The 70,244-nt window shown below is 43.7% G+C and overlaps 1 protein-coding gene across 1 annotated transcript; it reads left to right on the top strand.

The window, feature by feature from the left end:
* Positions 1–11,866: 11,866 nt before the first annotated feature.
* On the top strand, positions 11,867–56,564 carry MREG (melanoregulin; the record flags this gene model as incomplete). The annotated part of the gene is made up of 5 exons (XM_084242633.1): positions 11,867–11,961; positions 27,160–27,316; positions 54,391–54,481; positions 55,721–55,884; positions 56,430–56,564. 5 exons carry the CDS (start codon positions 11,867–11,869, stop codon positions 56,562–56,564), a joined length of 642 nt encoding a protein of 213 aa, XP_084098759.1.
* Between the last annotated feature and the right edge of the window lie 13,680 nt (positions 56,565–70,244).

Here is a 70,244-nt window from a genome sequence, read left to right as displayed (position 1 = left end):
GACTATCACTAGGAAGAGTGACACAGATGCCACATGCTCATCTTAATGGGAAAAGTTTAATATAAAGAATTACTAGCTATAAGTAGCTTTAAGAACAGCGATTACTAGGGCTGACATATATACCTTGTTGGCAGGCAAGGCCATGGTTCACAGGGAAGTCACCAGTTCATCTTCTGGTGGAACTTGCTAGAGATCTGCCCTCTAAAATGCTCAGGAAGCTGCCTGGGAGGGGTCTCAGAGGAGTCCTCAGTAACTGACTACCTGAAGGAGGTACCAGGGGAAGGTGCTGCTGCCATTCCTGGAGCACTGTCACCACAGGCCACCAGGCGGCCTGCATGCTGCAGGAATCTTGAAACAAAACCTTTTGCTCCTGCAATGTCTCTCCAGCGCCCTCTGCTTCAGGCCAGCTGCCAAAGGAGAGGCTATTTAAAGACCTAGATTCATTTTCATGGCACTCCTACCTGATTTGTATTTTAGAGGTAACACCAAAATATCCTGTCATTTCATAAGAGTTCATTTTAATCTGATTGAAAATATTAATGTAATGAGAGCAGGAAAACTGTGATTCTCAGAAGTGGGAGAACAATTCAGCATGGTGACCTGAGAAAGCCCATGTGGCCACCACCAGCAGTGCCCACTTAACCAATGGCCATTACAGCTACCCCACCTATGGGTGCCCACTTATCAATGCACATTACAGTTGCTCTACCCATGGACTAGAAATGTTTGGTGTGAACAGCCATGGACTAGGTTGCTTGGTGTGAACAGCCCTCTTTTGAAGAAACTTTGAAAACTAAATTCATTAAAACACCTCCTTTCTTCGATTTCATGTCTCCAAAGAAATCTAAGAATCTGGTTTTCTGTGCACCTTTGCCTAAAGGGACGTCATGGACCAGCAGGACCTATGGGGATTTCTAGCTGCCTGAGAGTTGTGTGTAAATCCAGACCATGCACTTCAATTGCTATTGAGTTTACAAGCATGACTCAGCATCTCTGAATTCTGAGGACTCTGGAGAGAGGGATGCTAAGGCTGAGTTTCTAGACCTCCAGGTCCCAGCACCAGCCTCTAAGAAGCTGGAGGCAGGACACATCCTACCTGGTATTAATCACTTTGCCTTTGCTGCCTTCACTCAATAGACTCAGCCCTTAGTTACAACCACTTCTGTCCAAGTTTTCACCCCTTTAATGGTAGTTTTATATTAAAAATAGCATGTCTTTTTGATGGCATTAGTATTTTTATTGGACTTGTTATTTGTAAATACTCAGAGTTGTATGCATTGATTGGTTTATATTTCTTGAGTATTCTGGAAAGAAAAATAACCAGAAATACTTGTCTCTCTCAAAAAGAGAGAAAGAGAAAGAGGGCTTTATTTTTTTCCTTCTTTTTTATGTGACAGGATATACCTAACACAGAATTTGCCATTTTAAACATTTTGAAATGTAAGGTCCTTAATTATAGACAAGCCCATGGTAGAATTCCAATTTCTCAAATAACTGAGGATACATTCAAATAAGTATTATCTTAATGCTATACAAATTAAGTTTCCAAAATCCAATATGTTTGAAAAAAATATTTGGAGTACATAAATGTAAAATAGATTTAACCTAATATGCAATTTCTGGGGAAAAATCAGATATTATACATTTATATATATTCTGCCTAGAAAGAGCAAGTGGAAATTTTTTTATTGGTTGGCATGTAGTTTCAGATTCTGGATTTTGGGGAAGCAAATGGTAAAAAGACATCTTTGGTTTACAAACATAATACATTTTAAATGTAGTTTATTTCTATTTAAAACACATGTTTTATATCATAATTACATGAAGTTCCAGCTATTTAATTTTAGTGCAGAAATCCAAACTCTTGTACAGAATTCAAAATTCCACGCTTCATACTGAAAAAAAAATTCATTCTGAAGTAACCAAATTGAAATGTCTGAAAACTGCATTCTTGAAAATTAAGGAAAATATTTAAATTTAAAATTTTACTAGAGAATAGATTTTTAATGTGTTATGAAACTTAGGAAGCATTTTATATAATTCTCCATGTTTTACCAATAAAATAAATAATTTTGAATCATTTCAAATAATTTCAAATCAATTTTTTGGGGGGGGATGTGCCTTTCCAAAGAGATAATCCTGAAATCTCTGAACATCGTTTTTGTTTTAACGATATTTAAAGGGGCCTCCCTGGTGGCGCAAGGGGTTAAGACACAGCCTATGAAGGTATCCGCAGCCACTGAAGCATGAGTTCGATCCCGGCCAGGAAGGAGACCCACATGGTGCAGCAGAACTCTCCTGACACGCCTTCTGCTCCCCTCAGCAGTGTATTTCAGTCAGTCTGCCTGTTCTGTTCCCTACTCTGTCTCTGGTGAATCCTCTCACTCCCCACACCTCTGGCCTGTACCCCAGTTCTTGTATGCATGAATAAATAAATCTTTTAAAAAATCAATATTTAAGTAACTTGAATCATACTTCAAGTTCCTTTTGAAGAAGATATTCTTCACTTGAAAACAGAATTTACCTCCCAAATGTAAATGAGTTGTTTATACTTAGGTACAATTCAGTGACAGCTACTTGAGTAAGATGCTTGATTTAAATGTAGAGAATCTGACCTAACTTGCCTTGTGAAATCCAAATGGACCTGAGGGCAGAGCGGTAACATTTTGAGACCTCCCAGTTATTCAAAAGTGAGGACCCCCACTGTCAAGGGTAATTTTCATATAACAGACTGCTCCCACAGGAGAGGTTTTTGAAAGTTCATTTTTAACAGTTTAAATAACACTGACATATAAAACACTAACTATTTTTAAATGAACTATTCAGGGGTATTTAGCACCTTTACAATGTTGCACCAACAATCCCTTTATCCACCCAGGCCAAACATTCCCCAAAGGACACTCCATATGCCTTAAGCAGTTGCTCCCCATCCCATGTCTCCCCAGCCCTGGCAACAGCCAGTCGGCGTTCTGTCACTATAGAATTACCTATTCTGGAAATTTCATGTAAACTGAATATATAGATGTGACCTTCTGTTTCTGGTTTTTAAAAAATTTATTATAAAGAGATTCCTCCAAATTGTAGCATATATTTTAAATCAGTCTAATGCAGGTGCTGGTGAACAGAATGCTTTGAGCCTTATTTCTAGTGCTGCTGGTTTACTTTTCTTGTCTCCTCCATTCCTCCTCCTTGAGCTCTGCCAGGGTGCCCTGGGGACTCAAGCCTGCTCAGGGGTGTATTCTCTCCCTCAGGACAAGCAACTGGTTACATTTCAGGCCAGTGAAAGTCAGGGCTTAGCCTGTTGACCAACTGATCAGGAAGGAGCTGTTCTCTTCCTGCTGAGATTATCACCAGAAAAGATAGTGAAATCCAGTGCAACTAGGGACTGATAGTATGACCAACTCAGAACCCAGAGAAGGGAAGAGACAGTCTCCCTCTGTTTGAGCTGCTAAAACAGAAATGCCACCTCCTGGGTGGCTTATATACAACAGAAGTTTACTTCACAGTTCTGGAGGTTGGCGGCCCTGCAGATTCAGTGTTTATTGAGGATGTGCTTGGCCCATAGACAACTGCCATTGTACTGTGTCCCTTCCGGAAGGGGAAGGGATGAAAGATTTCTCTAGGGTCTCTTTTATGAGGGCACTAACCCTATTCATGAGGGCTCCATCCTTACACCCTAATCTCCTTCCATGGGTCCTACCTCCAAATACCATCATAATGAGAGTTATATTTCACTCTATGACTCTGGGGGATGGGCTGGGCATGAACATTCAGTCTATAGCAGAGACTAGCCTTATTTTTATACTTACACCAGTTTAAGGGATGCTTCTGTAAATCACAATTAGGAGCCAATTAATATCCAGAGAATAAAGATCAAACAGATCTAGACAAAAAGATACTTAGCTAGAGTTGACACACAATGGGTTTATATTTAATTGATGGTGGGGCTATATAAGCATCAAATATTCTTAAAAAAGAGAGTCTTGATATGTTCTAGACCAATCCTGGCCTACTTTTTAAATTCTCTCCAAGGGCATCCTTTTAAAAGAGCAGAATTATTCCTGAATATGAAGCTGCTTATTGACTTTTGAAAAGAATCAAAATGTTTGCCACTTGACACTGAAGAACAAAGACTATGGTTGTTGAAGATTTCTCATAGTGTGTATCTGGGGGAGGGAGGGAAGTGAAATTGACTGGTGGACTGAACCAAATAAAATCAATTTTAGAAAGTATTTTGCATCATGGGAAACCACAGAATGAGCTGCCCAAGCACAGACTGAAGGATTTTCACATGGTGGATTATCTATTTCTCTTCAGGGAGGAGAAGCCAAATTGAGAAAGAGAAAAAAAAATCTCACATGACCAATCAATCATTGAACCGTTGTGCCTGACTGAGAACTATTCTTCCATAATTTTCTCTAATCATAATTATCCTTTTCCTGACTCTTAACCCACCTCAGTGGTGCTGTGTGGGTTTAGTTTGGAAAGGAACAGAATCTAATCCTGGTTCATGTAATCAAGGCAGGAAGGAGGGAGGGAGGGAGGGGAGAGAAAGAGAGAGAGAGAGAGAGAGAGAAGAGAGAGAGAGAGAGAGCATGCAAGAGAGGAAAGCACTGATAAACATAGAGTAACTCACAGAGTGATGTGCTAAACAGCTAGAACAACTACATCTGAAAAAACAGCTCCAAGCGTCCAAATGCCGTTGGCCTGCTTTTTAGAATGTTGTCCCTAAAGTCATTCATGTCTCCATTCCAGTCATTTCCATCTTTGGGTTTTTGGCCTTAACATGCACATTTCAGGAAGGGTCTGATAGGGCCATCATGCCCATCCTTCCCTGAAGGTCAAAAGGGTGAGATGGGAGGAGTATCTTCATTAAGCACCTGATCCATGGGATTCCAGGGGTATTCCCCTGAGGAAAACAAAGTGCTGTTACCAAAGGTGAGAGAGGTATCCTTGAGAAGCAGAAACAAAAGACCCGATGGGAACCTTTGACCTTGCTTTACCTTGGCGACATCCAGTCATTTCACTCCCCCAAGTGATTTCTCCAGAGAGAGGAGGCATATTAGCTGTCCATCTTGAGTCACTGGGGTGAGTGGTAATGCTGGCTAGGGGTTCTGGTTTGTTTCAGAATTGTCTATTTTCTCAAAGGCCGACTGTCCTGTAGCATTTCACTACAGGTTTTGGGCAGCTCATGAATCGCCTTTTCAGAAGTTAACTTTCCATGCAAACTCTGGATTCATCACTTAGCTCTTTTTCTGTTTTCATACATTATCCAGCACATTTGTTAAATGCCTACTGTGAGTTTGCACTGTTCTAGGTGTTGTAATACAGCATATCCTTCTTTTTGCTGAGTCCCTCCCATGGGTCTGCACTATTTTAGAAGCTGGGGCATTGCAAAGAACAACCAAGGCCTCTGACTCTGAATGGAACTTGATTGCACCCCAGTACTTGGTTCAATAAATATTTGTTAAGTGAGTCATTGAGTGACAGCAGCTTGTGTTATGTTGCTGTGAGCCCAGCTTTGTGGCATGCATTAATGATGTGGTGGTGGCGCTTAAGTATTTGATTACTATTTTTTTCCTGTCCTGCATATGCCGTTTCCTGCAACTCTCAGAAATCACGAGTAAATCATTGAAAGAAGACTCCAAACTTCACTGGTTTTCAAAGGAGACTCTAGTGTTTTCTCTGCCGTGGAGAAATCAGCAAACATGGGCAAGCAATTCTGACTTGCAAACCAGCAGCTGATGGGTGTGAGTCACCATGTGCCCCGGGGACAGGCTACTCCTCGGACATCAGGTGGTCAGGAGCTCTTGGCAAACGTCAGAGGTTGCTGCCTGTGGTGGGTGGTGCTGGCGTCAACTCAGGCAGTAGGAACCATCTAGCTTCACTCTATAAAAAGGAAAGCTTGCTGCACTCCTGTGAATGATGTCAGAAATCGGAAGTGGGGCTACCAAAATATGGTTTCCCCACCTAGAGGCAGAAGCTGGAGGGTTTTATAGGGTGATTATTTCTAGCAAAGTTCCAAGGCAGAAGCTGGAGGATTTCATAGGGTGATTATTTCTAGCAAAGGTCCAATTTTCCCCCAAACAGGGAAATCATGAAAGTATTTAACTTCTAGAAGATGAACATTATGAAAATAACCATATAATAAACCTTAGAAAACACATAAATAGAAAACTGACATCATTTTAAAAGGATGAGTTAGTATGATGTACAATAACCTCTAAGACATATTGCTATTATTTTTATAGCACAAATACATTTATTTACTAATCAAAGAGATGAACCTAATAAAACCAACACTTTGAAATATTAAAATATCTATGATGAAGGTAACTGATGACAGTAATGAAAAAAAAAAGGCAGCATGGAGATTTTCTCGTTGACCCGAGCTTGCTCATCCTTGCAGCTAATTCCTGTCCAAAATGATGACGGAATTGTTATTCTTCTTTTTTCATAGACCCGAGTACAGGTGACAATGTTTATGACGCATCCAGCACTAATTTCCCATCTTCCAGTTTTCTTGTTATTGTGCTTTCTTTCCCATTCCATTCTTGACCTTGAAACAATGCACCATTTGTGAAGTTGCAGAGTCTGAGTTTTCCTGCCATCAGCGGTCGTTTCTTCGAACTTATCTCCCAGATTAGAAACCTGTGTTGTTTCTAAAGCACTCTCAGCTTTTATTGTGAAATGATTGCCATTAACACTGATGACACAGTCTGATTGGCCACTACACCCATTTTTTGCAGAACTATTCTGACACCTAGCTCCTCCATGTATTCCTCAAGGCCAGCGCTGCTCATTGAGCACCATCTTCCTGCCAGCTGCTGGGCAGGAAGGATCTTCCTGCCAGCTGTGGGCACAGGAGGGCGTGTGGAGCGAGCAGTGCAGAGTCAGCTTGGTGGAGTGACTTTCTGAGACATTAAATGGAAAAACCTTGCAGATGATGGTCATATATATATATATATATATATATATTTATCTCACATTTGATTTGATGATTTGATGATCATAATAGAGATATATGGTTTTACTTGTATATATGTTTTATTTACACATCTATGCCAGATATATTTCTTAGTATGTGTGTCCAGAAAAAGGTTTGCACCATACCAATAATAATGATTGCTCTGGGCAGGGTGTAGAAAGGGGGCACGACTGTAGCTCATGGTCAGGGGGAATTTTAACTGTAATGTTTCATTTTCTAGAAGAATTACTCATTCATAAACTTAAAATTCATTTTAAGAGCAAAATATTAATAATTGCTAGGATAGGCAAATTTGCTAGGTAATTTTACAAACTTTACAACTTTACAAACAGCGCATTGTTTCAAGGTCAAGAATGGAATTGGGGGGCCTCCCCGGTGGCGCAGCGGTTGAGCGCTGGGTTGCGAAGCTGCCCGCAGCCTCGGCAGCGCTGGTTCGATCCCCAGCTGCTCCCCGGCCACCGGAGGAGGGTCCCACATGGCGCGCAGACCTCTCCTGCCGCCCGCTGCTCCCCTCAGCAGTGTACTTCGGTCCTTCTGCCTGCTCTGCCTCCCACTCTGGCTCTGGTGAATTCTCTCACCCTCCCGCGCCTCTGACCGTACCCAGTGCTTGTATAAATAAATAAATAAATCTTTAAAAAAAAAAAAAAAGAATGGAATTGGGGGCCTCCCCTGGTGGCGCAGCGGTTGAGTGCTTGGCTGCCCGCAGCCTCTACAGTGTGGTTTGATCCCCGACCACTGGCGAGGGTCTCACATGGCGCAACAGACCTCTCCTGCTGTGCCCGCTGCTCCCCTCAGCAGTGTATTTCATCACTCTGCCTGTTCTGTTCCCCACTCTGGCTCTGGTGAATTCTCTCACCCTCCTGTGTTTCTGACTGTACCCAGTGCTTGTATAAATAAATAAATAAATCTTAAAAAAAAAAAAAAGAATGGAATGGGAAGGAAAGCACAATAAGAAGAAAACTTGAAGATGGGAAATTAGTGCTGGATGCATCATTAACATTGTCACCTGTACTCGGGTCTACGAAAAAGAATAACAATTGCGTCATTGTCTTGGACAGGAATTAGTTGCAAGGATGAACAAGCTCGGGTCAATGAGAAAATCTCCATTCTGGTTTTTTTTTTCCCCATTACTGTCTTCAATTACCTTTATCAAAAGTTTCCTTTTCAAGTTTGTTAACAGACACAGTTCTATGGCCTTCTACAAATATCCTATCAGAAGCAGGCCACATAAAAGATGCTCATGCTTTGCAGAGGCACAAATGTGAAAAGGAAGATTGTCACCTGTAAGTGAAGTAGTGTTGGAATTGACATTAGCTCAACTGCCCTCGATTATTTGGATTTAATCATTGTGTAGCATTCTGATAGTTCTATCATGCTTTATGGTTTCCAGAGCACCTCATTTGAATCACACAGTTGTGTGCAATAGGGCTGCCTCTCTACACCCTTTCCATTACATACCCTTTCCATTTCTCAACTAGAAAGTTGAGGCTCATAAAAGTTAAGTAACTTATCAAAGATTAAATTAGGAAAAAGGCAGAGTACTTGTATTTTTCTGGAGCTGAATGCTTTCTCTAATTGCTCCATTTTCAACAAATCCATCTCAAATTGGTAATGGAAGCTGTCAGTCCCTACATTTCATTTTCTTGCTGGTTGAGTTTACACTTTGGCAGCCCCTGTAACCTCTTTTTATGTGAAACTAGGTGATGGGCTCAGATACAGAAAACAACCTCAGAACAGAGCGTCTCCCAGTTAGCAGGAGGTGTGCTGCCAACAGCGCTTGGCCTCCCTCCCTGCACAGTTGCAAGGGATAAATGACACCGTGCTGGGCTGACTCCACAGCCCTGTGCTGCCTGCGGGTAGTTGGTAGAGTGTATCTATCTTTTCTCCCATCTAAGTCAGGGTTCTCAGGAAACTTACTCTTCATTCTCCCTCAGTAGCTAGCCTCTCAATGAATATGCATTTGATAAGTTCTTTCAGCCTCATAAAGTAGCCAGAGCAGTGTGGAGCAACACACTTTTTAAATTCAGACACTGCCCATGAGAATTAACACCTCTGAAAATAAACTCTTGCTCTTCTTTTTCACACACACCCCCACCCTGAACCCGCTCCTCCCACACACTTCTTATTTTAAAAGCTGGCAATCCAACATTCAGAGTTTGTAAATCCAAAATCTCAGTCACTCCTTTCTTTTGTAATACCCTACCTCCAATCCTTTAGCAATTTTTGTTAGCTCTGCCTTCAAATTCCATCCAAAGTCCGATAATCTTTTTACCATCTCCACTGCTCCGTCTCTGGCCCAAACCACCATCCTCTGTCACCTGGATCATCAGAGTGACCTTCATTTGCATCCCCTAAAACAGCCCTTGGCACCTCATCAGAGTGACCTTCATTTGCATCCCTTAAAACAGCCCTTGGACCTCATTACTTCTCAAGACAGCAGTCAATGGCTCCTATTACCGTTTAGGTAGACCCTATAGCTTGCACTATTCAACATCCTCCAAAATGTGCTCAGTTTGGTTGAGGCAGAATCTAGAGCTTGCAAAGTTGTACATTCTATTGTCTCCCATTACTCTGCCTTCTGGGCCCCTTCCCGAGGGCCTGTAGGATCCATGGTCTTTCCCAAGCACCCAGTTATCATAGCTGATTTGCTCATCTCCATTAAGTCTTTGCTTAAATCACCGTATCAGGGAGACTGTCCCTGACTACTCCATTTAAAACTACATCCCTCTTGCCAGGACACACACACACACACTCACACAGACACACATATACACACAAATACTACCCCTGCCCTTCCCTGCCTGAGTTTTCCCCATAGCAGGCATCACTGTCTACCTCACTAAATAATGCACTTGTTCCATGCATCTAACTCTCCTGCTAGAATGTCTGCTCCAAGAGAGTAGGAATTTTTGTTTCTCCGGTTTTCTGGTGTATTCCCAGCACTGAGCACGTGTCTGTCACATGACAGATACTTAGTGAATATTTGCTGAATCAATAATATTGACAAAGATGAAAATTAGAGGTCCCTGGTATTGGCGGAGGTATGGGCAATAGATATTTTCCTATGTTGTTGATCAGGGTGGAAGTTGGATTGACCTCTTGAAAGGGCAATTTGGTAAGATCCATCAAAATTTGAAAGAGACAGCTTACTTATGACCCAGTAACTCAACTGCCAAACATTTATTCAATAGATGACATACATAGGTCGGGGATGTTCAGGACAGCACTATAACCACAGCCACCAAAGGCTGGGAATGAACTTAAATGTTCGTTGGTAGAATTGTTAGGGGGAAAAGGATGTCCTAAAGCTAATTCCATACAGGCTTTGTGGACTCCACCCCCACCCCAGGCCAAAGCCAAAGCCACTGGGAACTCCAAATCCCATCACCACCAAAGGGAAGGTGGCTGGGACCTGAGGGTGGGGTTAAGCAGCCAGGTTGGTATAAAGCCAGACACGTGGTCAAATATGGTCACATAACCATATGTCCGTGGAATACCCAGCTCTTAAAGTGATCCTGGGAGTTACACATGTCCTGATGTGGAGCAGCCTCCATGATACACTGAGGGAAACCAGCCATAATGGAAACCACACAGATATGTATGGGCTATATCACACACATGGAAGGGGACACACACAGGTCTGTGCAAGCATAAATAAATACATAGAGACAGAAATAAATATAACAATTGTTAGGGGGAAAAGGATGTCCTAAAGCTAATTCCATACAGGCTTTGTGGACTCCACCCCCATCCCAGGCCAAAGTCAAAGACACTGGGAACTCCAAATCCCATCACCACCAAAGGGAAGGTTGCTGGGACCTGAGGGTGGGGTTAAGCAGCCAGGTTGGTATAAAGCCAGACACATGGGCTTTGGAGGGGTTCCCCCATTTTGGCTCTCCGCCAGCTCGCAGCGCACGGCCAGCTCTGAGAGTGACTTTGGGTTTCCAGGTCGGCGGATCGGGTAGGACGCATTAAAGACTTTATTTCCCTATTTTCTCCCTGAGTTGTACATTTTCCTTATTTCCTTTTCCCTTGTCAATAAACCTTTTATGAACCTTTTGTGTGTGCCTGTAGTGGAGTATTCATAAGTCCCTTTTAAGCGCGGGGGTGAGGACCCACAGCCAGGAACCCGTTCAATATCGGGGCTGTCCTATAACACAATAACTCTGGAAAATCGCAAGAAACTAATAATAAAGGTTGCCTTTTCAGAGGAAGTTACTTAAGGACTGGGAAACTTGGAAACGATTTGAAAAATTTTTCATGCATAGAGTACTTAAAAAAAAAAAATCCCCTTCCATCATGCGTCAAACCATCCTCTTGCTAACTTTTACTCTGTGTAGGGCTGACTTGTTAAAAACACTCTGAATTCGGCTTTGATGACGTGGGGCCTGGGGGCGGGACGGAGGATCTTTTATTTCCTCGGGGAGCGAAGCCAATAAAACGTATGAATAGATGCAGCCTCACCTCGTGCTCTGTGACTCCAGGGCTTGCTCCCCCCGCCCCCAGCTCGGTCGCGATCGCCGGTCGGAGCCCCAGGATTTTGCCATCTGGCTGGAGTCCCTGCCTTCTCCTTAGAGGGCAGCAGCGGAGCATCGCGGGGACGCATGCGCCCCGATTTGCGCCGGGGGAATTAAAAGAGAGGAGAAAAAAGCCCCAGCAGAACGCGCGCCCCAAACCAGCAAGCACAGGAATTGCGCAGCGGCTAGACCCGGGGCCGGGAGGCACCTCCGGCCTCGCCCGCGTCCCCCGCTGCGGCGTGATGCGCACGGACCGGCCCGCGACGCCCGGGCCGCGACTGTCCCCGCACCTGGACGCCCGCCCGCCGGCCGCGGCGGCTTTCTCGGACTCCCCCGGCGCCGGCGGGGTACCTCGCTCTCCATGGGGCTGAGGGGCTGGCTGAGGACCGCGTGCTGCTGCTGCCGGTGCCAGTGCCTGGAGGAGCCCGCCGTGCCGGAGAAGGAGCCTCTGGTCAGGTGAGCGCCCTGGCCCGGGTCTGGGGTACCTGGCCGGAGCCGGCCCGGCAGCGTGCGGACACCTGTGCGTGTGTCAGGGTTGGGGAGGTGGGCTTGCTTTCAGGTCACACTGAAGCGCAAACTAAACACCTTGGGCTCTAACAGGATATTCTCTTGTTGGATTTGTTGCTTGGTTAGGATTTTTGCCAGAAAGCACCTATATACACGGAGGCCCTGGAGACCCAGGTGAATGTCAGTGGAAAGTGCCAAAAATTCGGGTGCAATGCCTGGGCAGGCAAGTGCGGAGAAGGAGTTTGCAGAGGGCTTGGATGAACTATGACAGTGACTCACTGTATATTTATAGGTAAATGTCAGTGAATTGGCAATTGTGTTTCTAGTTCTCCAGAAAAAAGTTGGATCCTTTATCATTCAGTTTTATTACCAAAAGAAGACACTTTTAAAAACTGAGCAAAGGGAATATTTTTCACTTAAAAAAGTGCTTATTTTCTCAAAGGGCAGCCTATTCACTAGGATGTTGATTCATTACAGATTGAGCAGAAAGTGAGAGGAAAATTTACTGTATATTAGCATGGTGCCAAGTGACTGTATGAAGAAACCATGCCACACAGCTTTATTCATGGCTATGATTTTAAGCAATTATTTTACATCTTGACTCTACTAAAATTAAGGTTCCACTGGGTCATGTCTTGGGGAAAGCTGGGGCAGGAGCAAAATAGTCAAAACGAATTTAGAAACAGTATATGAGGCAGAAATATAGGTTGGAGAAGCAGCTAGTAAAGCCAGTGTTTCTTATGAATTATGAGACTGAAGCCATCAAGCTTTCACAAGTTTTAAAAAGCATTACTTACTGTTTTTTACTCTGTCAACTCCAAACATTCCCCTTGACTTTGGAGATCTTACATAACCCCTTCCTGCCTTCGCTCTTATTATTGCACACATCTACACTGCACACTCCTTGATTTAATCAGACAGGCTGCCTCGTTGCTCTAGGAACAATCCAACCTTCTTATTCCCTCATATTTGCCTCAAATAGAGACCTTTTCCCTTCCTCCCCTTCCTAAATGCTGCTTTTGCAGGTTCCCTAGGGCAGCATTCTCTGAATACTTTGCTTTTATTCTTTTTTAAGGGTCCTGTGACTTAGGATTTAGAATGTACCCTCCACAGGGTTAGTGAGCTCACCTACATGTAAATATATGTCCAGTGTGTTTCATGTATAGAGTCATACACACAATACACAGCATTTTTGTTTGTTCTCACCGATGGCCATCTCCTTTGATTATTAGATTATTGTCAACAGGGAAAGACCCAGGGATCAATGTGGCGCCTTGAAAGGAGTGGGTAACTGGGTTACTATCTTAGATCTCATACCTGCATGGTATTTTCAACTTGCCATGTTCACAGTGACATGAGATATAGGCTTCTGCTTGGTCTCCTCTGCAGAGCCTTGGCTCATCCAATTTTCTATCCAGGATTGTTATTTGAGTTGGTAGTTTTGATTGTTTTAGAAGTCTGTACCCTCTTCTGCTTGGATTTTCACCATTAGTAACTTTTGTGATTTTAAGAAGACAGAGTCAACTGGGGCAGAATTGCATAGTACTCCTGAGTCAGATCACCTAGGGTTAAGTCCCAGCTGGGTATCTGGCACAAGTTGTGAAACTTATTTGTGCCTCAATTTCCTCATCTGTAAAATGGGAAGATAATTGTATGTACTTCAAAGGGTTGCAATGAGAAATGAAATGAGATAGTCCACATAAGGTGTCTGACATTCAATAAATTTTAGTTATTAATTATCATTGTTTTTCCTCTGAACATGTGACTGTAAATGGACTGGTCTTTTGTGGGTTAGTGTCATTCTGGCATCACTTCTACACAAGAATATTGGGGAAGAGCCACTTCTTCATGGCTGTGTGCAGTAGTGATAAGTACATGTGTGGGTACCTGCATGTCTTTCCCATCCAAGTCATCAGAAGGTCAAATTTGTAACTCTTTGAATGTGTGTGAGATTTATTTGAATTTTTAAATAAGATTTATTTTTATTTATTTATGCATATAAGAACCAGAGGTATGGGGAGGGGATGAGAGGATTCCCCAGAGACAGAGTAGGGAGCAGAACAGGCAGATCTTCTGAAATATGCTGTTGAGGGGAGCAGCAGGCGAGACAGGAGAGGTCTGCTGCGCCATGTGGGTTAGCTCCCTGGCCAGAGATTGAAAACTCATGCTGCAGTGGCTGGCAACAGGCCCCCTATTTGAGTTTTTAAAGTGTAAAGTTCAGTGATTTTCATTATATTCACAAAGTTGTGCCATCATCAGGGTCATTCTGTCATTTAATCATTACTTTGATGGAATGATGTAGATGCTATTTACCTCCATTTATAAACACTTAAACCTCAGAGAGTTTAAATTTATTCAAAGTCACAAATGGTAAGACAGGAACAAGAATTTGGATCTATGAGTGTCTGACTTAAAAGTCTGTGCCTTGCTCTGTAGAAAATTTAGAAAACTATCAACTATTTTCAGAAGTCACTTATGATACTGATAGTCTAGACACTGTAGATGTCACTAGCCCAAGCTCCTGCCTCTTCTGGTCTTTCTCCTTCCCTCCCTCCATGTCCTTCAGCAATGTGGAAGCAATCTGGCTCTGTGAACCAAGCCCAGTGGAGACCCGAGTCCTAGTCCCAGCTGTTAAGCGGCTGTGGGATTTTAGGCAAATCTCTTAGCTTCCTCGTATATTAGTTTCTTCTGTACACTAGGAAGATCAAGCTTTAATGCCAGATCATGAAGGACCTTTACAGACTTGAAAAAGTCCTGTTTCTAGGTGTTTGTGTCAGCTGAAATCCTGTTTGACATAGAATAAGGTGGCAGCGAGGTGCTTTAGTAGGGGGTGGAATGAAGGCCCGGATGTGAATCCTTACCATCTGCCCAGATCTGGGACTGCCCAGGGTGCTGCACCAGTGACTGGTTGAGTAGTCATGTCTAGTGCAGGAAGCTAAGAACAGGTCTGGGCCTGGAGATGGGACAATGGCCTGATCTTAATATCAGATTTTAGTCCCAAAGAAAGCCAAAGTTTTTGTTCAGTCTCTGATTCATATACTTGCTATATTCTCACCTGAGTCACGTAAGATCCCTCTTCCCAGTCATCTCTGTCAGGTTCTGCGTGCTACTCCTCCGTGTGCTGACCCCATTCCTACAGCAGAGCAGTGTTCAACACAACAAGAAAAACAAGGGCCAGACAACAACGCAGATGGATTGTTCTGGGGTGACTGGTCACTGGCCATCTGTCCATAAAGTGCTGAGGACTTCTGGCTCAAGATTTCATGTTACTAATTTAAAGAAAAGTTTGGGAGACCTATTGCTAGTTTCTTAAGACTACTGAATCAGATGACATTAACTTGGTAGCTTAAACCAATAGAATTGTGTTCCTTCATAGTTCTAGGAGCCGTCTGAAATGGGAGGTTCAGGGAGACTCTAGGGAGAATCATCCCTGACCAATTCCAGCTTCTGGTGACTCCTGAGATGCTTGGACCTTGGCAGGCAGCACAGTGCCAGTCTCTGCCTCATCTTCCCCCATATGTCTCTCCTCTTTTGTGTCTTGAATTGCCTTCTTTTTTCTGGGAACCTGGAAATTATGAGGCTTGAGTGTGATTATGTCTGTGACCCTGACTTGCCAGTTGAAGACACTGAAGCACAGAGCTTCAGTAACTTGTTCAAAGGCACACTTGACAGAGGTGGGATTCAAATCCAGTTATATTTTAATGCCATAGAAATAGCAGAGTCCCCTTCCACCCCTAGAATGTTGGCAGCAGGGGCAGGGGTGGGCTGTGAGTAAGTCATTGCTATGAGTGTATACCTGAAATTGTGTTCAAAGTGGATTCACTTTTATGTATTACACCTGGTGAAACCAGGTGCCAGGTGGGCTTAAGACATTTCAAAGAGACTCACCATCAACTCTAGAAGGAAAATCATCTTTTAGATGTGTAGAGTTTCCATTTCACGGTGTGGACTCACAGGACCTCTCAATATATCAGCTCGCCTTCTACCCTTGGAAGGGCTTTAAAAAAAACATTGGCCTATGTGTGCGTGCTAGTGAGCTTGCTCACACTGGCACCCAGACGGCTCCCCAGCCTGGCACCAGTCACCCAGGACTGCTGCAGAACCTGCAGTACAAAAGCCTGCAGTGCTGGGCCAGACAGTGATTGACAGGAAGTGAGTGCCTAGGCACAAAGTTTCCTGAAGGCAGAGAAGGCTCCCAGGGCTTGTGCTACTACCTGCTGAAAGGGGTGGCAAAATGGGAGGCTCCTGCGTGCTGTTCCCAGAACAGGGCTTCAGGCCAATTGAGTAGAAGATAATTGCCTTACCAAGAAGTCAGCCATTCACAGTTCATACAAGGATGACGTTTAAAGGGCGCTTCCTAGGCACCCCAAGCATCACCCCTCCGCCCCCCTCCCCGTGATTTGCACAGTCTTAGTGACTTTGGAAATTCCTTAGAAGGTGAAATACTTTTCTCTTATGCATCATGTGTCTGGATTTCCTGGAACTTTTTATCCTCTAGCGATCTTGAAGTGGTCTTATGATTACACCTTTGTTTGACAAGCAAATTCTGCATCAATGTTGGCCAAAATCATCAATTCTGTCATCAGCAGAGGCTCAGTCTGGTTAATAAATGCTTGGTTTGTGGCCATTATATACCAGGTACTCTATTCTTTTGTGCTTTCTTTAGAAGATAATTTTGGTGAGATAACGTGTGTCTAAAGAACTTTGAAACTGTTTGACCGGTGTTAAGAATTTACTGAATTCCTTGACTTTTTTCTTAACTTTTAAAAATTTGTGTCCATATATGTGGTATCAGAGGCTAAAACCAAAAAAAAAAAAAAAAAAAAAATCTATAGTCTCTGAAGAACAGCTCTAACGTGAATGTTCTTGTATCTGTCTCCCAGGGCAAGAGATAGTTATTCCAGCCCCCGATCCTTACCTTGAATGGAGCTAGACTTCCTGATGGGCTTTCCCCTGCTTTTCTTTATAGCTGAGCTACCTGTGTGCACCTTAGCAATATGCTTTAGTTTTTAACCTGTCAGCTGAAAGCGAGGTTTTAAAATTTACACAAATGGGATCAAACTGTGTGTTGCCAACTTTGTGAGATCTCCACTCATATTATTGTGTGTAGCTTTGTTCATGGTTTGCCTCACTTCATCGTACATTCCATTTGTCACCCATCCCACTGTTGGTGAATGTTGGGGTGATTTCCAGTTTGGGACTGTTACACATGGGCTTGATTTTAAAGTCAACATGTTAAGCGACATTGTTGGTCCTGCGGCCATACTGGCTTCCTCCTGAGTCCTCAGAGACACCAAACATACATACACCTGTCTCAGGACCTTTGCACTTCCTGCCCTGCTAGCCTAGCATGTTCTTACCTGCATGGGTAACTCCCTCACTTTATTTAGGCCTCAGCTCAAAGTCATTTCATGAGGAAGTTCTTCTCTGATCACCCTCTTTCAAGGGGTCCCCACCACCCCACTCTGTTCCATTTTTACCATGGCAACCTTCAGGGCACCGGTCATCACCTGACATAAACATAGGTGCTTATTGTCTGCTTCTTTCTGCAAGACTATGTGCTGCACCTTCATAAATATTAGGAGTTGGTCTGTGATTCTGGAGACAGGACCCCCAGTCATTCTCTACCATCCAGAGCCCTGTGAATTCTGGAAACAAGAGTTCATTCATGCAGCAAATATTTACTGAGCATCTAGTAAGGGTCAGGGCCAGTTCTAAGCACTAGAGGGACATCACTGAGCAAAACAGATGCAGGTTCTGTCCTCATGGGGTCTTTACTCTGTGTGTGTGTGTGTGTGTGTGTGTGTGTGTGTGTGTGTGTGTTGGGGTGGGGAGGTACAATGTTGCAGTAAACATAAGTGAGACAATAAATATGTTGGAAAGAAAAAGAAAGAGCAGAGGCAGGGGTGTGTGCTTGCAATTTTAAATAGATTGGTCAGGGTTGACCTCATTGAGGTGTTTAAACAAAGGATTGAGGGAGTGGGGAGAGTGAGGCAAGTAACTATCTGAGGAAAACATTACAAATAAAAGAATCATTCAATGCAAGGGCTCTGGGGTGGGGGTGTCACAGGTAGATTCAGGAAACAGCAGAGAGACCAGAGTGGTTGGGGTGCCTGGGGCCTTAAAGCCTGTCCTATGACTTTGCTTATATTTTGAGTCAAATGGGAGCCCTTGGAGGGTTTTGAGTAGAGGGGTGCTTTCAGTGTGACTTACACACTAGAAGGATCACTTGGGCTGCTGTGTTAATAATAAAATTGGTGGTGGGCCTCCCTGGTGGTGCAGCGGTTGAGCACTGCACTGTGAAGCTGTCCGCAGCCTCTGCAGTGCCCGTTCGATCCTGGCCGGCTGGCGAGAATCCCACATGGTGAGGCAGACCTCTCCTGTTGCGCCCGCTGCTCCCCTGAGCAGTGTATTTCGACAGTCTGCCTGTTCTGTTCCCCACTCTGTCTCTGGTGAATCCTCTCACCCTCCCGCACATCTGGCCTGTACCCCGGTTCTTGTATAAAAAAAAAGAATAAAATTTGTGGGAGACAATGGTAGATCAATGAAAAAAAATTGCAGGAATTGTTACTCAAGACATAGACACCTTGGCTAAGGGCCATAGTGTAGAGGTGGGGATTTTCTGAATGTCGAGCCGATAGGATTTTCTGATGGACTTGTTGTAGGTGAGCGTCAAAGATGACTTGATGGGTTTTGGCCTGAGTGCTCAGACTGTAGGTTTTGGCCTGAGTGCCCTGGTGCCTACTCTCCTGAGGAGGCAGACTGCTGGTAAAGAGGTTGGAGGGGAGAGCAGGTGCTTAGTTTTGATTATGTTGAGTTACTAGTCACCCACATGGAGATGGGGAAAGGCCGGGATTTCTGAGAGATCTGAAGAGGGGTACAAGCACGGATGGAGGACTCTTACTCACATTGCTGCTGTGTATTGACCAGGAGTGTGTGTAGGCAGAGAAGATACCAAGAGCTGTGGTGTCTTCGTGAGCCTTGGTGTCTCCTTAGCTGGAAGAAATAAAAGAATTCTTGGGGCATCCCTGGTGGTGCAAGGGGTTAAGCTGCAACCTATGAAGCTGTCCGCAGCCACAGCAGCATGAGTTCAATTCCCAGCCATCCAGGGAGCAACCCATATGGCGCCGCAGACCTCTCCTGTCTCACCCGCTACTCCCCTCAGCAGTGTATTTCGGTCAGTCTGCCTGTTCTGTTCCCCACTCTGTCTCTGGTGAATCCTCTCACCCCACTGTACCTCTGACCTGTACCCCAGTTCTTATATGCATAAATAAATCTTAAAAAAAAAAGAAATAAAAGAATTCTTTCCATGCCCACTTCACAGGGTTCTTGCTGCGACCTGTCTTCAAGCCCCTCTATGCAGATGTCTGAATGATTCATTAATTCATTGATTAATTTTCAGCCATGGGAATGGAAAGCATGATGGGTCTGAGTACTGGGTCATCAGTGCCAGGAAAGAGGACCCTGTGTCAGGGGAGGGCACAGCACTGGTGTGGAAGGAGGAAAGGGAGGGAGGGAGAAAGAAGGCAGGGCCTCCTTGGTGGCGCAAGGGGTTAAGCACAGCACCATGAAGCAATCCACAGCCTTTGCAGCACGAGTTTGATCCCCAGCCAGGCAGGGAGCTACCCACATGGCGCAGCAGACCTCTCCTGACTCACCCGCTGCTCCCCTCAGCAGTGTATTTCGGTCAATCTGCCTGTTCTATTCCCCACTCTGACTCTGGTGGATCCTCTCATCTCCCCACCACCCCCATCTCTGGCCTGCACCCCAGCTCTGTGTGCATAAATAAATAAATCTTTAAAAAAAAAAAAAGGAAGGGAGGGGCAAAGAGATAGAGGAAGGAGGGGAGCGAGGGAGGGAGTTAAGGCAGGAGGGAAAGACAGAAAGGGAGAGAGAATGACAGGGACGTAGAGGGAGGGAGGATAAGAAGGTGAGGGAAAGGATCTTAATTTAATTTACCGGATCCTTCTTTGGAGCGATCCCATAGACAGAGGAAGGGAAAGATCTGGAAGCCCAGTGGCCAATAGTATGGAATCAGAGGAGGAAGCCTTAGGTAGTCAAGGAGGTGGCTGGCAATTTGTGGTCTTTTTGTTGAGAACTTTGACGGCTGTTGACTGGAGATTTTATCTCATCCCTGTCTTCAGAGATTCAGTCTTAACTGGTAACGCGGGAGGCATCGTCTGTCTGTGGAGAAAACAGGAAAATCCTGGAACTGCAGGTGTAAGCAGTCAGCCTGCGTCCTGGGTTTTTAGGGCTTTTTAGAATCTCTAACGCAAGGTACTCCGTGGTAATGAGGACCCTCGGGAAATTCTTGGTAAATAGCCCAGATGCCAGCTGGCACTTTGCACCCACTGTTCCCGGGGCAGGGAGCCTGATGCTGTGATCCCCTTCTGTGCCCCTGGGTGGGGCTGGGGTGAAATCTGAGACTTCTCTCAGCCCACCTTTGGGGAGTATAAGCAGCTTGTGCTTCAGATGTAACTTCAGAGCAACCTCTCAAATGCCTGAGGGTAATGAAATATTTATCACCAGCAGATGGTGGTGGTGGTGGGGGGGGGGGCAAAATAGCCACTCCCCTTTCTTCAGAACCTTTTAGAAATCATGAAATGGAGGCTGGTGGTGGGGTTGAGGGGAGAGAGACAGGGAAGCTCCTGCACCTTCCTCTCCACCTTCTAGCCTCCTGGGCACAGACCTCAGGGCCTTTGCACTGAATTCCCTTTACACAGGCCCTAGGGTCCTTCACAGTCTCGTGTGAGGTTCCCGAGCTGCTTTTCCAGTTGTTTGCTTTAGGCTTTTCTTAGTTCTGGTCTCCCCACCTAAGGGTCAGCATTTTTAAAACAAAGTGGATTGGGGCCTCCCTGGTGGCGCAGCAGTTGAGCGCTGGATTGCGAAGCTGCCCACAGCCTCTGCAGCGCCAGTTCAATCCCTGGCTGCTCCCCAGCCACCAGAGGAGGGTCCCACATGGCGCGCAGACCTCTCCTGCCGCCCGCTGCTCCCCTCAGCAGTGTACTTCGTCAATCTGCCTGTTCTGCTCCCCGCTCTGGCTCTGGTGAATTCTCTCACCCTCCCGCGCTTCTGACTGTACCCAGTGCTTGTATAAATAAATAAAAAAAACATGCCTTTATTAAAAAAAATTAAAAAAAAAAACCAAAAAACAAAGTGGATTGGTGGCCTTGACTGGGTGGTGGTGCAGGTGAAAGGAGCAGGGACCAGCATGTCCCAGAACCCTGATCGGGAGCCAGGCTGGGTCTGACAAATCCTCCTGAAGGGGCTCACACCCTTACACACTTTCGCCTGAACCTGTGTTTGGAGACGATTGATAATTGAATGATTTATGTTGTGATAGAACCTCACCTTTTCTATGCCCCAAAGAAGTCGAACAGGCAACTTGAATGGATAAGAACGTGGTGTGAAGGAAGGGCAGTGTGGGGGGCTGCCCGGCACACTTGAGCTGCCCATGGACCCTTGGGGGGCGGGGAGCAAGGAGATGTGGGGGAGTCATTGCTCCCCTGAGGCAGAGGTGCTGGTTCTCTCCCTGCTTTATGTGGTCCCTCGGGTGTCGGTGACTAGGCAGAGTGAGGCTCTGGGACTCCGGGAGCACTGCTCCTTATTAGAGCGGGCCAGATGGGGGTGAGCTTCAGGGGCACCAGCTGGCTGGAGCTGGGAGCACTTCTCAACAGCCGCGCTGACCTTCCTGCGGGGCTTCCTGAGAATCTGTAGATTAAGGATGTGTGGAGAGCGTTTTATGTTGGCTGGCGTCCTGCATGTTTTTGTGTGTGTGAGTGTGTTGGGGCGAAAGAGGAAGACAGAGAGGGATGGGGTGGGAGGGTGTAGGGGCAGGAATGGCCACAGTGCAGGTTTTCTGATCCAGCAGACCGGGCAAAGGAGGAGTCAGAGTCCTCAGGGGCTTTTGCAGGCTTGTATTGGGATTTACCCGGTACACAGCAGGCAGGGGTGCTGGGGGGCCGGGAGGCTGGCAGTTCTCCCAGCCCCCAGCAAATCCTCATTCTCTCTGGGCTCTGTGGCCTTCTCTCTGCTTCTCTGCTCTCGGCTTCTCTGCTTCTTTCTCGGCTTCTGCTGGCATCCCCGTGACGCCACTCTTACAAAGCCCAGTCTTATCCCAGGTGAATCCCATCTACCTAGGCCCCCACCCTGCTCCAGGTGCCGCCATCAGGCATGCGTTCAGGACCGCAGGGATCCATCATCTATCCTGATGGCGGGAGGGCAGAAAAGCCTGACATTTTCCCTTACCCGACAGAGGGGGAGAGATTCGGGGGGGATTGTCCAAGGAGCCAGCTGTCATAATCTCAAGTCTTAAAAAGAAATTGTGATTCATGAAGCAAAAGGTGGCTACATTATTCACAGTCACACAGTATTACTGATTATTCCAGTACACACTAGCAGTTTCTGAGCCTCCGGCTTTAGGGAAGTTTGATGACGTTGGTCACCATGAGTTCTGTCCTTAATTCCTTTTGGCGGATTGGGATCACAGCTCAGCTTGCTCTGTTCAGCAAGTGCTTGTGCCTGCCCCGTCCCTGCCTGCAATGTGGGATGGAGAAGACCCGAGACCACTTCTGCCTCAGGGGAACTTACCCGAAGAGGCAGAAGTTAAAGAAGTGAAACAAGCCTGGGGGAGATTGGCGGGGGAAGAAAAGAGCTTTCAGGAAAGTAGTCTTGGGGTTTGTTCCTGCAGAGGGACATTTGCTGCAGAGTTAGTGGCTGGGGTTTCCCCACCCCCACCCAGGAAAAGCTGGGTGCATTCAGGGTCAAGATGCTGGGAGGAGAAGCCCCAGGGGAATTTTCTGATTTGCTCAGGGATCACTTCACACATGCAGTCATGGTCTGAACAGACCTGTTTGTGTGGGTGCATCACCCTCAAGGCACTTGGGTATTAAGTCTTGTGACAGGTGGTGCTTGGAGACTCCCCATCTGTGACCTCCCGCTGGGCAGACAGTCAGCTGACTGCTGCGCTGGGAGAGGCCAGCAGCTCTGCAGTCTTGCTCCTGCCTGCAAAGTGGGATAGAGGCCCCTGCCCTCCCCACCTTGGTGGTATGACAGGAGGGAGGCCTTGGGGAAGCCCTTGGAAAGCACAGAATAAAGGAGCAATGCTTTGTCATTAGCTGCAAAAACCATTTAGGCAAAAGAAACTGGAGTCAGTGACTTTCCTGTGGCGTCATCTGCTCTTTGGAATTCCTCTCTGTCTCAGCGTCCTCTTTTCTGTGGCTCTCACTTGCCCTCTCCAGCCTCCTCTGCACCCCTGCTCCTCAGGTCTAGCTGTTCCCCTGTGGTCCTTCTTGCTCTGCTCCCCGTTCTCAACGTGTATCTCAGATCCCATGGCGGGAGGGGAATGCGAGTATATTTCTCCCTTGTGTAGATCTGCAGTCCTGCCCTTGCTCCTAAGCCCAGGCCCTGACTTTTCTCTGAGCTTCCTGCAGGTCCCCGGGTCGGCCTTGGCTCTTCCATGCCATCCAGCTGAAGGCATCCCCCTCACATGCCGTCATCAGGGCTGCCACTTCCCCTCCTGATGTTGCTGGACCCATCTTCCTGTTTCCCTTCCACTGCTGTCTCCCTAGCCCACACTTTACTTCCTGTTCACCTCCATCAAGATTTAAAATCTTTCAAAGTGAGGTATTTGTTTCCTTAGCAATGGAACTCCATCCTCCCTGTGCCCCAGAGAAGTCTTCCTTGTCACGCTCACAAGGGAGATTTATGGAGAGCAGCTGCTCGGCTTGCGGTTGGTTGTGGCCTTCTCTGGTTTGCCTCCTCCTCCACTCCTCCCCACAGTGCCCCGACACTAGCCCCTCAAAAAGCAAGACATGAAAACCACCTCTTGTGACAGCTCCTAAGCCACCTCCATGTTCCTTCTTCATTCATTTCTCTAAAAGCCTGATGAGGCAGAGTCCTTCAATAATGGTCACAGTTTGCTGGACGAAGCCTGAAGGTGGGGTGGCTGGACAGGCCGGAGCCCTCGGTGTGGTGGGGATGGGCAGAAGGCCTCGGTGTGCAGTGGGCAGGCAGAAGGACTTGGGATCCTCAACCCTGCGGCACTCAAGCCTCCACACGCTGCGACTGCTCCTGCTGCTCCCTGGGAAAGGCCATGTGCTCATTGGAGCTGGTTAGATGTCATCTCCTCCAAGAAACCTTTCTTGAGCTCCTTTCTCATCATAGCTCCTTCTCTGCTCCTATAACATTCTGTTTATACTTTTTAAAAATTTCACTTATCTCACTGTATTTTAGTCACACTAAGAACAGGGACAATGTTCTATTTATTTTCAAGTCAAAGCACAGCCCCTCACCCAGGATAGAGCAGGTGTCCATTCCGTGCTTGTTGAGCAACTGAGTCTAACGAATGAAGGAGCTTGACCTGACCCTTTATGCTCACCTGGCGCGGCACAGACGTCAGTGGCTTCCCCTTGCAGGCAGAAGAGACATTCCTAAGAAGAGGCAGGCCTCTCTGTTCCAGGTTTTGTGGTGTCAGGAGGCCCAAGTAAAAACGTGGTGCTTCTGAGAACAGTGTGGTTAAGCTAAGTTCCCCCTCATTGCTCCTTCCTGTCCAGTTCCAGACACTGCACTTCTGCACTGCAGCTGTAGGGACTAAAGGAGACTGTTCAGCACCCCAGCGCTCTGCTCTCCTCCTCATTCAGGTAGCTGGCCTCCTGCTGGCCTGGGGTTCGAGACCCCAAGCCCCACTTTGCCCCAGTTCTCACAAGTGGGCCCTGGTAGCTCTCCCAAGTCTGAGTCCTCCATCAGCAGCATGCCGGGCCCCTGCCATTCCAGCAGGAGCTCCTCCCTTGCAGACCTGGGCCTCCCTCCCTGAGAGGGTTCCCACTCCTGAACCCCAACTTGGTGACTGTGCTTTGCTTCCTTTTGCATGTTTTTTTTTTTTTTTTTTTGGTGTGTGTGTGTTTGTTTGTGCCAGCTTCTGAGTATCTCATGTTTGTTTAAATCTTTTTTTTTAAGATTTTATTTATTAATTAATTAATTCATTCATTTATTATACAAACACTGGGTACAGTCAGAAGCACGGGAGGGTGAGAGAATTCACCAGAGCCAGAGTGGGGAGCAGAGCAGGCAGAAGGACCGAAGTACACTGCTGAGGGGAGCAGCGGGCGGCAGGAGAGGTCTGCGCGCCATGTGGGACCCTCCTCAGATGGCCGGGGAGCAGCCGGGGATCGAACCGGCGCTGCAGAGGCTGCAGGCAGCTTCGCAACCCAGCGCTCAACGGCTGCGCCACCGGGGAGGCCCTAAATCTTAATATTTGTCTTCAACCCACCTGTCAGTTGCTTTTTTTCCTCCTTCCTAGGTGCTGCCTGCTTCTTTTCCCTCCTTCCTAGGTGCTGCCTGCTTCTCAGGGCATCTTCTGCCTGTGCTTATTTGCTGTGCCCTCACATCACACCTGCCAGTATGTTTGCCACCTCGTGGCCCCGGGCATTCTAGTTCGGCCTCAGAGGCGGCCTTGCTCACCACCCAGGTGAAAAGCCAGAGCTTCTACACATTCCACTTTGCGCGCTTTCTTCAGCTCTTCACCATCATTCCACCCCATACCTGGTCTGTCACACTTGAGTGACCTCACCTGCATCTTAATGAATCTTCCAGATATACCCTTGACCTTTCTAAAGCATTCTCCACATTTAACCAAAGAGATTTTTAAACATGTAGTGCTCTTCATGCCACCTCAGAGTCCTGCTAAAAATCCTTCCAAATCTCAGCTTGTTCTGAGAAATAAAGACCACCATAGAAACATGCTAGGAAACGTGGCCTACAAAACTGTGGGTATCTTGCCTCATACACCCCTTCAGCTTCTTATTCACTCTCTGGCCAATGTTCTCTTTCTTGGAACACACACACCCTGCTCCCTCCAACCCCAGGACCTTTGAACACATTTTCTTTGCCTGGAACTTGGTTGTTGTCTTTCAGCTGAAAACTCAGGCACCCTTTCTTCATAATGTCTGCCTCATGCCTACCCCATGAGTTCTCACAGCTTTGTGAACTCCCCCTTCACAGCACTTTTCAAAGTTTTTAATTACATAGTCACATGGTCATTCATTAATGATCCTCCTCCCTAGATGCTAGCAAGTTCCAAGGACAGAGACCATTCTGTGTGGCTCACAATTTTATGGAGCCCTGTGATTAATACAGAGTCAGGGTTTCATACATGTTATTATCAGAAGGCAATAGACCCATGACTCTGCCTGTCCAGTTCCACTGAAGTTAACTGGGGCAATGTAGAAACCTGTCCAGGTGTGAAGGTCTGACAGTAGTCCCTCGATAAGTTAGTTTGACCCTGGCTGTCACCTTGTAAAAGGTAAATCAGAAAGTAAAGATGCAGCACCGGGTATTGGAATTCTTACTCAACTTTCTGCATTATGTATTGAAACTATTTAGATATGCATATTTATTACCTAATTTTCTCATTGGAAGGAATTTGATATTGATGCATCCCATTATATTCTAAATTTATTCTTTCCTTACATTTAGAGCCAGTAAAATACTTGTCTCTTTATGTTCATTGTGTTCTTCTTTCAAGCACACAAGAATTCTCTCCACCATGGAATTTCATTTGTAGTTCAGTGGCCAGGTACTCTGTGCTATAGTTTGTGTTTAATGCAGTAAAATTCCCTCTGTCCAGGTATCTGGTTACATCTGTTCTCTGCTCTTTTTAAAGTGATGTATTACTATGGGTAACTATTAAAGTAATTCAGATCTTAGGGCCTCCCTGGTGGTGCACAGGGTTAAGCACAGCATTATGAAGTTATCCGTAGCCTCTACAGCACGAGTTCGGTCTCAGCCTGCCAGGGAGCAACCCACATGGTGCAGCAGACCTCTCCTGTCTTGCCCGCTGCTCCCCTCAGCAATGTATTTCCTCAGTCTGCCTGTTCTGTTCCCCGCTCTGTTTCTGGTGAATCCTCTCAACCCCAGTTCTTGTATGCATAAATAAATAAATCTTTTTAAAAAATTCAGATCTTTTCATAAGAAATATATTTATTTATATTTATTACATTATATTTATTACATTATATATTGTATTTAAGTTATGTTACATACATGTGATAGATATTATATCCTGTAGGTATGTATACTGTATAATGTATAGGTATACTATATAATATATATATTACAAAGCCCTCATACCCTTTTTTTATACCACAGTAATAATCCATATTCCTCCTTTGGAGCCACTCTGGCGAGGGATGATGAGAAGAACCTGTGGAGTATGCCCCACGATGTGTCCCACACGGAGGCAGACGACGATAGAGTCCTGTACAATTTAATTGTCGTTCGCAATCAGCAGGCCAAAGACTCAGAGGTGAGCATGTTTTCAGGTCTCACTGTGTGTAAATGATAATGTCTAGGGGGAAAAAAGCAATTACTCAGACAAGCAGCTTGAAACAAAGAAAAGAATGAAGGATGAGATGTTTGACATAAAGTCGCTACTTGTAATTGGTCTGGATAGACTTGTTGATAAGTAAGTCTGATTTCTAATTATTATCTTCATGATGCAAATAGCACAAAACCAGCAAGGCAGTGCCACCAAAGAGTGTGGAGGTAGTTTATCATGTGAAATGGCTTAACCAGCTCATCTGTAACCTTTCCAGTTGTTTCTCAAGCCACAGCCTGAAGACTCAGGCTGAAGACTGAAGGGTACTTTGTATTGTCACTAATTCTGAATGAGTGGGGACTGAATTCTAGTACAAAGGGATGGGTGTAGGAAAACTAGAATGTTGCAAAAGATAGGGGTTAGTAAGAGAACAGAGCAAAAGAGATACTGCATCATTTTTGTCCTACTTTCTTTCAAAAGTAGTGTGATTATACTATATGTAATACAATAGAATGTACTATGACTTTTACTTTCCAAATTATACAGCCTAGTGCTCTAACTTCATTAGCTAGCTCTGAGCAGATGCCTGTGTTAAATACAGAGTATGTGCTTCTTTGCATCAATACCTTACAATTGAGAAGAATAATATATGTTATATTACATATTAGAACCCTAGGCTTTGGGTCTGAAGAGAAGCACTGGAGTGTGTAGTGGGGGCAGAGTGTCATGATAGGGGTGTCATCTATTCCTCATCTAGGTTTCTTCATTTTTGCTGATTAATCATCAGCTCCTTTCCCCCACCTCCACTATATGCTTCAGCAGGAGTGATAACTTTTAGAAGTGTTATATGTCTGCTCCTTGATTCTGGTGTGGCTTGGGTGTCTTCAGGGGGTTAGAGGGGGGTCTGGAGGATCTCAGTATGGGGGAAGGGCTAACAGTTGCCTCAGGATCTTGAGACCCGGGGGACAGCTGGATTGGAGAATCCACAGTGGCTGTTCATGAGCATCCTTCCTGGAGTGTGCTGTGCTGGTGGGACCCCTCTGCTGGATATGCATCACAGGGCTGTACCAGCTCCCTGGTGACTGTACACCCTGCTGTCTCCGGCTTTCTGACTGGTAAAACTTGAGGCACATCACAAGCATGCTTATGCCAAATCAGTTGCCCTTTGCGAGTACAAGGACAGGAATGTGTGACCTTGTCATCCTGCCTTGGGGAGAGTCAGTCCTTGTCCTGCTGTATGGCATTGACGGGTTAGGGTTTTTGCTGGTGTGACACCAGCTGGTTTTCTTCTTGTCCTCTCCATGCGCCTCTGTGTTCAGAGTTGTAGCAGCATTAGGGAGGGCAATAATACAGAGAACACCCCCATGTCTGGTTTTCTGTCTCTCTCTCTCCAGAGAGAAAGCTGTGAAAGGGGAAGCTGTGAAAGGGGTTTGAAGGGGTCTCTGGAGCCCAGCCTGGCTGCTCCCTCTGGAGGCGTGCCTCCCTCTCTACCCTTTGTCTCTGCTTATAAAAAGAGGTGGAAACAGAGTTAAAAGCACTGTGGATAAACATGGCATCCAAAGTGAACTGCTGTGTCATTTCTGTGCTCTTAGGCTCTTAGGCTGTGGGAAGGACCATCCCCAAGATGTTTTCTTCTAACCTCAGAAATGAGTCTGGAACCAAAACTATCACACCAGCAGAAACCCTAATAAGGAAGTCTGGCACTCAAATAAGTATTATGAAGATGTGATGATAATTATAGAAGAAATATTTGAAATATTTCTGTTCATGTTTATGCTTCTTTTTTAAGTACATATATATATATGTACTTAAAATATATACACATACACAAGGTATATATGTAATATATATGAATAATTTTCACTTGGTTAAAATTTTCTTACCTTTTCTTCCAAAAATTTAAAATGCGTATTGAAGCATCTATTAGTATATATCCATTCCTTTCCCCCACAGATTGGATCACACATTACATTCTGTTTCTATGCTTCGCTTCTTTGCATTTAATATGTTTGCCTATGTTTTCATCCCAGTGTGCTTTGGACTTACTTATTGTTTAAGGGACTTTCTTGTATTCTCTTGCTTGGATTTACCATCATTTATACCACCAGACCTGCTTGGTGGATAGATTACTTCCTGGTTTGCAATGATAGTTATAGTAGTTGATCTGCTGGTAGAATCAAGCTGCATGTATATGCTTGTAGGATCATCTGTAGTTTTAGAGTATGTGCAATTGAAATATGCGCATTACCAGTGCTTCCTTCTGGGAGAAACCCAGGAGAAGCACCTAAGGTTGCAGACTGAATAGTGTAGGCATCTCATTGGTTAAGGGGAGTAGCTGCTTAGCTCCAGTAGCCATTTGTCATGCTAAGAATTGTGGATGTAGAAGTGCTGGAATTTCTAATATTTTAGAGAAACTGAAAATCCAAATTTTCACATAAAAAAGTCTGGATTTTTAGATAACTCATGTTAAAAAAATGCCAGGGAAACAAAAACATGTTTATGGGCTACTGCTATATAAGGCATGTTTACCCCAAGAACTACAATTTACTTTTTGTTGTGATTTTGTGTGGTGTGATGGAAAAATAAACTCACCATTAATAAGGTAGGAGTGGGAAACTGGTGGGGGCTGTTTTAAATTTGAACAAGTTCCATTTCTATTAACGTTACTATTTTCTTCTTCATATAGGTAACATTGATATAAATTTTAATGACACAGAGGACTTTGATTTTGATACTATACTTGATCTTAGCCAAAAGGCCGAGAAGCGATGGGGACTTTGATTTGGAAAGAAAACAAATTCAATCCACTAAGATCAAAGAACCCTGGCTACTTTTGCATAATGCAGTTTAGAAGCTCAAACAAAATATTAAGGAAAACCAAACATTGTGCTTTTCTTTGAGTAGTAATAGCATGCTAGGTATGTCCAGATTTGAAATTTTCTGAAAAAAGAAAAATAATTTCAAAACAATGTATGTACTACCTACATTCCTCTTTTGAATTTGATGCTGGTGGAGGAAGGGTTACAAACAGGTAAATCTAAATGTGCTGTGTTCTTCCAAATTGAAAAGAAAATCAGAAAGAACGATCTATAAGAGAGCAGATAACTTGCAGTGAGAATGTAGAAAGTAACATTTAATTTAATAGACTCTATTAAATCTGTTTAATCTAAATGAAATAATCCACTTTCATTTACATAAAACTGATGGAAAACAGACTTCTAGCACAAGAAATGATGTATATGCAGATCTCCAAGTAATGGAAAAATGACTGATCCTGTCTTTGAATGATGCCATAAAATAGCATGTATGTTTGATTTGAAATAGTAAACAACCTCAAAATCATGCCACAAACTCACTCTCTTTATATTCATTCGTATTAGACTAGTAGGACTTCACAGAACATTGTTCTAGGGAACTTAATAATAGTGAAACAGAAATTCATCTTATTTATTTGTATAAAGAATTCTAATCAGGGCCTCCCCGGTGGCACAGCGGTTGAGCGCTGGGTTGCGAAGCTGCCCGCAGCCTCTGCAGCACCGGTTCGATCCCCGGCTGCTCCCCGGCCACCAGAGGAGGGTCCCACATAGCATGCAGACCTCCCCTGCCGCCCACTGCTCCCCTCAGCAGTGTACTTCGGTCCTTCTGCCTGCTCTGCTCCCCGCTCTGGCTCTGGTGAATTCTCTCACCCTCCCGCGCTTCTGACTGTACCCAGTGCTTGTATAAATAAATAAATAAATCTTAAAAAAAAAAAAGAATTCTAATCATACTGAAAGATCTTGTCCTCTAAGATACAAATAATAATGTAAACTTTGCCAGGCACTGTTCAACCTCTTTATGAATATTAATCAACTCAATGAAGTAGGTGCCGTTAATATTTTATTTAAAAATGTGTCCGGGGTCACACGATTAAAAGTGTAGCAGCCAGGCTTAAATCTGAGCTGTGTGAACTCAGAAACGTCATATACGATGGGCACTGTGACTGAATCATGAGAGGAGAGGATATTGTCTGTGTGAGTCAGTGTAGGGTTCAAGTACATGAGGGGAGTCTCTCCAAAGCTTATTCCTGTGAGAAGTTGATGCCAGTGCTCAGGAAGGCATCCCACACGATGGGCATGAGTGCAGTGATGGCCTTTCTGGAGCTCTTCCTGGTTGGGAGGAACACGTCTTTCCCGAGTTAGCCTTTCGCACAGTAGCTGCAGCCAGTTCGGCCTCCTATCCTGGGCTTCTGTTTTATTAGCTTCAAGATATTTTTTCTTGCTCCTTTCCTTCAACTTTTCACTTTGTTTAGTGTTCTCTGACTGATGGTAATCGGTGGTTCAGTAATAGTTCACGTAGGAGTTGTACATGGCTTCAAAGTTATTTTTTTTTAAATATTTGTGCATTCAAGAAATGGGTTACAGGCCAGAGGTTTTGGGGGTGAGATGATTCACCAGAGACAGAGTGGGGAACAGAACAGGCAGATCTACTCAAATACACTACTGAGGGGCGCAGCAGGTGAGATAGGAGAGGTCTGCTGCGACATGTGGGTCACTTCCCTGGCCGGGGTCGAACTCGTGCTGCAGTGGCTGCGGATAGCTTCATAGTGCTGCGTCTTAACCCCTTGTGCCACCAGGGAGGCCCCATGGCTTTAATGTTTTACTTTGCTAAAAAAAAAAAAAAAAAAAAAAAAAGACATATATTTTTTAAAGATTTATTTATTTATGCATACAAGAGCTGGTGTACAGGCCAGACATGCGGGAGGGTGAGAGGACTCACCAGAGACAGAGCGGGGAACAGAATAGGCAGACTGACTGAAATACACTGCTGAGGGGAGCAGCAGGCGAGACAGGAGAGGTCTGCTGTGCCATGTGGGTTGCTCCCTTGCTGGCTGGGGATCGACTCGTGCTGCAGAGCCTGTGATTGCTTCATAGTGCAGTGCTTAACCCCTTGCACCAGCAGGGAGGCCCAAAAGTCATATTTTTGATTGAGAAAATGAAAGCTAAACATCAAATTGTTCTCATAAACACTTGAAAATGCCATCTTGTTTCAAAATAGGTAGCATTTATTAGCATGATCAGTGCTAGAAATTCTATGCTTACTTTTAAAGTTATTCTCCTGGTGAGTACCTGCCACCTTGTCCCGAGTAGGCAGTATTTATATACAGTATTTATATCCCCATGGTATTTATTCACTAGTATACAGTATCTCTAATTCTGCAGCATTATATACTAGTATACAGTATTTATACTCCTGCAGTATTTATACTCTAGCAGACAGTCTCTATACACTGGCAATGTTTATACACTAGTAGAATGCTGGTGAACACCAGGTCTTTGTGTAGTTTGAGTGATCCCTGAAAACCATACTCTACTGAGCCCTGGGGAACTGTAAATATTACTATTTTTTTCAAACTATAAAGACAAAATATAAAATGTTCCTGGTTTAAAATTTGTTTGCTCTTCCCTATGTTTCAGGGTTCCCTATGGGCAGAATGTTGCCAGGTATGGTAAACAGTTCCCATAAAATGTTTAAAATCAAGACAGCTTTCCCAGGGGTTGTTTGCATTGTCTGGGTTATATACTTGGCTTGTTCTATCCCTGGTGCTAAAAAAAAGGACAAAACAGAGATGAGTGCAGTGATGGGTTGGAGGAGTTGAAGAAGGAAAGGAATTGATCCTGTTCCAGCCACATGGCTCTGAAGACTTGAGACAGGAGGTATTCCAGCTTGGCTCTGCACCAGTTTGTCTTAACAGGAATTGGATGAGACCTGTTCTCGTAGGGCCATCTGATTTTTCTATAAATGGGTGAACGCTGGCTGCTGTTGGAAATTGGACAGCAAATTGTATAGCAAGCATGAAAGAGCAAATTAACAGTGGAAAACTGAAGCAATTCTCTAGAAAAGTCTGAGTTTCTTCAAAGACCTTTTTCTTTGGGTACCAGAGGATCTGGAATGTTGAATGCAACCCTTCTTTATTTTACATTGCTAGTGATTATTTGGGTGAGAGGGAAAAGAGTAAAACCACTCATTAGGATATTTTGATACAGATTAATACTAAAGAGAGTGGGATCCTCAAAAGGCAAGGGTCTTTTCTTGATAACGCTAGCTACAAGGAGAAATGAGCTCCTAACTCAGGGTTCAATGCCCTTGATTATGGAGTGGAGAAGGAATGCTCGAAGATTGAGGACTTAGGGTGGAGAATGATTTTCTTTGTCCATTTTAAATGTGAACAGAAACAGCCAGGTGGTAAATAAAATAAGCTTATAGGCATAAAACTTTGTAGAAAAGGACATATGACTCCATCCAACTTATTTCCCTCTTAATAATGTGTGATTGTTTTTATAAAAGTATCAGAGCTGTTTTCATATCTAGGATTTGATTCAACAAAAGCTCACATTCTGCCTGAAATGTCTGTTTATTGGTTAATTGTATTAAAGACGATGTGTCTAATGCTAAATCAGGCAGGTTGGATTTGGAATTAGGGTGTTGTCAGTTCTTCGTACAGCCAAAAAAAGCTAATATTTATTAATCTTGATGTTAATTTAGTGTCAACAGAGTAGGAAATTATTTTCTGTTCCTCCTAGATCCCCCATCTTTTAATAGGAGAGCTAACTAGTTGATCTTATCGTTTTGTTAGAGTTCCCACTTTCACATAGTAGGGACCCACTTCCTGTTTCATAACTATTCATAGGTTAATGTGACGGGTGTCTCTGTGGGGGAGACTGACTGGTCTTCATATAAAGTGCACAGGCCTCAATACTGTGGGTGGAGTCACTTTAGCCCAAGATCTGGTGATCAGTTTTGCAGGTCCCTGTACTTGAATTTTTTAGGGGATCTGGAATTATTTGAATTTAGGGTGTATGTTAGAGTTCTTCAGAGAAACAGAATTAATAGGATATGTCTGTCTGTCTGTCTATTCATCCGTCCATTCATCCATCCATCCATCTATCCATCCTCTGTCATCTAATGTAAGATGTATTTATTTTAAAGAATCAACTCACAAAATTGTGGAGATGTGGTGAATCTAAACTATAGAGGGGAAGGTTGGCAGGCAGGAGACTCAGGGAAGACTGTCCACAGACAAGTTTGCTGGCGGAATTCCTTCTTGCTCAGAGGAGGTTAGTCTATTCTATTAAAACCTGCAAATGATTGGGAAGAGCCCACCCACATTAGGGAGGGTAATCTGTTTTATTCAGATTCCGCCAATTTATATACCAACCTTTGACCAATGTTTTTTGGCATTGTGGTCCAGGCAAGTTGACAGATAAAGTAAGCTATTGCAGGGCTTTTACTGACCCAAACCCAGTTCACCCAGATGCATATAGCCTTCAGTGGGCTGTAAGCTTGGCAGAGTCAGTGCTGTGTTTTCCCTATAATAAAATCTGTAAGGGAAGCCAGTGACCAGACTGGAAGGTGCAAAGGAATCAAACAGCAAGGACACTACGACTGACATTGATGGAGCACTGACTGTGTCCAGGTGCTTCTCTAAGGACTTTGCGTAGACCATGCAGTTACCACTGGCCTCCAGACATGGCAAGTGGGTGCTTTCATCTCCAGTATAGAGTTTTCTTATTTGGTTCAGACACCCTGCCCCCTTGATGGTGGTAGATAAGGTTTCTGAACATCATCCTAGGTCAACAGTACCTTCAGGAACTGGATATAAGCAGGGATTTGGAAGGGTCAACATCAGAATGTAGAATCATGGGGAATCCAGAATAATGACATTGGATGAATCTGGGGCTGAGAACCAGAGAGGTATTGCAAATTAAGGCTCAACTTGGAAGTAGCTAGACAGATGCCTCGACACAGCCAGCAGATTAGGAGTGGTAGGTAGGGAGCTCCAGACACTGCAGTCCCAGTAAAACACACAGATTATTGCAAATAGCAACCTAATGTACTGCCAAAGCTTGGCGAGTATGATTATCCCATTTTTCTCCCAGGAGGCCTCTTGACTCTTTTCCCAATCAAATAATGTCATCTCTGTTGTTCTTCGATAGCTACACTTCTTCTGTTGCAGGCTTACTCATTTTCTTGGTTTATTACTTCATAAATAAAATTGAACTGAGGGCACAGAAATCAACGAGAGTATTGAACTTTGAGGAATCTTTGCCCAAAATGACCGTGGCATTATTTAGTAAAGATCTACATTTTTCTGTTGGCTGAGATACAAGAGAAGCCCGGTGGAAGTGGTTGCCCAGAATGGTATCCCTTGTGATCAAAATAGCTCAACCGCTTTTCATCAGTCATTGTGAAATTCTTTCTAAGGTCGAGTAGTCTAGCTCTTGAATCTAAATGAAGTCAACTCATCCAACAGTTTTGCTATTGGCATTCCAGCCTATGGGTTTTCTCACATTGTTAAAGATATATGTTCCGTGTCACAGTGTTTTGAAAAGTAAAAATTTGAAAATAAAAATATCCACTGAAAGTACTGGTTATAATATAAATAGCTATACTAGTGAATGCTATTACAGCTTGAATAACAAGATTTATAGGTATTGACTTGCAAAGATAGTGAATTTCCATGGGTATTGTAATGTTGTTCCTCTTAGGTAAAACATATCCCTTTTATATTGTATAAAAACATATATATGCTATTAAATAGTGATAACTGATCTGGTAGGTGACCTATAAAGTTGTTAGCTTCGGTGATCTCTGGGAAATAGAAGAGGTATAGGGTGAGAGTCTTACTTTCTCTGAACCTGATGGCCACCTGTACTGTTTGAAAACAATTTTATATATAAAATTGAAATATATATATATAGCAAGTGAAATTCTCATATAAAGTGAAATTCATGTAAAGTGAATTTCATATAAAGTGAAATTCTCTCCCTGTTATTTCACAGCACACTTTGTGGTGGCTGTTTCCTAGAGTCTTTCTAAGCTGCTGTACTTTATTTTATTGTGGCTGTGCTGGAGAGATGGAAGGGGAGAGGAGAAATAAGGAGGGAGGAGGGGATGAGAGAGAGAGAAAGAGAGAGAGAGTTAGTTTAGGGGAAGCTGCAGCAAACTTTGAGGAATCCTGCCAAATTGGATTGAGGCAGAATATGCATGAAGCAGTCAGTTGCTATTTATCGTTCCAACATTATGAGAGTCTTCTGATCATCAGGCTCTTTCTCAGGGGCTCCTTCCCCTCTGTCTCCCTGTGAATTCATATGGTATTTAACAGAGCGTTATTTGTTGGCTTTTTCACTGCCCCCTGCCCCCAAAGCCACCCCTGCCCTTCCTTTGATGGGTCTCGCTCATCCTGGAATAACCTAAAATGACTCTTAATTGTGAAGAGCCCAGGAGAGCTCCGGATGCTGGTGCACCGGGACTTCAGGATGTGATGTGCTCAGCTGGGAATTTGGAAGGATGATGAGGAGGGCTCTGTGAGAACAATTACGCTTGCTTTCTGATTTTGATTGAACACATGGGGAAAGAGTAGAAACACCAGTTATGATGGGGGCCTGATCTACCAAATCAAAAATATGGAAGGGGCCATATTTTTCTTGCTATGAAACCACCCTTCCATTTGGATGCCATGGCACTGGGGCCTGCTGTCACGTAATTGCTACACATGCTATTTACAGTGCAGGAATCAACTAGGCCACGAGAGGATTTTGCAATAGAAGAGGCAGACCACGTGACTGATGAATACCACCCCCCCCAGGCATACCCGCTTGAAATAAGTGTCAAGTTTAATTACAAATTAGGCGAGGTAAAGTCTGCGCCAGCTCTTTTAACACGTTGTTGTCATTGCTGTTATTAAAGACTTAACTTGAAGCAAATGTCAATGGGCTGAATCAGAATTAACCTCTTTCCTTCTTCTGTGTATAATGGGGAGGAGGAGGCCTCAGGCATGTGGGAAGCTCTGCTTATGCCACAAGTCTCTGGTCCTGGCAGAGGAGGAACCAGAAGATCCAGGTGCTCTTGTTGAGTCACAAGGCCCAGCTACTGAGCAGGTGACCCGGCAGGAATGTGTGCAGAGTTAGCCTTTCGAAACACAGCTCAAATTTGTTTAGACAACTGAACGCACCTCAGTCTGTTGGCTCTTGCTCTTTATTTTTTACTTTTTTTGAGAGCCTTAGTGAGTTTACCAGAACGTTTGAAACTGGGTCCAAGTGGTGGTGCTACCAATCTATTTCAGTTTATCATTAAACACAGGACCTGCCTCAGGGACATGACCCTTTAGCCACTGGCCCTGTGCTTTTCCCCAGCAATTACTTAACACTTGGGGGACTCTGAGGAAAGCTGGCAGTGGGAATGACACTTATAAGAAGAAAGAGACCTTCAAAATTGAACTGCAGAGAGAATGAGTAACCTCCTGAGGTGCACGGCTGACCATTGCAGAGGTAGACTTTGAGCAAAGTCTAGCTTCACACTCCCCATACTCCCATGGTCTCATGCTGTGGCCAGGCTAAGCCCAGCTATGACGGGAGGTCACAGGAAGACAGAGGATTCAGCCATCAGAGGAGCTGGGCAAGAGTTTTCAAAAGCATTGACAACAGAGGTGAATCTGAATCAATGATGAAGTTATTCAGAGAAAGGCAGGGGGTGGGGGTGGGGCACGCAGGGGAAGGGTTTGAGTAAGGGACCAAAAAAAAAAAAAAAAGAGATTTTCAGAACAAGGACTGGTCGGGGTGCGTTATCTGCAAAAATAAGTTGAAAAGTGCCTTTGGCCACCTTATACGGTTACTGTCTCAAGTCAGCGAGGTTTCAGTATTTTTTCCACTGGGGGTGCCAGCAGCACAGACTCTTAAGCTGTTGTCCCTGTCCCTCTCCAAGCAGAAGTCTGGGCAGAATGGACACTGTGCTGGGACGAAGTGGATCATTTGGAGTCGGACTGAGTTACCCGAGGCTGTTCTGTGACCGGCAAGATGGCCGCCATCATGGGCAGAACCCTTCCCCTGCCTTTCTGGGCCCCCTTCTTCTCTTCTAGGGGGCCCCTCCTGGGTTTGGCTCATGCGCCCTTCTGGCAGCACCACATCAAGGCTGGCTCTCTTTCCCAGGTTTCTCTTCCCTACCGGTTAGTCTCTCATCTCTCTTTCACCCCAGTGCTCACTTTGTACCTGCTCAAATGGAAAGAAGCAGGTATCAGGACAAAACAGGAATTCATGAGGGTTGTGAAGGAAGTGGGAGAACTAGAGGGGAGGGTGGGGAAGTGGGACGGGGCGGATGAGGAGGAGGGAGAGGGACGAGCCGGAGCTCCTGAGCAGAGGCCAGCTCCCTGAGTGCTTCCCCCTGGCTATGGCATGTGTCCACATAGCTTGTCACTGTGGTCTTTGATCTTTCCTGAATTGGGGTTGGAGCCCCCTCGTCACCATGGAAACACTGCCAGAAGCTTGGGAGGTAAAATCCTAGGATAGGACCAGGGTCTGTATGAGAACCCCGAGATTGGAGGCCAGGCTGCTGCTTGTCCCAAAGGATTTTGTAGGGTGCAGAGGTTGGATTATTTAAAGGGGGGAATGAACCCTGGCATTCACTGGCAGTTGGCATCTGGCACATCTTTGAGTTGCCAAAGAATGTGGACAGTTAACAGGGCGGTGCCCGGATGTCCTTCCCACCTGCCCAGGGCTAAGTAGGGCAGGCCATTTGAGAAGTGGTCTTGCGTGTAGTTCCAGATCCTCGGCTGATGCTGAGACACTGAGCGCCCTTCATGTTGCTCTCGCTACCTGTTTCTCTGTCCCAGTTTTGAAAGGTCTTTTCTTCTCTTGTTTCGCCACCTCCCATCCCCTCTTCTCCCAGCAACAGAGAGTCCAGAGCAGGCTATGTAAAACCACCAGGAAGGGAAGGGCGTTCCGCCTTCATCCTCCTGGCCTGGGCTTGCTCAGGTGCTCTCACCTGCCCGTGCTGTCTCCACGTGAATGCCTTGCAGGTGAGATCTCCTCAAGAGGGACCCGCTCAGGCCCAGGTGTGTTGACTTTGACTGCTGAGTATCCAAGGACAGGATTTCATTGACGCCTTAGCCCTCACCTTGATGTTAATCCATGACAGTATCTATCTTTTACCTCTTTCAACAAACTGATGTTTGGAGACTAGAAAGCCCCTTTGGGTATATAGAACTTGGAGAGAGGTTTCAGATACTGAAATGTTTCGGAGTGATTTTTATTAAACCTCCATTGCTGTGAACTGGACAGCAGTTGATACTATTGTTTTCTACCCAACAACGGATGTCATGGCTGCTCCCCTGTGCCTGTCCCAGCAAACACTCCCTTCAATGTGACAGCGGTCATATTGGATCAGGGGCTACCCAGTGACCTTGTTTTTACTTGATTACCTCCTAAAGGAATTAGGGGGTGTTAGGGGCTTTGTTTGGATGCATTAAAGTCTTGCTAAGGAACAGAGCCAAAGACTGACAAGGTAGAGGTCATGAAAACTGGAAATGGCTGCTGAATCTGGGACTCCCCAGTCAGCTTTCTAATTGGCTTGCTGAAGGCACCTCCATGTGTTTGTAACAACCAGTAAAGACTGGGCTAATTATCAACAAATGTGTTACAGGACTTTCCAGGCAATCACAAGACTGCTTCCTTGTAAGCCATTATTTTGCTTTGAGACTCTGGCATGACATCATGCTTGATGCTTTGTTAGACTTTTTTGTTTGTTACCTCCAAACACTTGAGTGGGGGAGGTAGCATCTAGAGGCTAGGTTGGAGATGGGGGAAGTAAAAGGTGGATGGTGAATGAGATACTGGAACTGTGAGGGGGTATGTTGTACAGGCTTAAATTCAAATACTCTCAGCTGTTAAAGGAACCTGTTGTCAATGGGTAAGGTGACAGAGAGTGAGCGTCTTGTATCGCTTTTGAGTCACTGTGACTTTGTGTTGTTTGGGTGTTTTAGTTTGCAGCTTTGTATCTTTAAAAGGATTTAGATAATTTAGAGAAAATCTAGGGTGGACGATAAAAATATGGAAAAGTTAGAAAGTTAGGAATCAAGTGATGGAGGGTATTACTGGGCCAAGGGTCTAAAAACATGGTCACCAGGTCAGAACTGGTGGCACTGGTGCTGGATCTGTCCACCTGGCCCCACAAATACAAACAAAAGGACCTTTGGTGCAGCCAAAGACAAAAATAATTTATTGGAACCAGTGATGTTGAAAGAGAGGGAGAACTAGCAGGACAGAGGGGAAGGAAGAAGGTCCAGTTACCCATTGGTGATGTGACATGGAGGTATAGCTGTGGGAGCCATTGCTGAGCATGGGGGCTTCCTCTGTCCTGGGGAGGGGGCCAAAGGCTTGCAGCCCAGCCTGCTGGTTGGTGGCTGGTGGGGCAGCTGCCTTCCGCAGCAGCTCTGAGGCCAATCCCGCGTGTTGTGTTCCCTTTTAAAGTCTCCCCCGCAAATGGCTTCTTTGCTCCGTCCCCTTCCCAGCAGCCCCTCTACCCCAGCCAACCCCTTCAGGACCTCAGTGTGTTCAGACCATTGCACTGTGCCCAGCACCCCTTCCCTCAGCAGGGCTCAGAGTCTGGTCCCATGCAGAGCTGCCCCCTGGAGGCGTGGCCACAAAGTTGCAGTTTGTTTGCTTGAATTTTTTTTTTTTTTTTTGGTGGGACCCTCGCCGGGGAACGAACTGGCGCTGCAGAGGCTGTGGGCAGCCTCACAGCCCAGCGCTCAAACACTGTGCCACCAGGAGAGCCCCTTGATTTTTAATTTGATTATTTTTAATTTTTTTTTACATTGTTGTTTATATTTTTACAGTATTTGATTTCTCCCCTCAGTTTAGTCCCTTAAGTATCCCACCAACATCACCTGTGAACCATCACCATGGTCCCTTGTGCTAGTCCTGCCCCTGTTTTGATACCTCTCCCTCCTCCTCCTCTGCTGTATGCCTCAGATCTATAGTTGCCTGCAAGTTTTGTCATTTTTTTAAAACTGATGTTCAGTTTCCCTATATTACCTATATTCTCTTTCCCTATAAGTGATATCAGCCGATGTTTTTCTTTTCCCTTCTGACTTATTTCACTGAGCATCATGCCTTCCAGCTCCATCCATGTTGCTGTGAATGGCATGAGTTTGTCTTTTTTGATTGCTGAGTAGTGTTCCATTGTGTATACATACCACATCTTCTTGATCCAGTCATCTGTTTTGGGGCATTTAGGTTATTTCTGTATCTTAGCTATTATGAGTAGTGCTGTAATAAACAGAGGAGAGCAGCTTTCCTTTCAAATTAATGTTTTTGTTCCCTTTGGGTAGATTCCTAGGAGTGGAATTGCTGGGTCTTGTGGTAGATCTATTTTTAGTAATTTGTGGGTCCTCCCCACAGGTTTCCACAGTGGTTTGACCAGTTTGCACTCCCACCTGCGGTGTAAGAGGGTTCCTTTTTATCAACATCGTCATGCAGCATTTGTTGTCAGTTTTTTTAATGTGGGCCATCTCACTGGTGTGAGGTGGTATCTCATTGTGGTTTTGATTTGCATTTTCCTGATAAGTGATGTTGATCACTTTTTTTTAAAGATTTATTTATTTTTGCATACAAGAGCTGGGGTACAGACCAGAGATGTGGGGGGGGGGGAGAGGATTCACCAGAGACAGAGTGGGGAACAGAACAGGCAGACTGACTGAAGTACACTGCTGAGGGGAGCAGTGGGTGATCAGGAGAGGTCTGCTGCACCATGTGGGTAGCTCCCTGGCCAGGGATCGAACTCCTGCTGCAGAGGCTATACAGAGCTTCATAGTGCTGTGCTTAACCCCTTGCGCCACCGGGGAGGCCTGATGTTGATCACTTTTTTATGTGCCTGTTGGCCATCTGCATATCCTCTTTGGAGAAGCATCTTCTAAGCTCTTCTGCCCACTTTTTGACAGGATTTTTATTTTGTTTTTGTTAAGTTGTGTAAACTCTCTGCAGATCTTTGATATCAGTCCCTTGTTACCTGTGTGGAGTACAAATACAAAAACAAAGTTGCAATTTGTACCCAACCTGGTGGGCCAAGCCAGCAGCTCTAGGGCCTGGGATGAAGGGCTGCTCCAAGCGGGAGGTACACAAGTCAGACTGACAGGGATCATAGATCTCATGTAGGGTCAAGCTTTGCTAATAATTTCAAAGTACAGTCAAAGAAAGGTGCTGAGGAAGCAGAGCGAGGTCTCCCCCCAGGACCTCGCAGGCCATGCACTGTGACACAGTAGGAGGTGAGTCTTAAGTATAAGTGCGGTTCATGGGCTGCCTCACTCCGCGGAGAGTGTTTGCATTGTGAAAGGACTCTGCCTCCTGCCTCCTCACTGTGATTGCAGCACACATGGCTTCCTCTGGGGACCCATAACCCAGTGGTATCCGGGCCCTTCTTTCTAAGTGATCCTGTGGCTGGGACATCCTGCTAAGCCTCTAATGTAGATAAGATCACTTTTTTCTGACCATGGGCACCCCTGGTTACCTGGAGGTTCAGTGATAAGGACCTTAGATAGACCACCTGCCTTCTTTCCTTTTTCCTGGAGACTTAACCTCCTCACACCTCCGCGCGCGCGCGCGCGCGCACACACACACACACACACACACACACCAGTAAATGGATCAGAGGTCAGTTGTTTTAACTCCTTCCTTCTAAGGGGTGAAGATGAAAAGGACTGGGTTTTCTATGTCAGGCAGAAAGAAATAACTTGAAGTCTTTCAAATAAAGGAAGAGCAATAATTAGAAGGGTCCTTGCTGATGGGTATCTTGGAAGAGTAATTACAAAAGGGGTTACTACTACAATGAGAAGTACTTTGGTTAAAAAAGAAAAACTTTCAGGTTTGGGGGGTTTGATTTAAAAAGTAAATTATAATTCCTAGTCTTTCCCTCCTCCCTGCCTTCTCTACTGAATGCTGCCTCCTGGTCCCCAGATGATCTCTGTTCTACTGGGCTCCTTCCTGCTCACACCTTGTCCTTGCTCTGTCCCTGTTCCTCCTCCTCAAGCTGGCAGAGATCCTGGAATACAGAAGCGGCAGTGTTTTCAGCTAAATGCTGCCACACACACAGAACTTGAAAATTGATCTACAGGATTTTCACTTGAACAGGATTTCTTGAAATCAGATGCACTAAGATCCACAAGTTGCCATCCAGAACAAAGTAAATTTTTCTCTAAATAAATTCAAAGGACAATTACACCCTAACTAGACTTTCCATTTTTGAGTAAATAGACACTGACATAGGCTAATAAAAGAAGCTATAAAAATATTAATCCTTAGGAATTTAAAATTTCTATTCTGATTATAAAAGAAGTACATTACCATTGTGGAAATTTTGGAAAGTATAGAAGAAAAAAATCCAGCTATACAAAATGCTACTCTGACATTTGACATTTATTGCATTTTTCTTCAAATATAATTATTATGTTATTGTGAATATGCACGTATATTATTATTATCTCAAAATATACATGTATTATGTTATAATAAATATATATTTATCTGATACTAATGTATCACAAGTACTAATGTTATTAACATCTTTCTTCACCTTGCATTTATAGTTAATGCTTTAATGCATATCTTTGCATGACTTTTTAAGTTGGGATTGCTTTTTTTTTTTAAGATTTATTTATTTATGCATACAAGAGCTGGGGTACAGGCCAGAGATGGGGAGGGTGAGAGGATTCACCAGAGACAGAGTGGGGAACAGAACAGGCAGACCGAGTGAAATACACTGCTGAGGGGAGCAGCGGATAGGACAAGAGAGGTCTGCTGCACCATGCGGGTTGCTCCCTGGCCGGGGACCGAACTTGTGCTGCAGAGGCTGTGGATTGCTTTATAGAGCTGTGCTTAACCCCCTGTACCACCAGGGAGGCCCAGGATTGCTTTTTTAAAAGGATATATTCTTAACAGTAATTCTTGGATTAAAGATTTTTCCCATTTTTATATATTTTGATACATACTGCCAAATACTTTCTCAGAAAGTGATTGCAATTTTTTATCTCTCAATACTAAGAGCCTCTTCCAACACACCCTTCCCAGTGTTGTCATTTTCTTTTACCTTTAATAAATAAAAGAACAACACAGAAGTCATAACTTTACCGAGAATTCCTTTTCTTATTGAAGTGTGGACATGATCTCCTAATGGATCTCTGTGAATAGCACTGATGTCTTTTGTTCAATATGATTTTCTTTCTATACTAACCCATGCTATATTTGTATCAGAATTTTTTCCAGTATGTTGCTTGTTTTTTTGTTATTCTTTCATCATGTATAAAAGCCTCAGATTCTTATTTAGTCAAATTGTGTATTTTCCATTGTGTCAAGATCCTTTTAATGGAATAGGGCATTTATCTTGGTGTAGCTCAGCTAGGTGGGATTACATGTATGATAGCATTTTTGTAAACTGAAAGGCAGACACTAATACAAGGGGTGTCAGCTCAATACTCTCCCCTCCCCCAGTACCAAAAGATCCTGTAGTCCTTAAAGCCCAGAGTATTTTCTGCAGGGATTTAGCTAAAAAGGTGTTCCTTTGTATGTTTTGCAACACTTTGGAGGTAAATCCTCAGGCATGTGTTGGTGCATCAGCACTGTCCAATAAAAATAAAATACTAACTACAAGAGTACCTTAAAAATTTTTTAATAGCTACACTGAAAAAGTGAAAATAGGGCCACACTGGTGGTGCAAGAGGTTAAGTGTCAGCACTGTGGAGCTATCTGTAACCACCGCAGCATGAGTGGGATCCCCCAGCCAGGGAGCTAACCCACATGGTGCAGCAGACCTCTCCTGTCTCCCCCGCTGCTCCTCTCAGCAGTGTATTTCAATCAATCCACTTGTTCTGTTCCCCACTCTATCTCTGGTGAATCCTCTCACCCCCCACCTCTGGCCTGTACCCCAGTTCTTGTATGCATAAATAAATCTTTAAAAAAAAGAAAAAGTAAAAATAGGTGAAATGAAACTGAAAAGTATGTTTTATTTAACCAGATGTATCCAAAATATTATCATTGCATTCTGTAATATTTTTAATTTTTTTTAATTTTATATATTTTTTACATCATTCTCCATTTTTGTGCAATGTGTGCTTTCATAGTCCCTATGAAATTCCCACCACCAATTCACCCGTGTACCATCACCATAGTCCCTTGTGCTCTTCCCACCCCTGTTTTGATACTATTCCTTTCTTCCCTCCCCCCATAGAATGTCTCTGGTTTAGAATTGCCTGTTAATTTTGTTATTTACTTTATTATAATTACTTTTTTCCCCCTGATCCCTTATTTGGATCCTCTACATTCCTCCTAAAAGTGAAACCATCTGGTATTCTTCTTTCTCTTTCTGGCTTATTTCACTGAGCATGATCCCTTCCAGCTACATTCATGTTGCTGCGAATGACATGAGTTTATTTTTTTTATTGCTGAGTAATATTCCATTGTGTATATATACTACATCTTCTTGATCCAGTCATCTATTTTTGGGTATTCAGGTTGTTTCCATACCTTACCTATTGTAAATAGTGCTGCAATAAACATAGGGGTACAGGTGTCCTTTTGAATTAATATTTTTTTGTCCTCTCCATATGAAAGCTCCATTTTTAGCAGTTGGAGGAACCTCCAAACAGCTTTCCATAGTGGTTGGACCAGTTTGCATTCCCACCTACATACTCTTCTGCATATTTTTTTTGTACTGTTTTCAACATCCAGTGTGAACGTGTCAACATCCAATAGTTCTCAAGTTGAACTAGTCCTGCTCCTGGTGCCCGAGCCGTGTGTGGTAGAGACTTGTGTTGTGCAGGCAGGGCTGGTGCTGGGTGCACAGTCAGAGCTTCCCAGGGGTCTCCCAGACTCTGGAGACACACCTTCCCTATTAAATCAAACACTTGCCTCTGTGCTTTGAAGTAGCTGCCCTCTGTAGCTTTACCTACTTAGGGTAAATGAATGAATTGGCTTTTTCTACCTTGTTAGAAAGCTAAGTCCCCTTTTCCTTTCCTGGAAGTTAGCCTTATTATCCTTTGCCTTTGGTGACAGCAAGACCAATTACCCTCCGTCCCCGTAGCTGCAGCTACCCCTGCAGCAGAGGTTGTGACTTGGTTCCAACTAGTTAATTAGGCACAACAATGTCATGTGACATTAAACCCCAGTCCTTCCCACTGGCAGTATTAGCCACATCACATCTTCAGTTTGCTGCTTAGCCCTAAAATGTACGTGGATGGGAACCCCACAAATTAGACAAAACCATCTTGAAATCGCCACGCTAAGCAGCCCTCTTGGTGGCTTTGCTGGCACAGTCTCCAGAGCTTCCAGCTATCCCTCAGCTTAACCTGGTTAAAACCAGATAAAGAATTAGGTCAGAGGCCTCTGGCTGCTGAGTAGCCTGTTTCCAGAACTCCTGCAGAGCTGTGGAATAAAAATAAACATGGAGACTTGGAAAAGCATTTTCTGGCATTTGCACTTGGTTTGCTGGAGGTCAAAGTTCTAGCTCAAGTTCTAGGTCAAAAACAGATGAGCAGGGCCTCCCTGGTGGTGAAGGCAGTTGAGTGCTGCCCTGTGAAGCTGTCCGCAGCCTCTGCGGTGCAGGTTTGATTCCAGCCGGGCCGGCGAGAATGCCACATGGTGAGGCAGACCTCTCCTGTCTCGCCCACTGCTCCCCTCAGCACTGTATTTCTTCAGTCTGCCTGTTCTGTTCTGTTCCCTGCTCTGTCTCCAGTGAATCCTCTCACCCTCCCATGCATCTAGCCTGTACCCCCATTCTTGTCTAAAAATAAATAAATCTTTTAAAAAAACAAACAGATGAGCAGTATAAAAAGCAGTGGGACCCCACTAGCAACCAGGAAGGCTGTGCCTTTTTGAGGTGTGCCCTGTGCTGACTCCAGGGTGGTATTTGGGGTCTGAGGCTCTGAATGGTGGGGAGCAAACTGCCCAACTGCCAGACCTTAGGAAGTTTCACTTTATCTGTCAGCTTGTGTGGGGTGGAGTCTGAGGGCCTAGTGGTCAGTGCAGCAGGCAAACCCCACTAAAGCCCAGCTTCCCTGGGAGTCAGAGAAAGAGAAGGTGGATAGCTCTGGAAGGTCAGTGGGGAGGGGACTCAGATGCAAGTCGGTCACCCAGAGAATCTTGTTCTTATTTTCTGTAGGGGTATCTGATAAAGCTCTGAGACAGGTCACTGCTCCAGGGTGAGATCTCATTTTCACAGGCCTTCAAGTTACCAACACTTAGACACCAGAATCCTCTCCAGCATGATGAGAGGTCCAGGCTGAAGTGATAGAGTCCCCTGTTGGCAGTGATTGGTGGTCCCTCCAAGTCCTGGAGTCCTATGGGCCTAAGTGCTAGGTCCCTGGGCTCTGGCCCCTCCTTGGCCTCTGCTCCTCCCCTCTTCCCCTGCCACCTCCCCTACCCCCAGCCCCCACCAAAGTTCATTAGTCTGTTGATTATCCTCTGATACATCAGGCCTCTTGCTGTGTCATTTGATCCTGTGCCATGTGTGCCAGGGTAGAGGCAGAGGTTAATGCATGGACCAGCTGTCTAGGAACAGTGAAATCTGATCCTATCTTTCCCTAAATTTACTCAGTGTCTGGTGGGTGGAGAGAACTGGCTTCTGTAGTCCTGAAAGAGGATGTCCCTCCTGAGTCAGTGGCCTTGACATGGTCCAGAGTCAGGTGTGTTTAAAGGAAGACGGAGCTGCTTCTGTCACCTGAGTGTCACCTCTCTCCCCAACATGTCCCCCTTTGCTGCCCCCCCACCCATGACGATGGGTTGCTCTGTCCTGCCTTCTGCTGCTGGGCAGTGAGCAATGCCTTGAAGGGGGGTGGCGCCAGCTGGAGAACAGAGAGCCCCTCCTCTGTCTTCCAGGCCTGAGTGCCCATTCCAGGAGCTGCATTTGGAATGGAAGTCCCTGGAAGTTATGATCTATTTCTTTCTGTGTCCCAGTTTCCGCACTGGTGACAGGGAGGGACAAGGGAGTGGGTTACATTGGGCCTAAGCAAAGCTGCTGAGGTCCAGCCAGGAGTGTGGGGTATGGAGCCAGACTTGAGTTTAAACTGAGGTCCCTCGCTTATAGCTGTGAGGTCTTGGATGCTCTATTTGATCTCACAGAGCCTCACTTAACATCTCTCTAGAAAGGGGTTGGGGGACCCCCCGCTCCCTGGATTTTGTGATGGAGGCAACAACATACCCAGGGTGTCTGGGATGGTGCCTGCCATACAGTGTAGCCTCAGTGGCTGTTATTATTTAAAGGGACTTAGGAGAAAAGTACTTTTCAAATATCAGATGCTTCATCAGGCATGGGGTGGAAGAGGGCAGTGGATCACATTGTTTTATTTCACCTTGAATTTATTCTTTACCCCCAAAATATGGGAATCCAAATATCCTAACTACATAAGCCCCCCTCCTTCAGTATAGATTAGTGCCATGTGGCTTCTCTGGTAAGATTTTATGTGCCTTTCTAGTTCCACAATAGGCACATTGTCACCTCAGCATGTAGACTCTGTGGGAATCACCATGTTTGTGTGAGTCCAGCAGCCCCACTGGGTACCTGCTGGGTACAGAGAGCTGTGTAAGACCCGGATGGAGCCAGCTTGTGTCCAAGGAGACTGCTTTTCATGGGGGAGGCACCAACAATACTGCACAGTAAATAACTCTACAAGAACTGAAGAATCTCAAAGGAAGAAGTCATTCCTTTCAACTGTTGAGAAAGGCAAAGGCTTCTCAAGGTGGCCATAGTTGAGTTGAGCCATGAAAAGGGAATAGGATTTAGATGGCTGTGGAATGAGTATGGAAATAAACATAGTCAAAGGCACACAGATTCGAGGTGCTCGGGAATAGGCTGGGGTCCCCACTGGCAGGGCCTCCGGGTATGTGGAAGGAATTGGTGAAACAAGTCAGATTTTGGAAAAGCTGCTCAAGACTGAGATTTTATTCAGTTAGCAGTGGGGCCCACTGAAGTTTTGGGTCAGGGAGAGAGCTGGCCGACTGGGAGGAGAGGGGAGAGATAGTCTGGAAGGAGAGGGACCAGTTCCTGCAGCTACTCAAGTCAATTAAAGCTGAGCAATAGGGATAGAAAAGAGAGGGATCTTGTAGCAGAGGCAAAATCAACAAGATTAGGTGGATTTGAGGGTGGGGCGGAAGGGGAGTGAGCAGCAGGTAGCCACGTGGGGCGTGTCAGGGAAGTCTCAGCTTGAAGGGAGTCGGGTTGGGCTCTGTGGACTGGCGCCGTCAGCAGTCCGTCGTGTGAAGACATCCAGCAGAAGGGGGCATATTGAGGCCTGGAGCTGAGGCTTGGGGTCAGGGCAAAAGAAGGAAACTTGGAGTGACTGACGGGGAAACCAAGGCATTAGGGGAAGTTACTCATGGAGAGGGAGGTGAGAAAGACCAAAACAGAGTCTTGGAAAGGGCCACATGACAGGATAAGATAAAGGATGGAAAGGAACCAGCAAGGAACGAGAGGAGGTGATGAGTGAAATCACCTAGTGAGGGCACATTAGAGGCAGCAGATCCAAACCCTACTGCCGACTGACTGTGAGATACTAGAGCTCCCCTCTGTCTTCTAGGGAGGCTAATACCTACCTTATGGGGTGGAGTCCAAGCCTACCACCCTGAGTGGACCCACCATATATGCGCATTCCTTTTTTTTCTTTCCCCAAAAACCCAAAGAACATGTTAAGAAGTGGATGCTTGAGAAAATAGGAGGGTCTTTGGAAAGTTCTTTGAGACACCCCCATTTAGTCACTAGTGAGATGGCAGGGCACTTTCGCTGGGTAGCAGATACCAAGGAAGCACTTGCTAAGGGCTCTCAAGAAAGGGAGGAGAACGTGGGAACAGTAAGTGGAGGCCGCCCTTCTAAGCATGTAGGGAAGGCCAGGGAGCGTGGCTCTTGCATCAGGGAAACCAGCTATCGCTTAAGAAGAGTGAGCTAATTCCTTGCAAAATCCTTTTTCTCTTGGAGTTGGCATATGAGGTCAAGCTTTTGTTCAAAGCTGCCAGCTGAATTCATTCTGCAGGAGGAAGTCCCTCCAGGGAGCCAGTGAAAGTGTGGTTTGTCACGTGAGCTTGGCCTGGGCTGCTGGGTCTGAATTAGCATTCTTCTGACCCTGCAAGGATGGAAGAAGGCTGCCAGTTCCACAGGGGTGTTTGCCAAGGAAAGGTGGGGCAATGAGTGAGGAAGAAGCATCTTGGGTAAGTCTCAGAAATCAGGATTTTTTCCTCCATTCTGAAGCCTAAAACGTAGTATCAGAAAAGTCTGGGGGAGGCATGAGGGGTGTGCATGGCTCTCCCTGTTGTAGACAAGCACAGCCCCCTCAAAAACATTGATCTTTCTCCTTAGTCTCTCAGAAGCTCAGAGCAGCTTCTGCCACTGCTCAGCACCCGTGAAGCTCTGCCTCATGGAGGCGATGGTTCTGCCTTTGTCTCATTCCTCAGTGATGAGGTGGGCAGGAGAAGTGTGGGAGAAGACAGGGATGGAAGAGTGAGAGGGGTGAAGTCCTTCCAGCTGCTCTGAGGAGGGGACACACAGAACCGAGGTCCCCAAAGGAAGGACCAAGCACCCTGTCCAGCCAGTCGAGCCTGGGGAGGACATTTCTGGGTATGGCAGTGTTCTTGGTGAGCCTGGGAACACTTCACCTCTAGAAAATGTCTGTTTTCTCCCAAGATTTCAATTTCTTTTGCTTAGTTCTTCCTCAGGCACAGGTGCTGTGGCTTCAGAGTTTCTCTTCTCTAAACAACTGTTCTTCCATCTTCTCCCTCTTTGTTTCCTTTCTTCCCTCCCTTGTTGTCTTAAGAGGCAGTGTGGACAGAGGCTAAGTGAGTTGTCCGCGTAACCAGACTGCATGGGCTTGCAATCTCTGCTTCTCACTCCCTGCTGTGCACTCTCGGTAGTTATTTCACCTCACTGAGCCCCAGTTTTCTCATTCTTTTTTTAAATTAAATTTATTTTCTTACAACATTGTTAATTTTTTTACAGTATTTGATTTCCCAGTCTCCTCATTCTAAAAATGCAATAATATCTGAGTCATAGAGTAACAAATCATATTATGGGAATTAAACTGAGTAAATTCACATAAAGAGCTTAGAAAACAGTGGCTGTGGGAAGTGGTAGGTTCTCTGTGGCATAATCTGTCTGTATATCTATCCTTTTTTTTTGGGTAAATACCTTGAAATTCATTTTTAATTTTGTCAGGTGTTCCCAGAAAAGTACGTTATGGTGAAAGAATCTATAGAATTTATATTTCTAGAAATCATAAATTACATATTTGTGTAGAAAGTATAGAAATTGTACTTCAGAATCTCAGTGATAGAGGGCTTATCTTACAGAAAGGTAAGTTTTCAGAATAGAAAGTTGTGTCTTATGTTGTTTATGATTATATCTTTAGTTATTTATGTTGTTTATGTCTTTCTTGTGATTTTCACCGGTTAGTTTTGCATTTTGAAGCTGTGCATATTTTAAAAAAGGACTTCTTTTTCCTTATAGCAACTGTTTAAACTTGAGGGACATTGTCACTTCCAAAGACTTCTGATCTGCAAATCTGTCAACCAGGCCACCCTCCTGTGGTTTCCCAGCACTTTGTCATCTTGAATATCCTCCTGCTGACTGCACCCCTGCTTGACAGAGTGCCCAGCTCTGTGCAGAGTGCATGAGCTGCCATTTCCATGTGAGCAATGCTTGTGTTAATGCAGCACAGGATGACACTCATTTTTGAGCTACATTTCCATTCCTTTAGGGCAGGGCCCCTGAGCTATTTGTTCTTAATATGCCCAGTGCTGTGCTTGGTCCAGAGCAGGGCCCAGTTAAATGCAGACAGAATGCCACGTATCGGGTAGACTTGGAGCTTCTGGTTTAATCAAACCCTAGGCAAGTCTTTCATAAGAATTGCTGTATGGCCAGTCCCATGCCTCTGGTACTTTGTGTTGATATTTTCAACCTAAGAGTAGGATTTTTTAAATTGTGACCTGCATATTTTATTTCACAGGTCTTATTGGTCATATGTGTTTTAAATCTTGACTGTCTCATGCCATATATTAGCTACCTCTCCTGCCTCTGTGACCTTTGACTTTATAAAGTTGCTGAGAATAATGATGACGGGGAGCTGAAGCTGAGCCCTATCAGGCATTATGAGACACCTTTCCCCAGACAGACATCAACAATTTCAAGTACTGTTTGGTTGCTGCAAAACTACCTTAGTCTGCCTTACCCATCTCACGTTCTCTGTGAAAAGCAAACATCAGAGAATCTGTTAGAGACTTGTTAAAACCCAGATGTCCTCCCATGTATTCCAGGTGGTTCTTGTATTTATCTGATATTTCCCACTATGTACAAAATGAAGGAAAGCTGGAGAATCAGTGAATATGATGTCTCTATCTTTTAGAGGATCACTTCATTTTAAATAGAAAGTAACACAAGATGATGTGAATTGGTGAAAATTGAAAGGAAAAAGATAACAGCTACCATGTCCAAAGAATTCATTTCACCAAGAACCTGTCTCTTTCAAGTGAAAGTATTTGCCTATTATTGCCTTTGTAGTTCCCTGATTTAGATGTTTAATTTTTGCAAGCACTATTGTTACAGCTACAATTGCATGGTGCCTTGTTTTGATGTTGCTGTTGAGTTGAAGTAGGAATTCCCACAGGGATGAATTTAGTGCATGACACATGTGGTACTTAATACCTTTTGATGGTGAGATTAGGAAGCATGCCTAAACAGCAAAAAGACTTAAGGCATTTTTCTAGTTTTAAGGCACATTAGGAAAACATTGTCATCTTTGAGGGTGCATTTTCTATAAACCAAACATACATGTTTATTCTAACTCTGCTTCTGTCTATACCAGGTGGTCAAAATGTCAAGTTCAAAAATCATCTGCAACCTGATATTCTGATACAGAATGATTGTTAAAACATATTAAGTGAAAAGCACAGGATAGTGTATACTACCATTTATGGGGAAAAAATGGAAGGGGACAAGGGAAACTGGGAATATTTCTTACTTGTAGAGAGGGCACTGGTGGCTGGGGGGAATGGGCCAGCCTTTTTGAATTGTGAATCATAGAATATTAGTACTTTTTGAATTGTGAATCATAGAATATATTGCCTATATTATCTTGCTGACACAAGCAAACAGTACATGTATAAGAGAGAAGGCACTTGGTTGAGGATACAAAAATAAATAGTCATTCTTTTCTGGTCTTTGTTGTTATTGTTTAAAGGGCAGGTAGGCTTTGCAATTAGATGCACATAGATCTGAATTCTCGCTTGAGTGTTAAGGGCATGGGGAAAGTTATATAACTTCATGAAAATTTGGGGAAAACCTTCTTGGCTGGGTTTTCATGTAGATCAAATATAGTAAGGGCCATTTCTTAAAGTTCAGTTTGTGATGATATGATCCTGGGGTTTAGAATGAAGTAGATAAAGCAGATTTCAGCCTGGTATGAACGACTTCCTCTGAAGAGGATTTTTCACCATTCAGGAAAGACAAAAGTTCATCCTACTGCTTGGGTTTCAGATAGGGGTTAGATTTTGTCTCAAAGTTATTATGAATCAAAGGTTAACTTTGAACTGATCTTTAGATCCAGCCCTAAGGATTCAAGACAGTTGAGTGGTTAAGCAAATACTTAGACTTCTTATCATTGGCTCTTTGGAAGAAATCAGTCAATTAGATATAAGTCATTTCCTTTCACCTGTCATAGCAGCAGTCTTGTGAGCATGAGAAGCTCCACTCTGATGGACAGAATTCAGGGGAGGCAACATAAATTTTCCCTGGATACACAAAAGTGTTGCTACTCTAGGTCAATACCTAAGGAATTCCTGGGGACAAATATTTGGGCAGGCAGAATCATTAACATTGTGTTTCTGTAACTTTAGCCATCTCCAAAACTAAATAGATACATATACTGAACATTTCCCCCAGGGGCTAGAGGTAGGAAAATATGACAATCATATTTTGTGCTGTATTTATATTTTTCTTTTGGCTTAAGTACTGAGTAAGTGGGCTTTGTAATATGACTCCTTCAGATGCAAGCACCTGAAAGAGAACTCCAGTTATTTAGTATACAGAGGTGCTGCAAAGCAGAGCTTCCTGAAACAGTAGCTGATGGATTCCTCTTAATTTCAACTTACTCATCTTCTTCTTTTCTTTTAGATGTGTTTTGAAGATTAGTGAAGAGAAGAACCACATATTTAAACAGCATAAATTTGGGAATCAGAGGTTTAGGCAAATGGGTAAAAGTAAAACTGGATTTTATTTTTCTACAGGAGTGGCAAAAACTCAACTATGACATCTACACCCTGCGGCAGATTCGAAGGGAAGTGAGAAATAGATGGAAACGTATTTTGGAAGATTTAGGTGAGTCTGAAAGCGGTCATGAAATAATAAAAGCAGCTACTTGTGATTGTTCCTTTACACTGTCTTCACTGTGCTTTGTCTAACAGGAGTGCCAGACATGGACTAATTAGTACCACTATGTACTAGTTATTTCCTCAATCCTGTCCTTGCACCATCAAGCACAACAACCTGATCTTTCTGTTATCACCAGTCCTTGTCTTGAGGACGCATTTTGCCATGTGTTACTCAGCTGTCATCATGATTGAGTAGCATGGGGCTGTGGAATAATATGGTCATCACACCTGAATTTTTTGGCATTATTCATTGATTGAATTAGACTAGAGTGATTGACCAATAAATAATAGTAATACGTGAGACAGGCAGGGAAAAATATTGCCTGTAAACGAGACAGGAAGATCCAAGGTAGACTTTTAGAAGGACTAAAAGGAAAAAAAAAATTCAAAATTGGAAAAATACATTAAAACAGATATTGGATATTGGTATTTCCTACTTCTGCCATGGTTGTAATATAATAAACATGGCCCTCACAATCTAAGATAAGCTTGTTTTAATGTTTAAAAACGAGTTGTCAGTTTTGAATTTGATTTCCCTGCTTTGAAAGACAGCATGACACCTTAGTGTTGCATCTTTCCAAATATCGGGTTCCAAGTTGCTAGCCTCGATTACAGTGGATGAAGTGGGGCCTCTGCCTCATGACTCACCTAATATTGTGATTTTATCATGTCCTTTTCAGAAATGTAAGTTATTCCAGGCAGGTTTAAATCTATGAATCTTTTATACCATTGGGTATGTGATTTTAACCAGCCAAGGATATTTTCCTGGGAAAGGAATCTGGGGTTGGAGCAGGAGGTGCCTGGAGGTAACCACTTTTTACATTTTTTTTTTTAAATTTTCTACTTTGCAGGTTTTTTGGGGAGGCTCGGAACCCTGGGGACCAGGGAAGAGGTGAAGAGTAGGGAGTGGGAGAAGGGTTTCAGTTCAAGAAAAGGGTAGGGAGCTGCCAGTGGGTAAGCATCTGCAGCTTAACTCTGAAAATGGAGTAAGAAGGAACATCAAAATAATTTTAATTAAAGACTCTGCAGAGCACACTATTTGGGGCATCGGTACATGGAGAGGTGCTCTCTTTCCTGCGTTTGTGCAGAAGCCACATCTGGGCCCCTATGTGGCCTCCTCTGGGGTCACACTGCAGATCATTTCCTTGTGACTGCTTTATATGAGGGGTACATTTTTTTAACTTAGGTTTTCAAAAGGAAGCAGACTCTTTGCTGTCAGTGACGAAACTCAGCACCATCAGTGATTCTCAGAACACCAAGAAAGCACGAGAGATACTGTTAAAACTGGCTGAGGAGACCAGTATTTTCCCAACAAGTTGGGAGCTCTCAGAGAGATACCTGTTTGTGGTGGTAAGTGGATGCATTTTTCATCTGTCCTGATTTTGGTTAAGCTTTTGGCTTTTCTATTGTTCCATATACTCATCATTCCAGCTCCACCACCATGTCCACACTAGGAGGTGGCCGATGATGCTGGCATCTTATACATTGGTTTCCGGTGGCCAACAGCCTCAAAAATCACATGACTTTAAAATTTAGATATCTGAATTGCATTCAGAGCTATTGAGACTGGCTCATGGCTCAAGAACCTGTATTTTTTTCAGCCAATATTTCTGTGTAGTGAGCATTTTGACCATTTGTAGGTCAAAGAGATGTGAGAAATTCTGTTTATATAACCTAAGGTGGAAACACAATTTATAAGCACTCTCAACTTGTAGAATGTTTCTTAGGTAATGTAAATAAAGGATTAAGGATCGTCTCTTAATTTGTTGGGAAGATTTAATTAATGTTTTACTCTTTATGTTTAGGGTGGATTTTACTGTTGTTAGTTTGACTTTTTTCCATCAACAAAGCTGGTTCTCATCTTGACAACATTTTTATTTTTAATTTTTGGGCAGGACCGCCTCATTGCTCTTGATGCTGCAGAAGAATTCTTTAAAATTGCCAGTCGAACTTACCCTAAAAAGCCTGGGGTCCCGTGCCTGGCAGATGGCCAGAGAGAACTACGCTACCTTCCACTTCCGAGTCCCTAAGGAAAAGCTCTGAGGCAGAACTGGAATCGGCCTTTGGGATTCAAGAGTCACAAAGGCTGGATGAATGCATGTAGAAGAGAGTGAGCAAATCGAGGACTTGCTAAGTTTCCGAATCCTATAGACATCTAAGGGTTTGGATAGCTGGTCTTCTTGAGGACCTTACTCAGAGAAATGTTCAGTTTGCAATGAAAAACACTGGTGAACTTGTGTCAGGAAGGTGGTCAGTGGGATATTTCTTTATGAGTGATTAGATTTCAAGAACCCATTGCCCCGTTTGGGGTGGTTGTTCAGTAAGCTTTAATTGCTAGCCCTATTGGAAGAATAGGATATTTTCTTAATAAAACAATAACAGTACTGGAGCTATGTCACTAGGCCCAAATATGGATTACTAGTTTTTAAATAATTGTTATATAGAAGCTAACACCAAAATAATGCTGGGCATTATGTGCCCTTTCTTTGATTTGAAAGAAACTTCACAGTCTTGGAGGCTGTCAGAGGCATCATTTTGTGTATCAGTAATAATTTTTTCAGAAGTACAGATGTACCAGGTAATAGAAATGTCTAAGAAGGCTGCTCAGAAGTAGAATGACCCAGAGCAGAACTGCCTATAGCTTTGTGGACAAAAGTTCTGTCTTGGGTTGTGGTACAAGCATCTTAAAATTCCAGACATTATTGATATCTTGTTACCTGATTTTTGCACAGTATCCATTTCTACTCTACAAACCTTTGCTGTTTTATCCAGGATAGCATGCAGAAGCTGAAACATTTGACCTCCATTTCCTTTTCTTCTCTTGAAACTGTTTCCAGCTCACTGACTGCCTCTTGCCCTGACCCAGGACCCCACAGGCATACTCTCGCAGCTCTGCAGTTGAACTGCAGAAGGTCATTGCCAACCTGTTTCCATTCTGAAGGTGATTTCCACCCCGGAGCAATGCTGCCAGTACAACTTGTTTCTATCCGCAGATTAAAAAGTCCAGCTTCAAAAGTGACTTGTCCTTTAAGCAAGGAGCTTGACATGAAATCATGGTTTATTTTATTGAAAAAAAACTTTAAGAATTTGTAGGATTTATTAGTGGATTGCTGAGAACAATGGCAATATTTTTATTTTTATAGATTTTGCTCTTCTATATCAAAAAGTAACTTGTATTTAGTTTCTGGGGGACTTGAAAATTTCCATATCTTGAATAGCTCTTTTTGTAGTGCATACAATGATTAAAATATTTGTTAGAGGAGGTAGGTATCCTCCATTTATATGCATTACAGACCAATTTAACTGACCGGTTTTAGGAAAATCCTTCCTAGTTTAACAAATCAGCTGAAAGTTTTATTTTTTATATTTAATGCTTAAGCCCTCTTTTGTGTTCTTTAAAAATAGCCTGCAGATATTTTCCCTTCCCTTTCTGTAGGCTCTTGCAAAATAAGCACACCAATAGTAAAATAAAAAATAAAATAAATCTTTGAAAATTGTATTACTTTCATCTGTGTCCTCCGAATTTGTGTTTTGTTTTTCTGCTTTTTTTAATGTCCAAATAGATGAGGTTGTTGGCATCCATGGAGAATGTATTATAACCAGCGTCTTTATTTTTATGTAATGAATGAGTAAAGATAATATTGTCTCTGTGATTATAAAAATATATGAAATTATCCAGGAAATTCTTCTTCTAAAGAATTAAAAGGTTTCTGAATTTATTATTATTTTTTTTTTGTAGGACCCTTGCCAGCAACCGGGGAACGAACTGGCGCTGCAGAGGCTGCGGGCAGCCTCGCAGCCCAACGCTCAACTGCTGCGCCACCAGGGGAGGCCCCTGAATCTACTTTTTAGTTGAATGTCTGTGATATTTCCAGGAATTTAAGGGAAAGAAATAATCCCTTTAAATTAAAGGGTAAAGAAGCTGAGAAGAGAGAGATGGGCTTAAGGACCTCTCCTTATTCTAATGCCAGCCAAGGGGCAGATCTGGGCCCAAGTCCAGTGGCCAACTGCAGTGCGTGAAGGGTGACTTAAGTGACCACTTCAGAAGTCACTACATGCTCAGCAGGACCAGGCTCCACAGATATGCATGAGGCTGGAGGGCTTCCCTGCTTTCTAAATGTCTCCCTGTTGCCTTCTGTAGTACTTCTTATAGGATCTGTGTATGCAGGGCAATTTCATGTTGTAGACGGATGGAAGATTTTATATTAATATTTATTTTTATGGGTACCAGAGGGAGAAAATTCCCTGTGATTAGATCAAACATGTGAGCTCCTATTTCATGGGTTTTATTGCAGTGAACAATGAAGTGTTTATGTTTTCTTAACAGAGGCACCTAAGAAGGCACAGTGGACACATTGACCAAAATGATAAGGAACTTATTGGTGAGGGGACACCAGCATCACTGAGAAGCTCAGTGGTAGCCCCATAGGCCAGATGATATTCTAGAAGAGGGCTCGCCCAAAGCAGTGGGGACAGAAGTGTAGAAGCTTGGTGGCAGCACTTCACTCTCAGAAGCAAAGTGGGCACATTTATGAGTGTTTAGGTCTGACTGATACCTGCAGAAAGATTAGGAGATAGCTGATAGAACATGGCATCCCTCAGAGCAAAATAGATGGTTAACCAATAGGAGTATTGCTCAAGTTACAGCATCAAAAGATCTCAAGGATGGAGGAACAGGAAATAGATAGGTCACACACATCCTAATTACAAATTATGATCTCTTTCCAAGTTTCCAGATCTTGGCTGTTTTCCAGACTAAACTACTGACAGAAGGACAGGCTGGATCCCCAAAAAGAATTTGCAAGAAAACTGCAAGTGTATTTGTCAATAATTTCCCTTGTTCTTTAGAAGGACCAATGGTTACCTAGAAAACTGTACTGGGGAAATACTCAGAGGACACAAGGCCTAATTTGACATTTATACTCAGGGATAACAGTGTTATTACAGCATGCGTTTTAGAATGGGCCAGATTCAGGACCTCCCCAGTGGCGCAGCAGTTGAGCGCTGGGTTGCGAAGCTGCCCGCAGCCTCCACAGTGCTGGTTCGATCCCCAGCTGCCGGGCGAGGGTCCCACATGGTGCGCAGACCTTTCCTGCCTCCCACTGCTCCCCTCAGCAGTGTACTTGGTCAGTCTGCCTGTTCTGCTCTCCGCAGTGGTTCTGGTGAATTCTCTCACTCTCCCGCGCTTCTGACTGTACCCAGTGCTTGTATAAATAAATAAATAAATCTTAAAAAAAAAATAGAATGAGTCAGATTCAGATAATAAAGAAGTCTTATTATCTGACTTCTACTCAATGACCATCTCCCTACTTCCAATGTAAATGATTGCACTGAACATATCTGAGACTTGACAGAACCACTACATGTTCCTTGGTCTATGGGTTAAAAACTGTTTTAATAGGAAAGCTCAGTGGAACACTCTGAAACCACTCTACCTCCCTGGCCAAGATAATAAACCAAAATCAATATTGCATCCCAGGGAGGTGGCAGGAATCAGTGTTACCCTTAAAGACCTAAAGGCTGCGGGAATGTTGGTCCTGTTGAAAATTCCATTTAATTTACCACTCAGCCTCTATGGAAATTAGATAAATTCTGGAGAATGAGAGTGGATTATTGGAAACAAGTGGTAGCCTTAATTTCAGTTGCTGAGTTAGATATGGGATCTTTGAGAGAATGAGTTAACACAGACTCAGCTACATGGTTTATGTGGCCATGTACCTGGCTAATCAATATTTTGTTTCTATACCAATAAGAAAGTGTTTGCCTTTACTTGGGATGGATGATCGTATGTATTTGTGGGCTTGCTCCAGAGCCATCTAAACCCTCCCACTTTCTGTTATAGTCCAAAGGAATCTGGACCACATGGGCACTGGGCAGAACATCACATTGGTTACCTGTATCAATGGCATTATATCTGATGAACAGCAAGTGGCAAGTACAACGGAGGCCTTGGCAAAAATATGCACTTTAGAAGTTGGGAGATAAATCCTATGAAGTCTTGGGGACCTGTTTCTACAGGGAATGTTTTTAGGTATCCAGTAGTCTAGGGCATTGTTGGATCAGCCCTTCCAAAGGAAATGATGATTTTTCTCATCTTACACTCCCATCTGTAAGAAGCCAGCAGAATGCCTGGGGGCCTCTCCATGTTCTCACCTGCTGCATCCCTGCACCTGATAGCACCACCAGCTGTGAGGGAGGGCCAGGGCAGGAAGGGGCTCCAAAGAAGGTCCATGCTACAGTCAAAGTGCCTTCCACTTGGATCAGAGGGCTCTGCAGACCTTTGGCCCTGGAAGTCTCAGTGCTAGGGAAAGCTCAAGAGACCATGTTGTTTGTAAGGAGACCTATACATCATTTAAGAAACTGCTCATTATGAGCTGGGTTTTTGTCAGACTCATTAAACTATAAGGTCAAGTTAAAGAGCAATCTCATTTTTTACTATAATTTAAAAATATTTTAATTTTAGCTAGTTTTAGATTTGTAAAGAAGTCGCATAAAAGGCACGGATTTGCATAAGCTGCACACCAAGTTTCTGCTGTTAGTAACATCTTACCTTAATGTAGCACATTTCACCTCTCATGAACCAACAAGGATACATTACTCTTAACTAAGGTCCATAGTTGATTGAGATATTTTAGTTTTTACCTGATGTCTTTTCCTGCTCCATTATCTCACCAGGATGCCACATCACATTTAGCTGCGCTCTCTTAGGCTCCCTTTGGCTGTGATGATATCTCAGACTTTCCTTCCTTTAGATGACCTGTGCAGATATGAGCACTATTCAGGAATTAGAAGTGCCCAATGGTCAGTAGTAGAGTGGCCTTCAGACCACAGCAGCTGTGGGGCGGCAGGTTGTCCACCCAGGCTTATTCGTGTAATTTTCTTTGGGAAAAGAAATACATCAGCCTCCCCTCCCCACCGCAGGAGCATCTCCCAGATTTTGTTCCTGAAAATCAAGTGAAGCAGCGCTGTGAGGGTCAGCTGGGGCGTTGTAGAGCACTGCTCAAGTCTGCCCTCTGTGGGGCTGAAACTCTCATTGCCTCAGCAGCTGGTAGTGTTGGCTTTGCAGGGCTCAGCTGAGTCTCTGGGAATTGGCAGCAGCTGATGAGAACTGCCTTCAGCAAGGTTGATCCCTGACTGGGGACATCCTACAATGGCTGACTAATTACTTCGCGCAGGAACAGAAAGGCCTATTCCAGCTCCAAGCTCCCCATTGGATTGAATGCAGCCTACGTTGAAACTACATCGCAATAAAAGTTTCCCCAACTCTGCCTTTGCTCTCTCCGCCATAGGAATTTGCTTATAAACTTCTTGCATGCTAATAAACTTCAGAATATTTTCCCAGGGAACCCAATCATGGCCATATCTGAGTCTACAATACAAAACCAGGCTGTATTTGCAGCTGACACTTTCATAGTGATTCTACGTTAGTTTTACATAGCTTGATCAGATTGTTTAACTATTGACATATATTTTCATTATGAATAATTGAAAAATGTATTTTTACCTTTGACATTAATTAGGACATTGTTTAAAATTTTTTTATCTTCTGTAGTTATTATCTGTATATTCATTTAACATAAGAGACTAAATGATTTTTAAAGGCTCCCTTTATTTTTATTTTATTTTATATATTTTTACATCATTTTTCATTTTTGCACAATGTATGCATTTTCATCTTGGTTATAGTCCCCATACAATTCCCACCCTCCTTATTTTGACTACAATCCCTCCTACCCACCCTCCCCTGTTGTGTGTCTCTGGTTTATAGTTACTTGTTGATTTTGATTTTTACTTTATTATAATTAGTTAAAGGCTCCCTTAGCTAAGACTTTCAATTTTCCTAGGAGTTATCAGTTTAAAGCCAGCAAATTCTGGAAGATAACTGCATTCATGGCAGCAGGAAATAGTTTATCTGATGATTCTATAGTGACCAGAGAGGAATCATGCACAAACCTGGCCTTTTCCTCATTGGATTAATGCATTTATTTATTTTGTCAGGTCACTATTACCAGGTCAGAAAAAATATGCTTATAAGTCCTAATAAGTTGCACTAAAGGAATATAACGATAATTTCCAAACAACTATCAATTACAGAGTGAAAATGGTCAGTCACTTTAAACTTTCTGTTTACAACGGTTTAATAAAGGTTATTATTGCCTCCCAGTGTACGATTCTATATTCTGTTTTTACACACTACAAATGGACACATGGAAACCCATTTTCCAACTCCCTAACACATGGGTTTGGAACAGTGAGATGTGTAGAAAGAGTCAGAAAGTCAGATCTTACTTTGAATCTCATTCTTTGATCATTCAGTAACTAAATTGGGTTTAGCATATTTTGCCACTGATATATATTCTTAATAGTGGGATTAAATTGAAAAGGAAGTATTATAAAAACATAAAATTATGACATATAATTATGATATAGTATAATAGCTAATAAGGAATAGACTTATAGATCACTACTGTTTCGAAAACCCACAGCTGCAGTTCTTAGGTAGCAATTTATTTGAAAAATTCCTCAGCATTAGTGGTTTCAAATATGTCTATGTGTAAGTAAACCATTTCATATCCAAGAGACATGTAGCTAGCATTTGAAGTATTCTAATCAGAAATGCACATTCTGGAGATGGTTGTTTTATCGTTAAAATTACCTTCCTAAAAATTTATACCTCAAGGCTCATTAAGTTGCATAAAGGGTGTTAGGACTAATTTTTCACTTAGGAAATGAGTTGTAAAGGTAAGTGGTTAACTAGACTATCTGTCTTCCATCATCTTTGCAGCAAGGAGATGTTATGAGCCTGTTCAACCTTACACCACTCAGTGCCTACAGCTCCATTTGCCCTTTGCCTGCTTCGAAGACTTGATAATATGTGGTCTGATTTTGTTATCAGAATATTGCTGTGTTTGCTAAGAATGGAACTTCCATCTGATTTTTCTCAAACTTTCACTTCAGCATTGTGGGTCCTAAGAAGAGAAAGGGGGGTTTCTTTGGGGCAGGAGGAAGCAACTGTATAATTCCTGGCTTAATTAAGGTTATATGTTTAGAAGAATTTGGGCTAAAACTCATTTTCATTGTAATAAGCCACATGGTTTCAAAACTCTGGGGATGGAGACATATGACCTTCCCCTTCTAATACTGGAAATCTCAGATATTTACTAAAAGAGTGGACATTTTCTGAAAGTCACATTTAGTTAGGTCAATTTCTAAACCTATTTTAAAGTATAAAGTTCATTTTATTATTTTTTTTCTTCTCGTCTCATCTCTTACTTTTGTGCAGAAAATTTTAAAATAGAGAAGAAAACCCACTATAATACTACACCTCTAACAGCCATTCTTACACATTTTGGAGATTCCATCCTTCTCATGTATACACTTGCACTTTATGTGTAAAATTTTATATCCTGATGATTAAATTCAGGCCAGAGGTCATGAACTCAAATGTCTCCCAGGACACTAGGGGATTATGTACTTCTTACCCTAAAGGGAATAATTACTACTCAGCTCCTAAAAATTGTTATTTTGCAAAAGGACACACTTTTGAAGTTATTCAGAATTTTTGACAATAGTCAAACATGATTTTAATGTACATTTTATCAAGTTTGAAATGTTGGATACTAAGTTAAAAACTTAACCATCCTGTGTAAATCAAGGATATATGTATGCACTAAGCAGTTTATCACATTTTATAGGTTATAAACATTTTCTATTACTAAATAGCCTCAGAGAGTATCATTTTTACAAAGCCGCATAACATGAAATTGAGTAGCTTTACAAATTTCATAATCTTTTCTCTATTTTTGGACATTAGAGGTTATTTCCATTTTTTCTCTGCAATGAACATCTTCATGCACATGGCTTTGCCCTGTGTTTCTAGTGGAATTACAGAATCAAAAGGCATGAATATTTAAACCACTTTTATATACATCATCAATTATTTTCCAAAAGGTTTATACCAATTGTAGCAATGATGTATGAAAATATAGTTTCACCATGCCTTTGCCATCACAGGGCTACATCTGGGGGCAGAAATTGGTAAAGAAAAAAAATAGTACTTCCTTGCTCATTTAACATGCATGTCTGCTTATTAATTAGGGTGAACATTATTCCATATGCTTTATTTTTCTGTGACTTGTTTATTTGCTTCTTTTGTCCTTTGTCTGGGGAGAATGCCTACTTTGAAATTTTAACAATGTCAATCTATGCTGCAGCCAGGTATAAATAAACATCAACACCTGCTTCATGTTTAAAACATATGTTTTATGGGGCTTTTTTCTCTACTGGTTGTCAGCTTTCAGCCTTTGGTCTCACTGTCTCACATGGCAGGCTCCGAAATAGAGGCAAAAATGCATTGAAAGCCTCTTTAAATAGGCTTTGATACTGGCTGTGTCTCTTTCATTCATTTTTGGAATAGAATTCTCAAGGTTAAGACTGCTAGTGTTTTACACCTGTGTTTTATGATTAGCTACTGAATTATTATGAATTATTTTAATTTTATAAATACAAGTTTCAATACTATGATGTTAGGTGCAAGACTAACTCTTGGCTTTGTGATTCTAGAACATGAGGGAGATTATAAGTCATTTATCCCAAGCTGCTCATTTTACAAACATGGAAATTAAATTCAGGTTACCTCTCACATGGTAAGCAAGTTACTGCAGCAGACTCTACTCCCTGGCTTAATTTTCTTTCCATTTTGCCATGCTGCTTTCTCTGGATGCATGGGTTGCTATATTTTGCCGTATAATTTGATCCTGACGTATCTGAATCCAGCTAATGAATGGCTGCATTTCTGTATATGCACATCAGGAATCCATTACAGAAAATAATTATTTGGCTCTTTCCAGCTCGATGAAAAATTTTCATAGAGCTATGGAGAAACTTTATAAATATTGGTTTTGTTACTCTTTTTTCCCAAGAGATAGGAAGGAAAAAATGGGAGCCAAAAAGAAAAAATTAAATCATCAAATATTTACTTTGTTAATAACAGAAGTGTAAAAATGCAGTCCAGATATTTTGCTAGAGGTAACTTTCTCAGCATCATTTACTGCAGAGGTTCAAATCCAGTTTGGGGGCAAAATACTGAACTGATGATTTCCATCTGAAGGCATTTGATGTCAATAGAATATATAAGACAAAGGAATTGCCTGCTTTACCCTAGAAGCTGAACATTTGTTCAGATGTCCTGAACTCCCCTCTGTCGACGGGTCTGTATCCCCATGCAGGTGGCTGAAGGGTTAAGTCTAAATTAGTAGCTTGCAAACTTGAGGGTCTTGTTAGACACATGGGTGCCTTGGTCCCACCCAAGACAGTATGATTCTGTAGGGCTGGCATGGAGACTGGGAAGTTTCATTTAATAGGCTTTTTAGTTTAGTTTTATATTTACAGAAAAATTGCAAATAGTACAGAATGTCCATGTAGTCCAGTTTCCCACATTATGACTGTATTGCATGAGTAGAGAACCTTGACCACATCGAGTGAACCAGTATTGATATGTTATCCTTAACTGAAGTCCAACTTCATTCATATTTTCTCAGTTGTTACCAAATGCACCTTTTCTCTTCCAGGAGCCCATCCAGGAAACACATCACATTCAGTTGTCATGTCTCCTTAGACTCCTTTTTGGCATGGCCATTTCTTGGACTTTCCTTGTATTTGAGAACTACTGGTCATATATTTTGTAAAATGTACCTCAATTGGGATTTGCCTAAATTTTTTCTTGTGATTAGCCTGGAAGCAAGACCATCGAGGCAAAGTGCCAATTTCATCACATCATATAAAGATAGTTATACCAACCTCCTCACCTGGCTGAGAGGCTACGCAGCTCTAACTCCTCCATCTTCTGGAGATTCCAGTGCAGGTGATCTCTGGAGCACTTTTGGAGAAAGATGTCGTGTTCACTCTGAGATCCAGGAATGCCTGAGGCTGTTGGAGGGACTTATGGGTAAAGTAAGAATTGGATTCAGCTGTGAGTAATAGAGAACCAGCCACATAAGGAGCTTGTTTGTCTTAGGCAACAAGAAATCTGAGAATACAGTTCAGGCATCAACTTTGTAATGTGGGGCTAGCTTCCTGCTCCTGCCCATCAACTCATGCCTTTAATCCTCATGGCTCAGGGTTGCTATGTCCAGACTGAGCATATATAGCCAAAGGAAGGTGAAGGTTAGCCAAAGGAACAAGGGGCATGTTAGCTTGCCAGTCACTTTAAAAAAAGAGTTCTACTATAAGATATGATTGGCCAGAACTGTCACTAGGCCAGCTGTGACTAAAGAGGAGTCTGAGAAGTAAATTTAATTGGACACTAAAAAGCACCTTGAACAGAATCCCGTACATAAGCAAGAGGTCCATCTGCCATCAACCAGGTGTTTATATTCTGCCGAGTCCATGCCCTCTCTTCATTCCTGTTAATCTTTGCCAGCAAAGTGATCACCTAAAAATACAAACAGGTTTGTATCCCCTTCTGCTTAAAGCAGAAAGCTTATTCTTAGGGCAGGGCCTCCCTGGTGGTACAAGGGGTTAAGTCTCAGCATTGTAAAGTGATTGGCAGCCACTGCAGCATGAGTTCAATCCCCAGCCAGGGAGCCAACCCACACGGTGCGGCAGACCTCTCCTGTCTCTCCCGCTGCACCCCTCAGCAGTATATTTCAGTTAATCTGCCTGTTCTGCTCCCCACTCTGTCTCTGGTGATTCCTCTCACTCTCCCCCCACCCCCACACCTCTGGCTTGTACCCCAGTTCTTGTATGCATAAATAAATCTTTAAAAAAATATTCTTAGGGGAAAAGTCCAGCTCCTCAACATGGCCCTGAAGCTCGCAAGCTTGGATCTTACTTGTTGTCTGAGACTCACTCTGCAAGCCAACTACAGTGGCCTCCTTCCAGTGCAGACATGTGGCTCCCTCCTCCCGTCACGGCCTATGTGCTTCTTATTCTATACTGGGAACACTCTCCAGCTACCTGCACTCCCCTCCCTCTTGGCTGGTTACTGCCCCCACTTCCTATTCATTCTTCAGATCTTTATTTCAGTTCAATTCCAGTTCTCAACAAGGCTTCCCCAGCCCTGCAGACTAGTTTAGGCTCCCCTATAATGTCCATAATCATAGCGTCATGCACTTTTCCTCGGTCTGTAACACAGTCATCATCTTGAATCTATTTATGTGATTGTTAGATTAACGGCTGTCTATTCCATAAGCTGCCAGCTCCACGAAGCGGGCACTCCATCGATCTTTGCTCATTATTCTATTCCCAGTGCCACGTGGAGTGGCTGGCATATGGAAGATATTAAGTAAATATTGGCTGAGAGAATGAATGAGGAAAGCGCTGTATCCTGAGGGAAGAGAGAATCAAGAGACAGTTTGACTGGAGAATAAAGGCTCAGTGATGGAGGAGAGGCATCCAAGTCTAAATTTCTGTTGCTGATGTTTTCTTTCTCCTTTCCCATGCAGGTTCACACCTGTTTGGTTTTTTTTTTGGTGTGTGTGGGGTTTTTTTTTTTTTTTATAGAGGCATGTTTTATTTATTTGTTTATTTATTTGTTTGTTTGTTTTGTTTATACAAGCACTGGGTACAGTCAGAAGCGCGGGAGGGTGAGAGAATTCACCAGAGCCAGAGCAGGGAGCAGAGCAGGCAGAAGGACCGAAGTACACTGCTGAGGGGAGCAGCGGGTGGCAGGAGAGGTCTGCGCGCCATGTGGGACCCTCCTCCAGTGGCCGGGGAGCAGCCGGGGATCGAACCGGCGCCGCAGAGGTCGTGGGCAGCTTCGCAACCCAGCGCTCAACTGCTGCGCCACCGGGGAGGCCCCACACCTGTTTTTTAAAGGGAGGAGACAGAAAAAGAAAAGACCAATGTATCTATTTCCAGTGCCCCCCTTTGGGATGCTGGGGAAGACTTGCAGTCTTGGCATTTGGTATATGGGTGGCTTGAGAACAGGCCCTCTGGGCATCAGGGCACCTTCTGCAGCAAAAACCAACCCATGGTCTCATATGTTGGTTTTTGCCATAGGCACGTGGACCTACAATTTTACCACAAAGGTGGCCCAGGGCACAGTTTATCTTATGGGTTCAAAGCACAGGTGTTGACATTTAGATCTCAACTTTGTCTCTAGCATGGTGGGTAGCCTTGGGCAAGTTACTTAACTGCTTTAATCCTCAGTGTCTTTGAGAGAAAAATGGTGAGTTGCTTCAAGGAGCTAATGTAGGGCAATTGATCCACCCCGATGACACCACTTAATACCCACCTGCAGTGGCTCCAGTTGTGGTCCCAAAGTGACTCAGGAGGGGCCTCCCTGGTGATGCAAGGGGTTAAGTCTCAGCACTATCAAGCTATCTGCAGCCACTGCAGCATGAGTTCAATCCCCCGTCAGGAAGGTGACCCACATAGTGCAGCAGACCTCTCAGGTCTTGCCTGCTGCTCCCCTCAGCCGTGTATTTCAGTAGATCTGCGTGTTCTGCTTCCCACTCTATCTCTGGTGAACCCTCTTACCTCCACGCCCCCACCCCCCGCAACTCTGGCCTAGACCCCAGCTCTTGTATGCATAAATAATCTTTAAAAAGCAAAAACAAAAAATAAAGAGGGACTCAGGAAACTGAAGATTTCAAAAGGAACTTAAAAGTGGAGGGGTGGACTTGCACAGCAAATTGAGATAAAATAGAGAAATTTTGCTTTGTGTCTGCTCTTGAAACTGTGGTAACCTCTAAGTTGACATGGTCTGAGAAAGAATTTCTCTCACAAGGGCTTTTGCTGTTCTCGTCCTTGCACTGGAAGCCCTTGTAAGACCAGGTAGTGCCCAGGAAATCAGTGGTTCTCCCGAGAACTTGGCTGATCCTATAAGCACACTGGGAATGCAGAGAGGATGCAGGAAGGTGATTGGGAGAATGTACTCTGGAGTTGCACTCCTGAACTGTAATAGAGTTCAGCTATAAAAATTGGGGAATGTACCCACTCTTTTGGACTTTGATGTCCTCATTTGCAAAATAGAAGTAAGTCTATCTCATCATAGGGATTATATAATTAATTCATATAAGGCTTAATGAGGTTCTCAGTGAGGAGGAGGCAATTTTCTTCTGATGATGACATGCTTTCATCATTGTTATGGGGGAGAGGGGAGGATGTGCTATTGTATCTAGTGGACAGAGGCCTGAGATGAGGCTAAATATTCTTCAATGCATAGGATAGCCCCCCTCCAGCCCCCTGCAAAGAATTGTCCACCCAAAATGTCAAGAGAGCTGAGGTTGAGAAAGATGGGGTATTAAGAGGAAATCCTGTCTCCTAGAAATGCTCATTGTCAATATCAATATTATTAAAAAAAGTTTAGTAGGAATGACAATGTTTTTGTAGCCCAGAGATAACCAAGGGCTCATGCCCATTTTGATGAAGTGAACAAAGAAGCACTTTTCTCATTATTATTATTATTATTATTATTTTATTGATAAAATGATACACATGACATTTTGGCTGTGAGAACTGGCTGTCAGTCTTTTGTTTAGAAGATACTTTAAATTTCATAATCTAGAAAAAGAAGTGACTTTCAACCATGAAAATGTTGATCTTTTGTCTGAAGCAAACATGGGGGTGGAATCAAAATAAGGGAAGAATAGCACAAGGGACTATGGTGACCATTCACAGGTGATGTGGTGGTGGGAGATTCATGGGGACTGCACCTGAGGGGAGAAATCAAGTACTGTACAAAAATTATTGCATCGGCAACTCTA

The sequence above is a fragment of the Talpa europaea genome, assembly GCF_964194135.1.
Source record: "Talpa europaea genome assembly, chromosome: 1".
NCBI classification, from domain to species: Eukaryota; Metazoa; Chordata; class Mammalia; order Eulipotyphla; family Talpidae; genus Talpa; species Talpa europaea.
This window is presented reverse-complemented; position numbering and strand designations above follow the sequence as displayed.